We start from the raw sequence: 72,089 nt of genomic DNA, 5'->3' as shown, positions 1-72,089 counted from the left end.
ATGGTCACGACGGACCGTCATGGACTCCGTCGTCCCATACTTATGCAATTTCTTCTGCTGCTCTTCTTCATTACCCTCGACGGCAAGTATGATGGACCGTCATAGGCACAACGGTCCGTCGAGGGTCTTCGTTCCAAAACACTTCAAATCTTGGAATATGGGTACTGGGATTACTTCTCTGAACTTCATGACGAACCTGCAGAACGGACCGTCATAGACACGACGGACCGTCACAAGTTTCGTAACCCCACACTTGGTCAGACTTCCCCATCTTCCTTCAGTAGCTACACTACGCTGCCACCTACGGACCGTCACAAGCACGACGGACCGTCATAAGCTCCGTAGGTGGTCTCTTCTTCATTTCTTCGCTCAAAATCTCCGTATTCAGCTTTGGACAGATTTCCTGCAAAATAAAAAGAAACTTATATAAAAATTAGCACAAAAAGGCTTTTGGACACACTAAAATTAAGGAAAAAGTATTAATAATACCGTGAAACCACGGTATATCAACACCCTTAACTTAAATTCGTTGTTTGTCCTTAAGCGACGCACTATGACTCAATACACAATCTTTGTACAATAGTATCCATGTTTGATCCTTTGCAGTCATTTGGCTATCAATACCGATTAATCTCATCAAATCTATGCATGCTATCACTATTAGGCTTGAATTATGTGGGATCGGATCATGACACAGACTCACCATGCACTAACACCTATCCTCTTCAATTTCTCACCGAGGTGCTAATATTTCTGGTATTGCAACTAGTGTCCTCACTTTAAAACAAAATCCTCATTTTTCACACAATGATTTTGGTTTGAGTATAAGGATTACTTTTCAACACTCCCTCTTAGAACAAAGTCACACTCATTCATACCTATTGCCATAAGCTTGCCCTTATTTTCACTGCCTTAATTTCGCTATATAACCCTTAGGATCACGATAGGAATTTTTTAGCTAGTAACAGAGGCTCAGGGTCAGGTAGGGTATATTTAGGTATACTTTAGTGACTTTTTGCCCTCCTTGACATATCGGTTAAACCTTCCACTTTCTATCATTTTATCTCACCCAGTTTCTCATATTCTTTCACCTTGCTACTTTCTCTTCTTTCTTCATTTGTGTAAGTGACTCTCTTCTATTCTTGCTTGTATTCTTGTATATTTTTCTTTTTCTTTACTTTTCTTTCAACTAATTCTTGAGTCACTTTACTTTTGTTCTTTCTCTCTCTTTGTTCTTTCAACCTCACTTTTCAGAGCATTCCTCATAATATCCACCCTCAACTTATGGCTTTGCCATGAGTCAAGGTACACAATACCCAAAGTTGGGTCAGGGCCATAACGAAGGTTGTTTGCTGCATTAGCCACCCTCAACTTATGCTTTTGGCATAAGCTGAGGTGCATATGTCCAAGGAGGGACCAGGGCCAACACATTTTTCCCAGAAAAGATCAGTTGGGGTGAAAAAGAAAGGTCTAATTTAAGCTCAGATCATTTGGATCAAAGAAGGATAAATTTCATTTGGTTTCTTTTATTTAGGCTAGAAATGGGCTATATTGAATAAGGGCCTATGATCCTTTCCTAATTGTCTATTACATCTCACTTTTAGCATGACTAACCAGGCAAGTTCTAGCTCAGTACCAATAGTGGACTATTCAAATTTTCCTCACACTCACTTGACATCTAATCACTATACCAGATTATCAGACACCTAGTTCGAATTTTAGACTTAGGGTAATGCAATGGTGTACCTCTATGTCATGCTTAGGGCCAGTTAATCATCAGTTACTATGCCTAGCCATGCATCATTTTCCAGTTTATCAGGATATCATTTTAGCCATCATGCTCCAAAATTAAACTATGTACAAAAGATATAAACATGCCGGTTCAACAGAAAAAGTAATCAGTCTTTTGGGGAAAAAGAACACAGGCAAGAGGATAGTGAATTAGGCTACTCATACTTCACCCTAACACTCACTTTCCATTTACCCCACCCCCAACAAAAAAACATGCAATTGTCCCCAATGCATAAAAATTTAAATACTAGAGTGGTAGGTGAAGCAAACCTGTGGCGCAAAGCACCGTCGATCAGCAAGCTGGTGGGTCTGGTTCCCCGGAACCCATGTCCTCTGCAATCTGGACACCCTCAGTAGTGTCCTCAGCAACAACCGCACTATCAGTAGTGCCTCCTGCTATCTCCAGAGTTCGGGATGTAGACGCCCCAGCCGCTAACTCTGATGCTCTCATCTGGTGCGCCTCCTCCTCAGCAAGTGAGGCTCTCCTCGCAGCCTCCATCTCTCGGCGCTCCTTCTTCCGTGCTCGCGCCTCGTCCTCTGCTCTACCCCTACGCCTCTTGGCATGCTCTCGAGGGGGAGGTGGTGGAATATCTGAGGTGGCGAATAGGGCCACTAGCACTGTGTCCTCAGCAGGCTCGACAGAAGGGGCCTCAGAATCCGGCACCCTAGCCTCTAAGATCGTGTCAATATCTGCACGAAGACTGTCAACTGCAACCTGAAGAGTCGACACATCCACCGGAGGGGCTGGTCGGGCTAGCACCCTCAACTCAAAGGCGTCCAAGCGCTGGTTAACCTCAACGATCTTCCGCTCTGTATACTGTACCATTTTCCGCTCTAGGCACTCTTCTGACTCAGTAATAGACTTCTGCATCCACGGCTGGATATGATGCAGAAGTGTAGCCATTTGCGCCTCTAATTTTTGGACCCTAGCAAGCGGGACCAGTGCCGGTAGAGGGGCTGTGCGAGAGGAGCTTGGGGTAGTGCTACTACCCGGGATAGACTCGACCAGGGTAGTGTCAGTGGACGTCGCCTGTGTAGCCGTGCGGGCCTGGGCTACCGTATCAGCAAGATCATCAGCAAGTGGGGGCAGCTCTGGACGGGGCCCTCTGCGTGGAGCCTACTCATTGGCCTCGTCTCTGATGAGGCTGACGTCAACAGTGCCCTGCGGGGTCTTGAGCTGATCTACGTGCCATATAGGCACACCTGCGGACCTGCAGAGAGCAAAGATCATGCACGGGAGTAGTGACCTTGAATGCCCTCTCGTGCATGACTGCATGTAGAAGCCACGCAAAGTCCATCTCGAACCCGGCTATCATCGTCGCTATCAACACTGCTCGATCCCATGTAACGATATTATCAGCAGCTTTGGGGGAAAGGCAATGACGGACAAGCAGCCACAAGAACTTCACCGTGAAAGTGAGGTTGGCCTTCTTGATGGCCCCCTTTGGCTCAGTCACCCAGTCGGCACCCTCTCCATCAACTTACAGGTGCAGGGCCATCCACCTCTTGGTGGTCTCTCTCAATTATAGCTCGCGCAGGAACTGACCATGTTTAACTATCTGCCAGCGGTAGTCAAACTCGGTAGTGAGGGGGGTCCGAGTAGCATCAACACCCTCGCCGTATAGAAACCGGTGGATGGCAGGCAGGGAAATGTCAACCTGACGCCCCGTTCTCGGACCTGCTCCAGTGGGGGAAGCCCGCCTATCTATCTGCGATCGGAGAGTCGCTACGTAGGATGCGTAGAACTTTCGGACCATTTCTTCACTATAACGTCCCAACGGACGTGCTGTCCACTCCAAGCGATGCCTGGTGAAGAGATTGTGGATCGCAGGCATCATCGGGAGGCTCTCTGTAAGGACCCGCCGCTCCAAGGTAAGTGTTCGAGTCATCACTCTTTTATCAGTCAGGAACTTGGCGTCAGAGTAGACTTGAAATTGCCCGTCGACACACCACCGGTTGGGCTGGTCAGTGGCTGGTGTGGGGGCCTGAGCTGGTGAACCTGATGTGGATTCCAAACTGTCAGCCTCATCAGACGAGGCCGACGCTGCAGCGGTGGCGGGTGCGGGGACCTCAGCAGAGCCGGAGGCTTCCTCGGACCACGATACTCTTAAGGAGCCAGACGCTCTTTCTTCATTTGTGGCTGACCCAGAGGGTGTGCCGGTCAGTGTGCGCTCCTCATCAGACTGGGAGGCAATGACTACGCCGGACGCCACCTTTTTGGGTGTGGCTCTGGGAGCACGTGTAGCACGGAAAGGGGTGGAAGTGCCTTGGGGCACATACTCGGGGTCACGCTCATCATCCAAGCCAATGACCATGTGGGCAGACGGGGCGACAGACTTTGATCGTCCGCGTGCGTAGATTCGGTCTTGCTTGGGTGCCATAGTAGATAGTACCTGTAAATGATCAATATTAGTATGAGAAGTGGCAAACAAGACAAGCAAAACCACAAAAATAATTAAAATAGTATGTCATTACTATGGTAACAGGGACACACGACGGGCCTGATGACGGCTCGTCGTGACTATGACGGACCGTCATAGGGTCCATCGTGTTTTACTTAAACTATGTATATACGGAGAATCCTGAAGGAGAGTTCTGACTAGTATGACGGTATGTGCAGGACGTACCGTCACAGGTACGATGGTCCGTCGTAGGTGTCCATCGTAGGACACTTGAAAAAATATGGAAACCCTTAGGAGAGAGGTCTCTGACCATCATGACGGTCATGCAGGACGGACCGTCATGACTACGACGGTCCGTCACATGTGTCCGTTGGTGGACACTTAGAAAAAAATGAGAGACCCTTAGAAACAAGGTCTTTGACAACCAAAACGGTTGTGCAGGACGGATTGTCGTGAAGACAACGGTCCGTCACATGTGTCTGTTGGGACAGAGTGCTAGGGCTTTTGGAACGGACCCTACGAAGGTCCGTCGTGGGTACGACGGTCCATCATCGGGGTCTCGTTCTGTATATCAGTGACAGAACTGGGGGTACCCCATGCATCCTCGATGAACCCACATCAAACATGTAGTGTTTTGGACCTACATTTGTCTAACCCAACTACCTAGGAAACTAGCAATGCAAAAGCACCTATGTCTAGGGTTGTAAACATGGCAATTTCGAACATTTTTAACCTAGGTTAGACAGAATCGTATAAAAGAAACAACATATGTCTAAGAACTAAGCTAATACTAACTAATAAACAAAAATGCTAGATAAATGAGTAGAAATTAGAGACACATACCTTGGAATTGGAGAAAAACAAATGGACAAGTACTCAGTGGTCAGGCAGACACCCACAACAGCAGCTCCGACTAGTAGATTAACACTTTTAGGGCTTTGGAGAATTGTGGGGGGAGCAATGATCGAGGGAGAGAATGTGGAAGTTGAAAAGAGAGGGAAATGGGGGGAATAATGAAAGAATGGGGGTGAAATGAGGGGTTGGGTAGTTTAAATGGTGAAAGTTTATAATAAACTCCAACCGGGTCGGGTCGGGTATGCCTCATTAATCACGCGACGATTCCCCGATAACGTTCCATCGCAGTTGTGACGACCCGTCGTTGGTTCCATCGTGTGTGCCCTACTTTGAAAATAATAGAGAAACGTACCTGGTACGACGGATGCATACGACGGTCCTTCGCAGGCTCAACGGTCCGTCGATGTGTCCTTCAGTGACTGCTGCAGAGTAATTTTCTACAGAATTTCCTGGTGATGTGCCTGCAAATTTAAAAACCCATTAGTAGAAAAATGCTACCATTACTAAAAAGACAATAAGTATTGGGTTGCCTCCCAACAAGCGCCTGATTTAATGTCGCGGCACGACTGGGGACACTTGATTACTCAGCCTTCATCAAGATGGTTTGCCTCTATTACTTTATTCCTCGATGCTTTATGCCCAAAATAGAGTTTTATTCGTTCTCTGTTAACCTCAAACCACACTTCCTCCTTGGATTTTAACTCAACTGTTCCATGAGGGAATACTTGGGTAATCAAGTAAGGGCCAGTCCATTTGGACTTGAGCTTGCCCGGAAGACAAGGTAACCCAGAACTGACTAAAAGCACCAAATCCCCAACCATAAACTCTTGTTTTGCATTTTTTTGTTCATTCTCCTTCTTCATCTTTTCTTTGTGGGATATGGAAGATACCGATTGGAGCTCACCACTCCGCCTCATGGTCCTACAAATGTTGAAGGTCGCTTCTTCATTGTTCAACTGAAATGTCATCTTTCCCTTCTCCAGCCAACTCTATTTTAACTCTATCCACAACAAGATCAAAAATGATTTCAATCAACCATAGAGTAATTAGATATGACATTTGCAATTCCTGTTCTGTTGGGGTAATCCATGGATGCACAACCAAAAAATATAAAAATGAGTCATTCGTAAGAATATTTGGGTCATATGTTGCCACAAATATGTCATTTGTTGCTACAGATGGGTGATATATTACCACAATGTGTCATATGTCGATAAAGATGAGTGATATGTTGCCACATATGTGTCATATGTTACTACATATGTATGATGGTTGACACATATGGACATCTGTAGCAATATTTGTGTCATATGTTGCAACAGATGAATCATCTGTAGCAGCATAAAGTCATCTGTAGCAACATAAGAGTGTAATACACTAATAACTTACTGCATCACGAGGAGGGTTAAAAAGATCTCAACCATCTCAATATCCTTGGAGATGAGATCAGTTCTTCTGCAATTATTTGATGGGTCAAATAAGGAATGACTTCAAATGCCCAAGCCTATAAAAAAAGGAAAACATGTCACTAAGCAATGTTGAATTATTCAATATAATATAAAAATATTAAGAACATTTAGCTTTACCATGAAAGACCATGGAAAGCCAAAAAGTTACTAGTCTTTGCTCCTAAAGGTTTCAACAAGTAGTCGAGAGTTACTTTAAAACTCTCATAACCCCAAGGGTAGTTGTTGAAAATCTCAATATCCTGACAGAAATTCACCCATTTAAACTGTATGTTGTTGTTGAGATCTTTCGCCAAAAGTATATTATGTGTAAGCCAAAGTAAGAACAATGACTCCTTATGCTTCCTTGGTGTATCCTCGTGTTCCAACAAATTTACTAAGTCAGAATTTTTGAATATTTTGCCAACAAGGGACATCAAGTCCTGCTCCTTAGTTGATAGTGATTGTTGTCCTTCTTTTACTCCTTTCTTTCTTCTTCGTGGTTCTTTTTTGACAATGTATTCAAGGACAAGCTCAAGAGGAGGATGACATTTTAACCCTATAACTATGACAAACTCTCTTTTGCCAAAGAATACTGGCATGCCACAATAATTAGTTACAATCTCATCCTTATTTTCGGGATTTTGAAAAATGAACCTTCTTTTCAGAAGTTCATATGGTCATTTGAAAACGTAGAGTTGTATCATTGGTAAATCAAGAAAATGACCGAAACAAATATTTCTGAAAAAATCTTCGAAATGATTCTCTTGAGGATGGCCCTGAAGTTGTTGAAAGGTTTTCCCATGAGTGACCTAATAATGCTATCACCATTAGCATTAGGCTGCAGATGCACAGGGAAAGTGTCTGTATTGATGATTTTAATCCCATCATCACTAGTAGCATTGCAAACTTCATGAAATTCTTATTCTTCTTCATCAACTTCATTTATTTTTTCTTCTTCTTGCTCAACTACTTCTCTATTTTTTCTTTCTTTTGCTTAACTTGTTTTTGTTTTTCCTCTTCTTCCTCAACTACTTCTATGTTTTTTCCTTGTTCTTCCTCAACTTCTTTTTGTTTTTCCTCTTCTTCCTTTACTAATTCTGATCTTTCTCCATCATCAACAACCTCATTTTTTTATTTTTCTCTTTCTTCATATTCTTTTTCAGAAAATTCTTGTTCCACTTGAGAAGAACAAACTGCTTTAGATGCAAGTTCTTCTAAAAGAGTGGTATTTTCATTCATCTTCCTAGGAATTTTAGACCTAGCCTTCTTCTGGATCTTTGTTGTGTCAGATATATCAAGTTTTATTTTGACAGGAGCCATTATATTTGTACCCCTTGTATCTGCAATCACAAAAGTAAAATAATTGAATGCTACAAATGAAGCTTTTTGAAATACATAACACAATACACAATAACACTAACAACAAATACAATTCAATGTCATACATGAACCAACAAACAAACGACAAAACCCCCTTCCTAAACCCTATCCAACGGACTACAATGAAGTTTTTGAAATAAGAAAATATTTCAAAAAAGAATAACGACACAATAAAAAAAGTGATAAAACTACTATAAACAGGGCAAACAAGTAAGCATGCATTTCAAACCCTAGTTAAATATTACCTGAGAGGATATCAACGATAAATAAGAAATGACGAGGACAACGACGCCTTGCTGTAGAAGAGGATCGCGATAGATTCCACTGACGTTTTAAAAAATATCGCAAGAACAATGATCTTTGAAGGAAGGAATAATGGAACGAAAGAAGGAGAAAAAAGGAAACAAGAGAAAGAAAACTGATTTTTTTTTTAAAAAAATTAAATTGTTATATGAAACGACTTTTATAGAATAGAGGTGAGAGGAAAAATGAAGGGATGCTTGAACTAAAGATGTTTTACTTTTTTTTTGAATTTTGACAATTCAAATTTTGAATTTTGACAATTCTATTGGGGCACATACCACCTTTATGGTGTGATATATGTTATATAGTATAATGTTGTCACATATCTCCTTTCTGTGACATATTTTATCATATATCTCCTTTCTATGTAATATGTTGTCACATGTATCCTTTCTGTTGGTACATATGCAGATAACTATGTGGTGTTTTTTAAAACAGAAATAATATATGTTGCGCCCAGAACACCACATATGATCATTTCTATCATAATTGACAACCATTTATATTAATATTATTAACAAAAAATAATATCTCACCAATTATTTTATACAACTTATCAATAAAAAGGTAATTCACAATGATATACATAATCACCTATCTAATCAATGATGGTAACCGCAATATTTTCATCTATCTTTGCCTTTTTAAGTCTAGGCCTCTGTGGGTCTTCATTGTTACTAACATACCCATTCAGAGCCTTTAAAATCCCATAATTACATAAGAGTGAAGCATATCTCATGCGAAGGGTTTCAGCACTAAGTCCACAAAATGGTACTTCTAGTCCATCACTCAAAAACTCAGCGTATGCAGCAACAAAAAGTCCACAATATCTGCATGGTATATCATCAATTAGAAAATATAATAACATCACATTTCAATAGTCGTAAGACAAAAAAATAATGTGATACTTACATCTTACTGCTTTCTTGTTGGGCAATACTAGTAACATGTCTGACTTTGAATGGGTGAAATTTGTTCTTTCCTTGGTAACATTCAAGAACTGACCAGTTGGTTCGCGCTTTTTAGTAAGAAAATCCGCTTAACTCAAGGTATTTTGGCGACATTGTAGACAACTTTTGAATCTCGGAGGATAATTTTCTGTTTTTTTAAATGAGGACATCAAATCATATACTTTTATGCACCGTTCCTCCAATGGAACGACTGCCAAGACCCAATGGAAGTCCTCATTACTATTTACAGGGACATAAACATTATCTGTCAAGTGTCAAGACAGTCTACAAGCTATACCAAATCCTTTCATAGTGCCAATGATTTTATCCTCATATTCAGGAACATCAGTAGCATTGTCAATGTATGTTTTGAAAAAACAACTAGCATTAGTATATCGATATTTAGAATGACTCTGTTGCCTCGACTTTTTACGTAAAAAAAATGGCATCCACATACTGCACAGACGCATCAAACAAGTGTATCTCTCTGTATCTTTTTATTTGTATATATTCATGTATTAATCAAAACATAAAAGTGGACATGAATTTACCTCATCAGTCCAACACTTATTGGCTTGAGACATTACGTAGAACCAGTCCTTATTCTTTGAAAATGCAACTACAAAATCAAGTTGGTCAAAATCAAGTTTCGAGCAATAGGCTAAGCAGTGATCGTCCTTGTCTCTTTTGCAGTTGTGTAATAATTATAAATAATTATTTAGTGGACAACAAGAAGAAATACTAATAATAGTTGAACGACCTTACTTTTTTGCATGATGCTTGTAAAGACCCTCGTTTATCCATTGCGAGAATGATGACATTAGTTCAGTTGGACCCTCGCCGTCAATGTTAAAACCTTCAAATAGATATTGTCGCTTCACATCACAAATGACGACTTCAACTTTCTTCATTTTCTTTTTCACTTTTGCTTTTTCTTTCTGCTTCTCCTTCTCTTTCTGCTTCTCCTTCTCTTTTTGCTTCTTCTTCTCCTTCTGCTTCTCCTTTTTCTTATCCTTCTCCTTGTTCTTTTCTTTCTTTTCCTTCTTCTCTTTCTCCTTCTCCTCCTTTGCCTTCTTCTCCTTTTCTTTCTTCTTAGTAATTATAGAAAGTGTTTGGGAAATAGATTCTTTTAACCTCTTACACTTCAAAGGCTGTGAATTTTTCTTGCATCTTCGGAAATCAATATTATGAGATAATTTATTAAAAATATTAACGAATTCTTTAACAAGACTAATAAAATAATCATGTTGCTGCTCACATTGTCCGCATAGACAAAAAGAACGTTTGATGTTAGAAGAGGAAGCAAGATCAATAAAAGATTGAGCTGTTGTCATGGATGAAACTTTTTTTTCTTGTATCATTTCATCTACAAGGTAAATAAAAAAAAATTGAGAGTTTACAATTCATTATAAAATAATATTAACATTATCTTGCGATATATGGATAGTTTGTTGCCATAAATTAACATTATGTTGCCACATATGTATTTACTGTTGACACACATGAAATTTCTATTGCCACATATAAATCTTATATTGCCACACATGAATCATATGTTGACACAAGTGTACCTATTTTTGCCACAAATGAATTTTTTGTTGCCATAGACGAATCTTATGTTGCCACATATGACCATTTTGTTGCCCTAACGTATAAGTGAGATGTTACAACATATGATGAATGTTGGAATATGCACCAACATATCACTAAGATGTGGCAACATACGATACATCTTTCAACAAATGAAATATATGTTGGACAACTGAACAAGACTATTTCTAAAATCATATCAACAAAATGACCATAAAAGAAGCAACAAAAGCAACAAAAATGACTTTTCACTGAATGTTAAACAATACATACACATACATTTCCTCAAAATTAGGCTTCTTTTGGGTTGGTTGAGTGTCTTTAGAAAATAATAAATAATAGGGACAATTACATACATCATTATTCAACTTTTACATCTAATTGTTCATTAATCCAAGAAAAAAAATTCAAAAATAACTTATCCATTTTAAATCGATCACGATTTCAGTTCAGAAAAAGAGTAAGTCACGACTGAAGATGTGGAGGAAAATAACGAAAATAGTTGGAGAGGAAAAGGAAGAAAATGATGATAGTCTAGTTGAATTTTTGGATTGAAAAAGAAAAAAGAAGAAGAACAAAAGAGAGAGAAGAGAGAAATAACGCTGGGAGAAGATGAAAAAATCTTTTTTTTTTAAAAATGATTTGACTTGAATTATATAAGTTCAAAAATAAAGTACTTTTTGTATTTTATAAAAAATTAAAAAAGTTTTTGAAATATTAATTGATTTCAAATTTAATTAATTACATTTGAAAGAGAACTGTTAATTAATCTGTCAAAAAAAAATAAAAATCAAAGACTTATTTGACACCTTTAATTTTCTCGACAAACAAGGTGTTAGTAGTGACGGCAAAGAAAAAGAAGAGACTCCAACCAATTTTCCGTCCAAATGTATGTCTCCGTCAATCTCTCCGGCAGACAAGCGTCGAACATGAACTCCCAAATCTAGGCCACTACATTGTCGCTCATCTTTGCTTTTCTCTTCTTAGTTGATGATTTTATACTGAACTCAAGTCTTAATGGATCGAGCGCGAACTGCAAGTCCGAGTCAGTTAAGGAAATGGAGCAGCGAATCCGGAGCTCCCATGGCTGCTCTTACTGTCGGCTCTTCATCTCCAAGACATGGCCGCTCTTCCTCTATCACCGGAATGTCTAACATTAAGCGCACTCAGAATGTTGCTGCCAAAGCTGCTGCCCAGCGCCTTGCTCAAGTCATGGCCTCTCAAGCAGCCACTGGCAATGATGACGATGAAGATGGTGATGATGATCTAGGATTCCGATTTTCCGCTCCTCCACCTCCCTCTTTTTCCAGGTCCAAGGTCAGCACTGCTGCCAATAGCTCTAGTGATAGCAATGCTATCAACCCTGTTATTCAGTCGGCTAAGTTAAATACCAGATCATCTTCACCTGCGGTAATTTCTAGACCTCGATCTATCCAGTCTTCATAGTCTCTATTACTTTTTGTCAGCTTTATTGTTCAACTTCTGAAATATTCACCGCCTCTGGAACTCTACCTAGATAATCAAGTACAATCCAGTATGAATGTGTTCAAATTCAACTGCATTTGTACGTAATTTCAGTTATTTAACTCTGTTGTCGACCGTAAGGTAAAAAGATTGAACCTTCTGTTCAGAAAGTGAATATAGCTCAAGACACTGAATTGTTGTTAAATCTCTTAGGATTTAGTTCCTGGGTTTGTTGTAAAAGTTGTAATATAATGTACAGAAGGGATATAGTTGGACAAATTTAATCTAAAAGAGCATAAGCATCAGAACATTATTTTTCTTGGCTCTGATTACCTCTGTATGGTAATTGTTTCCATTTCCTGCTTCTATGAGTAGCTAGCTAGGAATATTGTTGAGGAATTGCCGTCTCTTCGTTCAACATCAGCAGGAAGACCAACTGTCCCATCTCGTCCTCCACCGTCAATACCAAGTACCCAACAGCCTGTAAGGACTCCTTCACCTATACCACCAATCGATCCTCCAACCAACAAGCTGAGAGAGAAAAGGTACTAATAGTGAAAACCTCTTTTCTGATATTTCCTTTTTCCTTTTCAGTTTGACACTCCTACAAACAAGCAGCTAGAGCAAAGGGTCTAAATAGATGTGCTTTTGCTTTTCATTTGTAGGTTGTATCTATTACTTGTCATTTATTCCATATTCGCCAAGTTCTTGTAATTGTGTCATTTAATCAACTTTTAGAACCCACAATATTTGCTTTTTGATTATATTCTATTGCTATGACGTTTCAAAAGATGCTGAACTAGCTTAATCATCTGTACATATGTGTAGTTCTGTTGTTGTGCAACAATGAAGCAGTCCAAGTGTGTCTTAAGGCACATGAGCTTCCTTCATATATATGCAGTAGGTGCTTTAGCATGATTCAGTTCCTTTTCTCTGCATTCATCATCCTAATGCGCAATGCAGATTCTCTCCAGATTTAAGACAAGTTAACTTGAAAGACACAGGAGATCACCGTGCTGCTTCTGCGCTTCGTGATGAAGTATGTTCATTGTGCTATCAAATTGCAATTCTCTATTCTTACATGCATAGTATTCAGTCATTAGACACGTAAAGTGTCTGTTGTGTTTCTATATACACATAATTACTTGGATATATCACTTGACTTCAGTGCCGTTTCTGCTCTGATCCTTCAATTTTTTTCGGCAGCTTGATATGCTACAAGAAGAAAATGAAAATCTTCTTGGAAAGGTGCACGTTCATCAGTTCTTTTTTCTCTACTTTACTTGCATTAAGACATGCATCTCTGAATGTGTTTATACTGAATTTGAGAAATTCTGTGCAGCTTAGAGTTGCCGAAACGAGTTACGAGGAGGCAGAAGCTAGAGTGAAGGAGCTTGAGAAACAGGTTATGCCATTACTATTCCCAAACTGTGCACAAATCCTTCCTCTTTGTTACTCTTAAGTACTTGTAACATTCATTTGTTTTTTCTCGATGCGTATAAGAGCCTCAGTGCTTCATTACTGGAATTTACTGGTTTGCCTGAAAGAGGATGAAAGGAATAAACTTATGTTTTGTCTTGGTCTTTTGATAAAAATAAGAGAGGAAAACTTGATTATAGTCAGCGTGTCATTCTTTGATAACACCTCGTTTATCTGAAAAAAGAAGTCATAAGATGATAATTAGAATGGACACCTTATTTTGAAATTTTTTGCTGGGATAAATATTATTGATTCTCTTTGTGGTTTATGCTCCACAGATGTTTTAATTTAAACTTCAAGTTCTTTTGATAGTTGAAAGGCATTTCTTATGCATCAGGTTGCAGCACTTGGAGAAGGAGTATCTTTAGAAGCAAAGTTGTTAAGCAGGCAAAAGTCTTCCACATCTTTCTCTTACCACTGAATTTGTATTTATGCAAACATTTTTGGTGGATATGCATGTATTGTAGTATCATGATATCTTATCAATTGCAGGAAGGAAGCCTCTTTGCGCCAAAGGGAGGTCAGTTTGGATATTTGAGTTAACTGCAGATTAATTTGGTTACACTGCTTCTTCCTTTGGTCTTTTGTGTGAAAGAATGTTTACTTAAACAGCATAAATATTAGAAATCATTCTTTATCCAACTAATAACAGAATGTAAATGAAATGTTTATCTTGGCCTGTTTAGACATGACTCCACATATTGAGGAAAACACACAGACAAACATTGTTAGAGTGACCATTCTATTATTTCTAGTATGCTACATGATAGTTGGTAGAGTATGTTAATTTCCCTGCTTATTCTCGCTAAACTTTCATATTCAAGTTTGAATGTTATTAATTGTATGTTCAACTGTACTTGTAATAATTATCGTAGTTGCGCAAACTCTTCATTTTTGCTGCCGCACCTGTGTCAACATGAGACGGTTGTCGGTGCGGGATACATATGGGATTCAGTCAACAACATCGGATAGTTTGACCAAAGTCCATGGACAAATTTGGGGGAAAGTTGAGATTTTGATTTCTCAAAATAGAAGATATAATAGATTTAAGCTAAGTTGGGTAGACTCTTCACTTCCAATAAGCAACCATGTTGAATTCTCCAAAAATACACTTTTGAAGAATTCGACGTGCACCCGTTACATTTTTAAGATTCTGAGCACCATAGGATTTAAAGACAGAAGAAATGGCATAACTTCAATATTATAGTCCTTTTGTCTCCTTTTTGGCTTTTCCTCTTGGTCAATATTCACTGCTTCATATTTCAGACAGAGAGAAACCAAGTATTCAAATAGTGCAGTTGTGATTTCTAGTAGGCAATAGCAATGATCGGTAAGGAATGTTGGTCAAAAGCCTCAAATGACTTTCTTTTTCTTTTTTTGAGGGGAAGAACTGGAGAGCTTGAAAGAAAAAGTTGTGGTCTTGGGGAAGTAAACCTAGAAGATCTTTATAGCTCTATTTTATTAATTGGATTTTTTAGCCAAATTTTACCATCCGTATCCATCCGTGGATCCGTACCCGAACAACATCATCATCATCAAGAACAACAACATAATACCCCGTGGAATCCCACATGAAGGTAGAGTGTAGCAAATTCAAGTACAAAAAAGGAGAAAACTATGGAGAAAACATAACAACTAACAAGAGAAGCCGTGCAAAGTCTACCAGGAAAGAACATGAAAAACAAAATAGTGTTATTCAAGAAGAAAAAGAATAGCAAATTCAAGTACAAAAAAAGAGAATACTATGGAGAAAACATAACAACTAACAAGGGAAGCAGTGCAAAGTCTACAAGAAAAGAACAACAATAACAAAATAGTATAGTGTGATAATTGAAACACAATAAACAATAGACGATGGTAGATATCAATAGCAAGAATTACAATAATATGTCTGGTATAACAACAAACACCGACAAACCTAAATACTCGAAAAGCAAGATAACACTCCACTTAGTGTAACCCTCTCCCATAATACACGTACTCCACACCCTCCTATCTAAGGTTATATCCTTGATAACCTGAGTTTTTCCATTTCCAGTCTAATCAACTCTCCCTATACTTCTTCAGCTACCTTTACTTCTCCTCATACCCACTATAACCAACCTCTTTCACCTCCTCGCTGGTGCCTATGCATCTCCCCTTCACATGTCCAAATCATCCAAATCTCGCTTCCCTCATTTTATTCACCACAGAGGCCACTCCCACGTCATCTCAAATATTCTCATTCCTAATCTTGTTGTTCCTACTATGCCTACACATTCACCTCAACATCCTTATCTCCGCAACATGCATCTTCTGAACATGGGATTTTTAACTGTCCAACTCTATGTCTTATATAAGAAAGTTGGTCTAACCACCACTCTATAGAACTTACTTTTAAATTTTGGTGGTACTCTTTTATAACACAAGACTTCGGATGCAAGCCTCTACTTCATCCACAACGCATCAATACGATGTGTGATATCATTGTCGATGTCCTTATTTCTTTGGATTATAGATCCAAGATACGTGAAACTGTCTCTCTTGGGCATAGCCTATGTGTCAAGCCTCACTTCCACGATCGCCTCATGTTGCATCACTGCATTCAGACGACATACTCTGATCCTGCTTAACTTGAACCCTTTAGACTCTAGAGTTTGTCTCCACATCTTCAATCGACACTAACTCCGTTGCACATCTTATTAATCAATGCTATTTCGTCCGCAAATAACATACACCAAGGCACCTTATTTAAGATGGACCATATCAATTCATCCATTACTAAGGCAAATAGGAACGGGCTAAGAGTTGATCCCAGTGCAATCTCATCTCCACTAAGAAGTGCTCCAGATTTCCTCGCACCGTTCTAACATGCAGATTAGCTCCATCATACGTGTGCTTAATTGCCCTAATGTAAGCCACCGATACACTTTTAGCCTCTTGGCATCTCCAAAGGACTTCCTGCGGGACCTTTTTTGTAAGACTTTTCAAGGTCAATAAATACCATATGTAAGTCGCTCTTCCTTTCTAGGTATTTCTCCACCAGTCACCTCACAAGATTGATGACTTTAGTAGTCGATTGCCTTGACATGAATCCAAATTGGATTGACATTTTACCCGTCTTAAAAATGACATTAAACAAACCAATTAACCACTCCATACATGCCTTCCCAAACTCCACCAGAATCTCATCTAGTCCTTTCGCTCTTCCCCTGCTTATCCTTATCGTGCACTTAACCTCAACCTTAATACATCTACAGTACCCGAAATCCCGATGTCTCTCAGTGTGCTCCAAATCACCTAGCGGAGCCCTATCTTTGTCCAAAGCTTATGGAAGTAAGTTTGCCATCTTTTCTTAATCAGGGTCTCCTTCGCCAACACCTTGCCTTACTTATCCTTGATGCACTTCACTTGATCCAAGTCTCCGACCTTCTTCTCTCTTGCCTTTGCGAGCCTGTACAATTTCTTATCTTCACCTTTGTCTAAGACTGGTCAACGGACCGGAACCGGGTCACCGGACCGGAATGAACCGGTACCGGACCGGACCGGAATCCGTTGACCGGAATTTTGACCGGTACCGGGATGAACCGGACCGGAATTAATTACCGGGATGGTTCATCGGTTCCGTCCCGTTCCACTATATACCGGGACGGAACCGGAATGAACCGGGATGGAACGGGACGGGATTAACGGGACGATATTTTTTAAATTACGAAAATATATTTTTTTTTTATTTTTTAAGTATAAATTAATAGTTTTTAAATTTATACTATAATTTTTAACTTAAGTTTATTTTAAAGATATTTTATTAATTTTTTTTATTATTGTTAAGTTTGCAAGTAATCTAATAAAGTTTTCAAAATTTAAATCTTTTGAAGTTTATACTTTATAAGTTATTACTTATATTCATTAATATTTATTTTATAAGTTATATTTATAACTTGTATCTTGTAAATATTAAATAAATAAAATTTGTAATTTTAAAAAAGGAAATTAAATTACAAAAATTAAAAAATATCAATTTAATTTATTTAAATTTGTAACAAATTACAATTTCAATTTACAACTATTAGTAGAGTACATAGCTTACGCAGCCACCTTCTAGGAAGGCTTCTGTTTCAACTATGTCTCGAATGTAATACTAATAGTTGTATAGTCCCGTAAATCCTCTTTCTAACTCAGCTAGGGATTGATTGTGATCAACTTCTGGTCTTGGTAAAGCTCGTTGACGATTTTGAATTTCGATGCCATCATCACTACCACATCCAATAGCTGAATCTATGAAAAGTTCAAATTGACTATCTAACTTTGGAAGTCCTTGATTTCTACGCTCAGCATTTATCCAGTCTCTAAATAACACTGATATCTCCAGGCTGTCTTCTGCTAACGAATATCTGTGGTCTCCAATTTGAAATCTTGCCGCGCTGAAAGCTGCCTCTGAAGCTACTGATGATCCTTGAATTGCAAGCACATCCTTCACCATCCTACTAAGTTTTGGATATTGAGCTCCACGATTTCTCCACCAGTTCAATAGTTCCGGTATACCATTATCGTTTGTAATATCATCTGTACCCTGTTCAAGATATTTAACAAATTCACATTTATTAGAAGAGTCAAGACCAAGTTTATGTTTCACTCGTCCATGAGCACCTACTTGATTTGTAGACGTTTGAGGATTTTCAACATTATCTAAGAATGAATATTTATCATACATTTCTTTTGCAAAGTATTTTATACTATTTTGACATGTTACCAAATCAGGTTCTTCTTCAGGTTGAATATCTAAATTCTGATAAATGCATTCAACTAAAGCTTTTGCACCATATTCTTTATATTCGGGGTTGAAAAGAAGTGCAGTTAAATAAATTTGAGGAATAGGAAAAAAATATTTTTTAAATTTTGTAATCATAACTTCAATAGCAGAGGTGAATAAAGTATTTGTTTTATATTCAGAAAAAATAGATGAAATCTCACATATGTGTATTAAAATTTCAGAAATAGTAGGATAATATATTCCAGAAAATTTTTTAGTAGCATCATAAAATGATTTCAAAAATATTCTAAGTTCATTTACTTCATCCCAATCACTATCATTAATTTTAAATTCAGGATAAGCATTATGATTATTAAATAGCGTAGTAATAGGTTGCCTATATGCATAAGCAACTTCAAGCATATCATAAAAGGAATTCCATCTAGTTTTTACATGCTTCGGAACTTTTCTAAACGGAAGTTTAAATGCATTACAAAGTTCTTTAAATTGATTAATTCTACTACTACTATTCATATGAAAAATGTAAAAACAAGCATTATCAATTTTATCACAACTATTTTCAAATAATTTCACACCGTCACTAACAACCAAATTTAATATATGCGCGGCACATCTAACATGAAAAGCATATTTACTAATAGGACAAAGTCTAGGTTCTAGCAAATTAATAGCATTTAAATTAGCAGAGGCATTATCTAAAGTAATACTAATGACTTTATCACAAAGACCAAAAAAATCTAAAATTTCCAACACAGTAGTAGCAATATAAATTCCGGTTTTTTTCTTTTGACAAATTTTATAACCAACAATTCTTTTTTGTAAATTCCAATTATAATCGATCCAATGCGCAGTAACAGTTAAATAATCAAAACCATTAGGACTACGACCCATATCAGTAGTAATAGCAACTCTACAATCCATTAGTTCAAAATAGGCACATAAATATTGACAATGTTTTTCTTGAAATTCGAAAATATCTCTTTTTACCATGCTTCTTGATAAACCTTGAAAACTAGGATTATATGTTTCACGAATATAAGCAATAAAACCCGGATGTTCTCCAAAACTAAAAGGTAAACCACAAACAACAACCATTTTAGCAAAGTTTTCACGATCACGATCCTTGTTATAGGTTCGATGTGTAAGAGGACCACTTGGGTTCGAAGTATTTAACTCACTTTGAACCATATTTGATCCTCTAACCGATTCTTCAACATTACAATTTCCACCAACTTCAAGAGAAGACATATATGCAAACCACTCTTTACTATGCTTGTTAATCAAATGTTTTTTTAATCCCCCCGTTGAACCTCCCGTCCCACCAGATGTATATTTAAAATGTTGTTTACAAAGATTACATATACTAAAAGTTTTTTCTTCATTCAAATAACAAAATTTCCACACATGTGATTTTAAAGAACGTTGTACCTTGGTCTTACCTCTAGTTGGAATAATAGGGGGACGAGTAGTTCCAACCGGAGGTGGAGCTTCAATACCTATACTATTGACTGTATTGAGGTCGGCGGCGGGACTAGTCGGTGTATCATCTAAATCTACTTCTTCATCTAAATTTAATTGTTCATCCGTTTCCACTTCTTCATTTTCTTGATTAATACCATAATGTCTTTCATAGAGTTCATGGGGAGTCGGACTATCTGAATTAATATTTATAGAACCGGGACGGGAAAAACTAGTTTCATTCACATGCGTAAATTCATCTGTATTTATTCTAACAAGAGGAATTTTAGATTTAGACGAACTAGCACCTTTGTTAGTTTTTTTAACTAATTTTTTTACTGATTCTACTAGACCTTTTTTACTTCCACTTTTTTTAGAAGACTCCATGATATAAAATTATAAATTATAAAATACGAAACTTAACAAGCACAATAATATAACAAGAACAACTTACAAGTTAAATAATAAATACAAAAAATAAATATAAGATTAGAGAGTGGAACGAAGTTACCAAACGTTTGTATAAGAACAAACGATTATAATGAAAATTAAAATATTGATGTCGAAACTTGAAATTTGAAGAAGATTCCTCCTCCGAAATACACCAAATGACCAAATGATATAAGTTATAAATATGAATGTAATTTGGAAATATATATTCTCTCAAATACTCAGATTATATTTGTAAGTTGTAAACTTGTAATTATAAAATTTTTACACACAACTCTAATTTATACAACAAAAAAACTAGCCGTTTTAATTTTTCCGTTTAAAATTTAAGGCTGTTCTCGGGAAAAGGGTAGGGGGCGCGGGGGGGGGGGGGCTGCCTGCACTGCAGCTGCAGTGCTGCTTTATGCAGACTGCAGTCTGCAGGCTGCAGGGGCGGGCAGGGGATGGGCAGGGGCGGGCAGGGGTGGGGAATTTGAAAAAATTTAAATTTTAAAATATAATTTATAAAAAATATAAATATAAATTATATAAAATATAAAATATAAAAAAATTAATATATATTAAATAAACCGGACCGGAACCGGAATGAACCGGGATGAACCGGTACAGGTACACCGGTACGAAACTACGGTTCCGTCCCGTTCCGTATACCGGTTTAGAATATCCCGGCCCGTCCCGTAGGCAACCGAAACGGGACGAACCGGAACGGTACCGGTACGTCCCGTTCCGTTGCCCAGTCTTACCTTTGTCCTTACTCAGTTTACAATCATTCAAAGGCACTCGTCTTTGCTGTTGTAACCGCTAACTTAGTCTCCATCTTTGCTGCCTTATAAATTTTCTTATTTGTCTGCTTGTCCTCCTCATCCTTGCATTCTTCCACCAACTTTGCATAAACTAGCTTCTTTGCTTCCACTTGCCTTGAACTTCTCCGTTCCACCACCAATCCCCTCGGTAACCGCCAATATTACCCCTCGAGACCCGTAGCTGCCTCTCTAGCTGTTTTTCTAATGCAACTAGTTGTCTTATACACATGCTTTCCACATTCGCAATACTTTTCCAAGCCCCCATGACCATCAACTTCTCATCCATATTCCGAGAGAGAGCAAGGCTCAAGCCACACTATTTAATTCTTGGTTAGTCATGAATTCTTCTGCCTCTACCCTCGCTCAATCTCCAAGTCCATCAGCTAAAACTTATGTTGGGAAATTCTCACTCAGGATAACCTTGCATTCCTTACAAAGGCCTATATTGCCTTCCCTCAAGAAAAAGTAATATGTCAGAGTTTTAGCCACCACGCAATGGAAGGTAACCAAGTCGTCTTCCTTCTTCGGAAAACACTAGTTAGCTATCAGCAACTCAAAAGCTCTATTATAATCCATGAGCAAAGTTCCACCTCCATTTCTATTTCCAAAACCAAAGCCTCCATGCACATCGTCGAATCCATAGGAAGTTGCCCCAATGTCGCCATTTGAAATCTACACCAATAAAAATCTCTTAGGTGTGTAGTATACCCCTCACCACCTCATCCAAGTCCTCCCAAAAGTGCTTCTTGACCTCCTCGTGCAAACGTACTTGTGGCGCGTAAAAGCACTAATAATGTTCAAAGTAAGTCCTTCAACAACTAGCTTAATTGTCATCATCTCATCATTGATCTTCCTAACTTCCACCACTTGCTCCCTATGGTCTCCGTCTAAGAAAATGCCTACTTCATTCCTATCCATTGAGCCTCCCAAGTACCACAACTTAAAACTTTTCACATCCCAAGCCTTAGTATGTACTGATTTGTCCCCTGAACACACTATATTAATCTTCCTCTTTTTTAGAATCTTCACTGTCTTTATGGACTTCCCCGTCAAAGACCCTATATTCCAAGACCTTACGCTCAGCCTAGGGGAACCTACCACTCGAAACCCCTCGCCCTTGACCTAAGACATGTCCCTAGTCTATCATCTTTTACCAAAGCCACCAAAGAAGGTGTAAAATACAAAGGCAAACACTAAGGAAAGCTAATTCAAACTTGTGAAAGATAGCAGGCAATAAGTCTGAACTATACTGTAAATCAGAAGCAAGCAAGTAATCAATGAATTGAACTAGACTGCAGAACAGAAACAACCCGCACTATGCTGTAAATCAAAAGAACAGAAAAAAAGAACCACATTACCACAACACGAAGTATGCTGCAGGAGAAGAAAATAAGGATCACAGCAGTTATTGAAATGACAGTTCTGAAAAAGGAATTTAAACCAGAGGTAATACCTCCTAATCCATACCCTTGAATCTTAAAATTTAGATTTTGCAGAATATGGCTCTCGGATTCGCATCCACGTCGGATACCCATACCTGAGTCCGAGCAACTTAGATTATTAGTGGACTAATTAGTTGGAGTAGTTCTTTGTTTATCATACATATGTTACCTGCTCAAAAAAGTGAAAAACTATACATGTTAAACTGTCTAAGTCTTCTTCAAAATACCATGCTGACATATTACAACAGCATTGTCCTATCTCTTTGTAACTGTCTTCAAGTGTGCTTCAGTTTCAAAAAATGTTTTACCTCGAAGCAACTAAAGATTAACTGGTGTAGGCTACACTGAAAGATGCAAAACAAGCAAAGAATGGGATAGATGCGGAACTTGCAAGTCTCCACTCTAATGTTCAGGTAAACATCATCACCATGTGCTACAGCAATGTCTGGTTTTCTATCTAAATTTTTTTTCTAATTTGACATAGAAAGCAAAAGATGAAGCAGCTGCTGCTGTAGATCAACTTCAGGGGTCTGAATCTGAGGTTAAAGCTCTACGCTCTATGACACAAAGGATGATTTTAACCCAGAATGAGATGGTATCTAGCTGCACCTTCTGATGCTGCTTTCTTCATTTGCAAAATTTTTCATCATAGAAATAAATTCCGCGCATTCGATATTGTAGGAAGATGTTGTTCTGAAACGATGCTGGCTTGCACGATATTGGGGTTTAGCAACTCAGTTTGGTAAGTAATGAATCAGAGTTTTGTCTTTTTCCTAGTCACACACATGATCTCTATTCTTTGTTTTGAGAAGGAACATAATCTCTGTTCTTTGTTTTTGAGAAGAAACATGATCTCTATTCTTTTCTGAATCAGAAAATCTCTTTTCTTGATTTCTATTCTTTTCTTTTTCCTTTAATGGTTCATCATGAATTTTTGGTTTCCTGTATACTGCTGCTGGTCACACTGACCTTTTTCATTAGCTATAGATTTGAAATAGTTTTATGCTGTCACCCAAGTTATGTCAATTTAACTGTTGTGTTTGATTTTTCGATTGTTTTATCAAATGAAGTACCTTGAAACCCTTCCATCACGCGCACCCATAAGAAAAAAGGAAAATAGACAAAGGGGCACATAAGATAGTGAATCAAGATAGAAGAATGAAACATTGCAATTGCACATTTGAAAGATAGCTAGATTGAAAGCAGGTGCCTTTGCTCCTATAGTGTTACAAAGAAGGAACTTATAGTAGTGGCACTAACTTCACCTAGAAAACTTACAACAACAACATCATAACCAGCGAAATCCCACAAGTGGGGTCTTGAGAGATCACTGTGTACATAACCTTACCCTACCAAGGTAGAGATGTTGTTTCTGGTAGATCCTTGGCTTAGGCAAACTATGATTACATGCAAATTAACTATGATTACATTGTTTTACAACTATACAGAAGGAGATTAACTTTTCATAACGGATTGCATCAATTAAATGCATCCAAGGGTGTGGCTTACTGGTCAATGAAGTGTATTGAAAACCATGAGGTCTCCGGTTCAAATCCTCACAGAGTCCTAGGCAAAAACACTAGGTGATTTCTTTTAATTTATCCAACCCATGGCAGTGGAGTTACCTGGGTGTTTGTGCTGGTGGGAGGTACCTTGTGGAATTAGTCGAGGTGTGCGCAAGGTGGCCTGGACACCACATTTATCAAAAGAAATAAAATTTAAATACCCTCCTTTCCCAATTTTTATGACACTCATTTCTAAGAGAATGACATCTTTCTATATTTAGTAATAATTTGATGTTAAACTTCTCATTTTATTCTTAATAAGGTGACTTATAGCCACACAAGTATGCTAATTTGAGACCACAAGTTTTAAAAGTCTTCTTGTCAATCTTAAACTCTGTGCCTCGTCAAATACCATCATATAAATTGGGCGGAGAAGATTTTTTCACAATTTCCAGTGCATGAATGTTGCCTACTTTTCCTTGTCTAATTGCATTCTTATCCACCCAATGCTTTACTTTTTGTTAAGTTTTGACCCCATGTGTCCCTATACTCTTGTTTCATTGCTTTAGATATGTAAGAAATGTTACCGGTTTGAACTCAGTTTAAGTCAATGTTGCTCTGCTTTTCCCTTCAGGCATTTGTGCAGATATTGCTGCTTCAAAACACGAGTACTGGTCATCCTTCGCACCTCTTCCTTTTGAATTGGTCATCTCTGCTGGCCAAAAGGCAAAGGAAGAATGTTTGGAAAAAGGCAAGCATGATTTATTTATGGGTTTTCTATTTGATTTTGTGGATTTCCAAGCTATGGGTTTATCACATGGTAAATATTTTGAATGGGCATAATCAATATTCTCTCTTGCAGGTGATGACAATCCAGAGATGGGAAAGTTTGTTCAGGATTTGAATGATCTCACTGGAGAAGGGAATATAGAAAGCATGCTTTCTGTTGAAATGGGCTTGAATGAACTTGTTTCTTTGAAGGTTACTCTAATAACTATAGTCATTATGTTGTTCTTGTTCTTGTATTTTCTTTAGTTCCTTGAATTAGGTAGAACATGCATCGCTTAACCTGTTTCTGAACTTGAGCTTTTAAGTACTTCTCATGTTGTTTATTACGAAAGTTATTAATTCTGTTATCATTAGCATCGCAAATCATTTTTCTTTGTTTTTTTGAGATAAACAAATCATGATTCTTTGTTCAAATTAAAGATTCCAATGCTCATTCATTTCTTCACCAAGCCACTCATCAATCTAAGTGTTAAAATTTCCACATTGCAGTTTAAAAAGAATATGATCAGTTTAGTTAGGAATTTGTTATGCCTAAAGCTGATCTTAGACAAAACTTTGGTAAAATAAGAAAGGACCTACTGAATATGTATCATAATGGTTATTACAGGAAGTGAAAATAATTGGTTTTTGCTTGAGAAAATAATTATGATACTTATGGTGTTCAGCCGAGGGATTGGGCACAGGCCAATATCAGGCCAGTCTTCGGATTTGGAACACCAAGTTCATATTGAAAGGATGAAATCTACTACTTTAATCCATTCTTGTCCTATTTTGCTCTAGAATAGTTTTGGGTGCAAATAATCTCTTGCATGTAAAGTTGCCCATTTCAAAAGAATATATAAAATCTCTTGCATGTGCACCAGGGTATTCTTTTGTTCTCCTTTTAGTTGGAAGAATAGGGAACTACTTTACCATTTACTGATATTCCTGATCCAGGTTGAGGATGCCATAGTGCTTGCACTGGCTCAACAACGGCGTCCAAACTCTGCTCGAACATCGATTTCAGGTTTGTCTCTTGTTTGTTGTTTAAATATTGTTAGTTAACTACTGGTATGTTCATATGTTTGTTTTTTGATCTCCAAGCCATAAACCCTACTTGCAAAAAAATGTATATGTTATTACATGCTCTGTTCAGCAGTCATTGTTTGCTTAGTTATATATCTTCCAATGAAATGATAGTCGTTATAGACTCAAAGCTAAGGTCAAGGATTGTGGTTTGATGCTTGAAAGTGTTCTACCTCATAAACCAAGGGTGTAGCCTAGTGGTCAATGAAGTGGGTGTAAACCTTGGAAGTCAGTGTTCGAATCCCAAACTCCCAATAGAGACAAAAATACACTAGGCGATATCTTCTCATCTGTCTAAGTCTTGGTGGGAAGAGTTACTTTATACCTGTGCTGGCAGGAGATGGCAGGTACCAGACAGTGAAGTTGAGCATTAGTTGGTCTGCACACCACCACTTTGATAAAACAGATGTTCTGCCTCATAAGTCTGAATATAAAATTCAAGGCTGCTTATACCTGTACCATAATATAGATACCTACCTGTACTGTTATGTGCTTTCGAAATATTGACATCTATATTGTGGGAAACAAATGTTCCAGCCTGTTATGTAATGCAAAAACAAACTTACAGTTTTACATGTAATTTTTTCCATTTTTGGATGGTAACATATAAAATGGTGATTGGCCACCTCCATGTTCTCACGGTAACATTGAGAATAAATTAAGGTCTCCACTTAATAACCATCATTTTGAAAGGCAAAGTTAGGAATCTCTGAGATTCACCTCATGGCTCGTCTTACATAAAGCAGACCGTAAATTCCTTGGAACGATCACAAGGACAAAAGTCTCATGTAATTAATAACCCCAATAGATTGAGGGTTGCATCTTTCATGTTTTGGGTTGTTAGCACGATACACCATAGCACATTGCATCTTAAATTTCTTTGAAGTATTCGACTTTCTTTTTCTCTCCATAATATATTGCTTGGTCACTCTTCTTGAAATGTACACATGTTATTACACCAAGATATTTGAATTAACTTCGTCAATTTTTGTAATGTACACATGTTATTACCACCAAGATATTAATGTTTACAACAAATTTTAAAGTGACAGAAAATAAATTGCAATCACAATAAAATATGAAGAAACATAAATTTATTTATAAATAGTGTAGGTACAACTCTATTCCTCCCTTGAATAATCTCTCGTAAAATATTTATCCATGATTACAGAGTCGTTAATGGCGCATTTCTCGAACTAGGATGATTTGAATTTGATCTCCTTTTGAATATTCCATGAATTTGCAGAATATTCGAGATGCTTTTTCAAGGGAATATACTACCCTTAATATAGGCATGAACTAGGGTTTTGGATCGAGTACCTTCCAAGATTCCTAATTGGAATCGAACACATATTGTAGAGTCCTAACTTAAATTTAACACATCTTATAGAGTTCCACAAAATTTCAATGTTTACAAATGCCTCATGCTTCAGGATTTGTCGGATGGTAGACTTGATGAAACTTAAAGACGAGACTTGAAGTACTAATCATTCTTCTACCTTTGCGGCTTCAGATTTGTAGATTTGATCTATGTGAGAACTAAAAAGAGATGAAGGCCAAATTTGGTCCCACTAGACGTGCCAAAATTTGCAGAAAATAAAATTCACATTGAGAAAAGAATCAAAAGTTGTAGAAAATAAAATTCACATTGAAAAAAGCAATAATAAAAATTATCGCAGTAACAATATTTATTGATTCTAAAGGGCGAGTGTTACAATCTCTATTATTCCTTCCATTTGACTTTTCGGATATAAATTCAAGTACTCTTGAGTTTTATTTTGAATTTGTCTTGAACTTGATCTTGGATTTAAGGGCTTTGGAGTTTGTTCTTGAATCTTTGATGAACTTGAACTTTATTTTGATCATGACTTTTATTTGAATTTAAGGGCTTCAAACTTGTTCTTGAATCCATTGGTCTTGATCTTGATCGTTCTTGAAGTTGAATTCTTAAACTTGTAGTTCATAGAGAAATCTATGTCGTTTTATCCACGAGCTTTATCTAACTTCTTGTTTAGAATTTTTGGTTCCTTTTTTGAATTATGAGGACCTAGATTTATAGTTTGTAGAATAGAAGATTTGCGATTGGAACAAGTTCTCTTCATCCAATCAGTTTAAGTGACATGACATATGAGCTTTATGGAGCGGGCTTGTCATTTTGATGGATGACATGATCTTATAGGCTTCTTTGTTTGACTTGCCATGCAATGTGGCACCAAACTGGCCTCGAGGATGAAGTGTTATCAGACTTAACAAACTGGATTCCTCTATTGTAGCCCAAATCAATTAATTTGAATTTTAATTAAATCTAAATTTTTTGGACTTAAATAATTATCCCAATCAAATTAATCTATACTTCATTTTGGACTAAATATTCATTAATTTAATAAAATCCAAATCATTTTATAAATTTATACTCCCTCCGTTTCAAAAAGGATGACCTCGTTTGACTTGGAACGAAGTTTAAGAAAAAAAAGAAGACTTTTTAATCTTGTGGTTCTAAATTAAAGTTATGTCAATTGTACCAAAGTGCCCTTTTATCTTGTGGTTTTAATCATGCCACGTGGAAAGTTAAAGTTAAATTATTACCAAAAAAGGAAAGGGGCCAATCTTTTTGAAACAAACTAAAAAGGAAATAGGGACATTCTTTTTGAAACGGAGGGAGTATTTAATAAATTTTAAATGATTGCAAATGCCCCTGCTTCAAGACCTGTCGAGATATTTTATCTTTTGAAGACTAAGCTTGAAGTATTATCTAGACAAAAATTGCACGACATTAATATTGAGATCCACAATAATTGCACCACTCCAACATAATTGGAGTGAAGAAGAAGATTGTTAGTAATTACTCCATGCGGCCACTTTTCAATTTGAATAAGAAAACTAACATATATGTTTTGTTTTCATTAGGACACATAAATGTTCCTTTTTTTTTCCAATTCCAATTAAAAAGGAAACAATTGTAATCCATCTCAATTTCATATTCACATGTTTTTGTACCGCCTTACAGTCCACTTGATTCTATAGAAAATAAACACGATTGGGTACAACATATTCGAAATTTGGATTGAAACTCGTTAAATATCGTTCTGTAGAATCAAATGGATTGTAAGGCGATAGAAAAACATGTGAATATGAAATTGAGATGGATTACAATTGTTTCCTTTCTTAATTGGAATTGAAAAAATAAATAAAAAAGGAACATTTATGTGTCCTAATGGAAACAAAACATATATGTTAGTTTTACTATTCTAATTTTCATTTATGTTGGATGGTGCAATTATTGTGTATCTCAATATTAATGTCGTGCATTTTTTTTTCTAGATAATACTTCAAGCCTAGTCTTCAAAAGATAAAATATCTTGACAAGTCTTGAAGCAGGGGGCATTTGTAATCATGTAAATTTTTTTAAATATAAATTATAATATGATTCAGATTATATTAAATTCATGAATATATCAGTTCAAATAAATTATGGATTAATATAAGTTAATCATTTAAGTTTAGAAAATATGGATTTAATTAAAATCTAAATTAATTTTGATTTGAGCTACAATAGATGATACTAGTTTGCTAAGTCAAATGACGTCTCATCCCAGGCCCAGTTTGGTGCCACATGTCGTGCCAAGTCAACAACCAAGCCAATAGAATTATGTCATGTGTCAAATTGACAAGCCGCTTTATAAAGCTCATATGCCATGTCACTTAAATTTGATTGGCCGAAAGAATACCAGTTCCTATCACAACTCCTCTATTCCACACCTATAAATAGAGGTCCTCATAATTTAGAAAAGGGACCGACCGAAAATTTCTAAACAAGAAGTTAGAGAAAGCCCGTGGATCAAACACCTTAGATTTCTCTATAAACTACAAGTTTAAGAATTTAAATTAAAGAACGATCAATCGGATTCAAGAACAAGCTCGAAGCCCTTGAATTTAAATAAAAACCAAGATCAAAATAAAGTTCAAGTTCAAGTTGATTGACGATTCAAGAACAAGCTCCAAAGCCCTTGAATCTACGATCAAGTTCAAGACAAAATTAAGATCAAGCTCAAGAGCCCTTAAATTTACATCCGAAAAGATGAATAATAGAGATTGTAACACTCACACTTTGAAATCAATAAATACGGTTGTTGCAATACTGTTTTGTTTTTTATTATTGTTTTCTCTGCGTGAATTTTATCATTTACTCCCCTCCGTCCCATTTTATGTGACAATATTTGACCGGGCACAAAGTTTAAGAAATAAATGAAGATTTTGAAATGTTTACCAAATTGCCCTTCAAAAGTAGACTCACTTTTCTCTCCTCATAAATGTATTTGAGTACTATTTTTAAAATTAAGTGGAACTAACAAGGGTAAAAAAGAAACTATACCTTTAAATATTTGCCATATAAGGAAATGTGACATTCTTTTTGGGACTGACCAAAAAGGAAATGGTGCCACGTAAAATGGGACGGAGAGAGTATTATTTATTAAATATAATTTTATAGACGTTGAAATTTTATGGGACTCTATAAGACGTGTTCAATTTGAGTTGGACTCTACAAGGTGTGTTCAATTTTAATTAGGATTTTTAGAGGCTACTCAATCCTAAACCTTAGTTCATGCCTATATAAAGGGTACTATATTCCCTTGAAAAGACATCTGAAATATTCCAATAATTCATGAAATATTCATAAACAAATTAAATCTAAATCATCCTAGTTCGTGAAATACGCTACTAACGACCCTTGAATATGGAGGAATCTTTATGACAAAAGAATCAAGGGAGGGACCAAATTGTACCTGCACTATTTATCAAACAAATTTGGCCTAGTGGGACTCGAATTATGATTGTATTTTATTTTCTATTACTATAAAATTTGTTGCAAACAAATTTGGCACGCCTAATGGGACTCGATTTGAACACGTCTGGTAGAGTCTCACAAAATTTCAATGTCTATAATTACACAAAGATATTTGAGAGAATGAGTTTCATACCTAAACTATCTTTCATACCTAAACTATCCCTCATTAGTTTGAGAAATATACCTTAGTGATGCATGTAATACACTTTTTTTTTTAAAAAAAGCCTTGCCACATGGCATATCACATGGATAAAACATTTCACCTTGACAAAAATTAAATAAACTATAGAGAAAATACACAAATTTACCTTTAAACTTTTTTTGAAAAGTCAGTTACACGCTTAAACTATGATGATGATCTATTACACACCTTTACTATTTAAAAATGAATTTTTTTACCCCTAAAATTGACGTGGCAAAAATAAAAAAATAATAATAAAATTAAAGCGGGTTTGACAGTAAAGAAAGTAAAAAATAAATTAAAATCTTATTTTTACTATCACCCTACCCTTACCCCCTCACCCAATGCCTCTTCTTCTTTTTTTTTTTCACAGGCAATCATCTTCTTCTTTACTTTTTTCATCATTATTTCATACCCAATTTCCACCCACCCCACTATACCCCATAAAAATCCTCTCCCCCACCCCCATCATATCCTATTTTAATGCTTATTCGATTTCACCATTTTCATTATATTTGATTTCTCTTTAGATTTGTTGGTGGTTGATAAAATTGATGATTAAGTTTTTTAAAATAAAATATAATGATGGATTTGTTGGCCTGGGGTGACAAAGAAGCCGGACTTGAAGGCGGTGGAGAAGAAAAAATAGATATTGACAATGGTGGTAGTGATATTTGGTGGTGGGTTTGTACCTTTTGATGGTGATGATGTAATTTTGGTGATGAGTTTGTTTATGGGTGTCAAATTTTGTTTTGGATTTTTCTAATTTTTGTGGGGATAATGGTGTTAGTATGATTTCGATGGTGGATTTGATCTTAGGTGGTGGGGTTTATGGTGACTATTTTGGTTTTCATTCGTGAAATATATAGATTTGGTAGTAATACGACGGCAATGGTAGTGGTTTCATGGTGGTGTTCATTGAAGAAGAAACAATTGAATGATATGAAGAATTTTAGTCAAAATTTGACATGACATCTGATGTGGCAGTGACATTGAAATGATGTGGCGCAAGTGTGATACACCTCCCATTGTGAGGGTGGTACTACACGTCTTAAGGGTAAAACAAATCACTCTTTAGTAGCAGGGGTGTGTAATGGGTCACCATATTAGTTTAAGCGTATAATTGACTTTTCGTGACAAGTTCGAGGGTGAATATATATAGCCTTTTCCCTGAACTATTAGTTATATTTAAAAGTTAAAGATTAAAGTTATCACTCTCCCCTAAAAAAAGAAATTGAATTTTTAAAAATAGAATTTAAAACATTTTTCTTTCCCCACCCCACCCCACCCCCACCCCCACCCCATTTATTTTTTGTAATTTCTTTTATAAAACTTTTAAATAAAGTCTTACTTCAACCCAAACCACCCACTCCTTCCAAGAAAATTTAGATATTATTTTTATTTTCTTTTAAAAAAATATTCTACCCCACCCCATCGAACCCTCCGCTCCTTATATATATATATATATTTTTTTTTTCTTGTTTTGTGTTAGATATGTACTGTTTTTAGCAAAGTATTTTTTTCTACTTGCATACTGAATATCATAGAAATGAGAATTTTATTTTATTTTTAAAAAAAACTTGTTGCAAGTAGAACTTTTCCTAGAAAGCCACTGGAAATTGACGTACAGTGATTTGTCTGATTGAGTTTTCTTCCCCTGGATATGGGGTTCATGCATATATCATTGTCCCTACTTTTGTTAACATAATTATTGGCCAGATGGGCGGCAATTATATGTAATAGCCATACGTCGGCAGCGGCAACTCTGTGATTCTCTAGCAAAATTGTGGAGGCTTTGATACCAGTGAGAAATATGGAGAATAACATTATTGAATTGTGTATCTATATTATTGCATTTAGACTCCATTTATAGGCACTACTTTTCCAACTAACATTACATTGCAATCCTTTTCAAGTAGGATTTTTATATACTATTTTTATTCCTATTGTAAATAGGATTGTATATACTATTTTTGTTCCTATTCCTATACGAACAACCACGGTTGACTTAACATAGATTGACTTATAAGGTTCTTTCTGCTGGAGTGTTGGTCAAAGGACCATTGTCATAGAAGTCAAGTGGAGTTTTACCTTATTTATAAATCCATAACACATCTAAGTTTGCCTGCTTAATAAGAATCTGACTATCTTCAATGTTGTGGCATATGCAAACCTGTCAGCTGATCTTGAATGCAGTTGGCGTTCTCTGTTTATTTATTTATTTTATTAATTGCATCCATTTGTTCTACAACCCAAAGTCATCTTCTCGTTTAACAATAGGAGTATGATCCTTCTAGATTTATTGTGTTTTATTGTCTGTTGCAGACATCAAATCACCAAGTGATCCGAAGTATATGGAGGCATTTGGTAAGTCCATCTGATCTGTCATCTTTTTGCATTCAGGTTGTTAGATTTCCTTTATCACCATCAAATATATTGTCCCACTCAGACTCCTATTTAACTAGCTGGAAGTTAGGGATGTCAATAGAGTGGATTGGGTGTAAGCCTTACCTATTAAAATTTTGGCCTGCCCTACCCTACCCCGTTTAGCATTTTTAAAAAAATTAACCTGCCTTGCCCCGCCCCATTACAATAACAGTGCAAAACCCCAAACACATCAAGTTATGTGATTTTTTAGCTGTGTCAACCTTCATAAATCTGAGAAATTTGAATATTGTTAACTGCTGGTAGGAATTGGAGGAGTAAACTTGAAATTTTGGTATTTTTTGTGCATGTAGCACACTTATTATTCTGTCACAATTGGAACGTAGACAAATATCAAATCACACCTTAAATTACTACTATTAAATAATCACTAACTTACTAAACAACAAAATTCCAACCAGTACTTAAAGCTGCAGAATCACGGTATTAGGAGCCGAAACGTCCCCAATTCGTTGAGGTTTTTTCAGATTTCTTCACCGATTCTTCTCCTCTAGCTATATCATCCTCCATTTTCAAACCTTGCCCTGTCCTGCCCTAACCCATTAAATTTTTTCTAAAATAATAATTTGCCCTGCCTTGCCCCGCCCCGCCCCGTTTAAAGCTTCTCCTTCCCTACCCTATTAAGGGTGTGCCCTGCCCTCCCCCAATTGCCACCCTTACTGGAAATAAGCAACCAATTTATTGTGTTAAACTTCCTCAGTTTTCTTGCCTATATTTATCCCTTCTTTTTTTTTTTTTTACATTTTGTTAGTTGGATTAAACATGGTAAACAATGAGATACCCATCTAAACTTGTCTATTGAGTGGTTATTGGCTAGGCCCATTGCTTTGCACTTCATGAAAGTCTTAATTTTAATCATTTAAATCTCACTTATCAAGTGCATTTGTTGTTTTAGGTCTGAAACTTAATCATTAAATGCATTTTTTTCTAATGTTTCAACCACATAATGGGTCTAATGGATCTAAATGGATTAAGATTTATAATGAAGTCTTAATATCATCAAAACGTTTATTTAAAGATTTCTACAAAAGTTGTACCTCACCTATTCCATCTATTCACCGCTACCGCCATTGTCCACCTTTAGCAACTAGCCATTAACACTCACCATTATCAACTACGTACCACCCACTCATAGCCACAACCACCATTGCTGACTATCACAGAATAGAATCCTAAGTAAAAAACTCTAAAGAAACGACAAGGGAAAGAAATAATCAAAACATAGAAGCAAGGCACATATGATGATGACTTTCTGGGCAACATTGGATTGGTTAGAAACACTTCCCAATTGAATTCAATCAAAGCACCAATACTATAAATGATTCCACTAACGAAGAAGCTCAATTTGAATCCACAAATGAGCAATCTCAAGTGAAAGTCAAGATAGGAAGTTAAAGATCAACTAAGGAATGAATACTCCACTAGTTAGCTAGACTAGATCTAAAAGTGCCATGCCCCCAGCTTAGACCTCGGGTGGGACGGGCACTCAATTCCGTGCTGTCTTGAGCGTAACCATAACATTATATTAGACATGAGCATACATCTAGACATGAGTGAAAACATAGTTTAAAAGTATTTGAAGAGAAAAGTCTTGTAAAAGAAACACTTCACATATAATGAGTTATAGTATTGAAATGGCTGACAAAGGAAACGAAGGTCCAAACTAGAGCATGATTAAATATCTGTCTATGAAGCCTCTAAATATAACTGAGTAAGGTCTACCGGGACAAGGCCCTCGACATACGTTAAACACATAATCATAAAGTACTAGAAAACTTTAAACTAAGCCCTTGAAAATAGAGAGGGGCTCTTCAATAGCAGAAGATATGGGATCTAGCAAGCGATTTGATCACGTGTCAGTGTACCTGGGTCTGCATCAAATAAAAGATACAACACTCTTGACAGAAGGGACATAAGTACATACGGAATAGATTCTTGTTCCAACAGAAGGATCCAAGAAATGATCAATGAGTTAAAACGATCAAAGCTAGAAGGGACTAGCACAAAATGAGAGTTCGAGTACAAGGAACTAATCAGCAACCAAGTAAGGCCAATTAGTAGTGTTGATTAGCTATAAGGATCAAGGAAATTGATTGAAACTGAAATAAAAGAAACTATGAACGTTAAATTTGAGTTTTGTCAGAGTAGATGAAGTTTTCCATGGGATGAGGCTGTGATGCGGTCTGGCTGGTGCCGCAAGGGGTCGTTACGAGCGCAACCCTCCTCCACAAACTCCACACTTTTGGCAAGCTTTTGCCTCAAGTCTGTGGTCCTTGATGCGGTAGCAAAGTGAAATGTGCGACTTCACAAAGTTGTCCGAGCTGTTAGCTTTTAGTTGCGATTTTGGACTCCAATTTTTGTGCACTTTTTTACTTTTGTGCTTTATTCCCTTTTAGAATTTGCCTTTTTGGCAATGTTCCTTTTGTACCAACACATGCACTTTTCCTTTGCTTCCCCTTTGGATCAAAGACCACTCTTTGAACCTCCTTCATGTTTGTTATGAAGATCACCAATAACAGGTATGAACTTCAAAAACTTGACCTTCCAATTCAACTCTGAGTCTCTGAACTCCACCAATTTGTGATTTGAACTCCTTTTGATAGGGAAAAAAATCCTAATACAATTGAACCTTCAATTTAATCCAGATCTTCAGTCCCACTTGCTTGTTCTTCAAGGTCTCCAACCCAACAATGGTGAAAACTTCAATTCTACTCCAAACAAGATGAAATCTTAGATCTTAAACTCATCAACCCTACAGAATTCAGATCTTATGTTCAAAATACAATTCAAACACGAATCCAACTAGGTTGTTAATTTTCGGAAACAATTTTTTTTTTTAATTTTCTAATTAACAAGCTAAGGAGTATGGATTAAGAATTGTAGAAACAACTCTTTAGCCTCAACTCTGATACCAAATGATAGGATCCTAAGTAGGAAACTCTAAAGAAAATGACAAGGGAAAGAAAAAATCAAAACAGAGAAGCAAGACAATCAATAATGAGTTTATGGGAAACATTGGATTGGTTACCGATACCTCCCAATTGAATTCAATCATATGACCAATACTATAAATGATTACACAAACGGAGAAAGCTCCATTTGAATCCATAAATGAGTAATCTCAAGTGAAAATCAAGCCAATAAGTTATAGATCAATTAAGGAATTAACACTACACTAGCTAGCTAGACAAGAAATAAAAGGTAAAGCTAAAAGAGTAATCTTTCATCAATTCAAGCTACGCTATTCTAGACTAGAAAGCCCCTTTTATAGCTTAGGCTTGATTACATTTTAGGCCCAAAAGTGACGCTGCAAGACAATGCAAAATAAACCCAAAATGTCACACTTCTTCAAAGTTTGCGCCCCTAGTTGCGACCGCAACAAGGAGTTTGCTGCTGCATCCTTGACAGAACTGAGGAGTGATCTGTTTAGAGTTGCGACGCTAGATGCGATTGCATGGCCTGGTTGCAGCATCACATGAGTTGTTGCAGCGTCGCATAACACTTGGTCGTCCTCTTCTTCCTCCCCATTGATCACCCACATGTTTGGAACTTCCTTTGTTGTTCCTGGGTGGTCTCTAAGGCCTCCTTCCAGAACATAGCTTGTAGGATGTGTAGCTCCTTGTCTTGGCTCGGCTCATAGTGAGTGGCCTTGTGGAATTGTGTGTTTCAATATCGTATCAATCACTACCATCAATTGTTACAACTAGCCATCATTTACAATTATCACCATCCACCACCATTACCACAAAAAAATCACCACCATGTTTTATATCACCAACAACATTATTCACCACCACCATAAACTATCACTATCATCCACCATATCTATCTATCACACCAACTACCACCATCAACATCTATTGCCAACTAATCACCATTAAGTACTATCTACACCAACCCCGTCGACATCCACAACCATCTCTTCTAGCCATCGCCACCATGTAATTTTTTTTAAAATATTTTGTTGATTTATTGAATTAGATTAACTTAGTATTTTATGAAATTTATATTTGATTAACTTTTAAAATAAACTAATAAAGACAACTTTTTTACATTCAAGGTGTTTAAAAAACAATACACACACACACATACACACATATATGATTGTATTAGATTAACTTAGTATTGTATTGAAAATTATATTTATTAATTTTTAAATAAACACAAATTTTATACTTTTTAGGTGTTAAAAAAGAAGCAGTCTTAATTAATTAGTATTCAAATCTTAATATGTAGATATGTATTCAAATTCGTACATCTGATTCTTGATATACATCTTAACATTCAAATATATATTTAGATTTAGCCGTCTTAATCTTAATGAAAACAAATGAGACATTAGACATGGCAAAATAAGGGTGTCTCTATCTTTAGCTTGCTTGGACAAATCGTTGGTCTTGTCTAATTTAAATGTTTGTCTTGTCTAATTTAAGTGTTTTCCAATGCCTTGATCTTGTAATGTCTCCTGAACTCCTTTTAGAGAGAATTATTTGAATTTCAATTTTTTCAGAACTCAGCCCTGAGGAGTCTGAGGATGTTCTTTTCAAGGAGGTAATGAATCCATCCAACAGTTACATTTACCTTTCTACTTCCTGCTATAACACATCTCGTGAATGTGATCCTTTGCCCTTTTTTAATGAGTACTTTATTTTTTTTCCCAGAAATTTGCTTACTTCTCCCCAAACTGTGATAAATTTAGAAACAGTTTAATTATATTCTTAACTAAAATTATCAATTTCAAAGATAAACAACACGAATACAATTTCTCTCTTATATAAGAGTCTGTATCTTATCATCCCTATCATAACAGTCTTCCAAATATCCACAGCTTAAATGTGTTCTTATCAGGACAGCCTGTATAATGACCTCTTTTAATTAGCGCAAACTTGTCTACTCCTTTTTCTACGTCAATTTTACCTTCAAAATTTCACCAGGCATGGCTGACTTACTTTTGGAGGAGAGCAAAAGCCCATGGTATACAGGAGGAAAAAGCCAATAAAAGGCTTCAATTTTGGAGTAGTCGCAGTGGGCACTCACCAACTTCTCATGATGCTGTTGATGGTACATTCCATACCTTTTCAGTCTATTACCCTGTTTTCTTTTTTTAATAAACCATGTTTAGAAGTAAATTGGTTAAACCAGCATGTGTTCTGTACTATACACAAGTTGGTAAATAAGCAATTTGGTGTATAATAATGTTGGAGCTGTTAGAACAAAAATACTCAAGAAACTGATTTGAAAAAATAAAAATGGAGTGAACTTATGAAATTCCTTGTATATATTAATCTGTAGAAAGTTTGAATTTATACAAAGAATAAAACATAAACATTAAAACTAAAATAAGAACATGTGCCACTAACTACCATAAAGGGGGGCCACTAACAGCCATAATGAGGCCACTAACTTCAGAAAGTTGAGCAACTAAAGTTGACTAAGTCTAGCTAGAAAATAGGAAGCACTAAATTGAAATAAGTAAAAAACAGTAAAAATAATAATAAGCTGAAAAAATGCCAATTGTCTAACACTCCTCCTTGGCATTTTTGTGGCAAACACCAATTCTTTGCCTCAGATCTTCAAACCTTTCCTTTGGCAATGACTTGGTGAAAATATCAGCTAGCTGGTTCTCAGATGAACAATGAACAATCAACACTTCATTAGATTGTTGGACTTCTCTAATAAAATGAAACCTGATCTTGATATGTTTAGTTCGACCATGAAACACTGGATTTTTCGAGATTGAAACCGCTGAACTGTTGTCACACATGATCTTGGTAGCTTCTGTTTGTTCATGGCCTAAGTCCTTCATCATCTTCCTTAGCCAGATAACTTGATTCACAACAGATGCAACAGCTATGTACTCAGCTTCTGCTGTTGATTGAGTTGTAGTTTCTTGTTTTCTAGAGCTCCAACTAAAACAACTTGTCCCCAAACAGAAAAGATATCCAGATGTGCTTCTGGAATCATCAATTCCACCACCCCAATCACTATCAGAGTACCCGATCAGGTTCATAGTTACTTTGGCAGATGTTGGGTAAAAAATTTCAAACTTGCTAGTTCCTTTAATATACCTTAACACTCTTTTAACAGCTGTCAGGTGTGTGTCTCTAGGCGAATGCATGAACCTAGAGAGCAAACTAACAACAGATAGAATGTCAGGCCTGCTTGCGGTTAGATATAGAAGACTGCCAATTAAGCTTCTATACATACTATCATCCACTTTTTCGGAATCCTCATCCTTGCCAAGCTTCACACCAGTAGATATTGGAGTACTCACAGGTTTGCAGTCTTGCATTTTAGAATATCCGAAATGTATTTCTGCTGGCATATGAAAATTCCATCACTGGACTGCAACACTTCCATGCCGAGAAAGTACTTCATGACTCCAAGATCAGTCATTTCAAAGATTTTCTCCATTTCATCCTTGAACCTTTGGATTAGTTCAATTTTGCTTCCTATCACAAGCATGTCATCCACATAAATTGAGACAATTAAGGACTCACCTGCATCATTGACTTTCACATACAAAGTAGCTTCACTTTGACTTCTACTAAAGCCAAGTTGGATGAGATGATTGTCCATCCTCTCATACCATGCCCTTGGAGCTTGTTTTAGGCCATACAAGGCCTTTGTTAAGAGATAAACTTGATCCTCTTTTCCAGGAGTTGAGAAACCATCGGGTTGCTCTACATAGATCTCTTCAGCAAGCAAACCATTCAAGAAAGCCGATTTGACATCAACTTGATGAATCTGCCAGTATCTATGAGATGCAAATGCAAGAATAAGCTTGATTGTGTCATACCTTGCTACAAGAGCAAATGTTTCCTAGTAATCCACACCATATTGTTGTGTGTATCCCTTCACCACCAATCTAGCCTTATGTTTGCAAATTGTTCCATTAGGATTGATTTTTGTCTTGAAAATCCATTTTACACCAATTACCTTGCGATTTCTAGGTCTGTCAAGAAGCTGCCAGGTTCCATTTCTTTTCGATCATGTCTAGTTCTTCTTGCATAGCTCTCCTCCATGCCTGAGAGTCTTGTGCTTCAGCATAGCTTGTTGGTTCAGAGCTGACCAAGTCACACCGCTGATAGACATCTTTTAAGGATCGAGTTCCCCTCACTGGTACATCATCCACTAGTTCATCTTCTGAAAGTTGAGGCTGCTCTATTGAAAATGAATCAGAATAAGAGGTCTTCTGATTTTTCCAATCCCAACCAGCTGCTTCATCAAACTTCACTTCTCGGCTGAGAATTAGTTTGTCTGATTTCAAACAGAAAATCCTGTAACCTTTGGATGAACTATAGCCCATTAATATGCCTTTACGAGCCTTGTTATCCAGCTTACTCCTTTTTGTTTCTGGAACTCGATAATAACATATACACCCAAAGATTCTGAGATGGTGTATTGATGGTTTGTTCCCACACCAAGCTTCATATGTAGTCATGTCCTGCAAGGCCTTAGTAGGCAATTTGTTCAGCAAATATACAGAGGTATTGACTGCCTCAGCCCAAAACTGATTTGGGATCTTTCTTTCGAGCAAAAGGCATCTGGCCATCTCCATTACTGTCCTGTTCTTCCTTTCAGACACGCCATTTTGTTGTGGAGTGTCGTAATGTCAATTGGCGTTCAATACCTGTGCTATTACAAAACTCCACAAATTGAGAAGAAGTGTATTCTCCTCCATTGTCAGACCTTAAATCCTTAATACTAAGATTACATTGATTTTCTACTAAAGCTTTAAATTGTTTAAAAACATGAAAGACTTCACTCTTCAGTCTTATGAAATAAACCCAACACATTCTGGTGTAGTCATCAATAAAGAGGAGAAAGTATCTGTTACCACTCAGCAAATCTGTTTTCATTGGGCCGCAAACATCCGTATGAATGAGCTGAAGTTTCTGGTTAGCTCTTCGTACTTGATTTGCTTGAAATGGCGATTTTGTTTGCTTTCCCTGTTGGCAAGTTTCACAAACTTGAGCATTAGAAAGAAATTCAAGCATATTTTCCACTAGCTCCTTTTTTTTCATCTCAGTGATGCTTCTCAGATTGAAGTGACCAAACCTTTTGTGCCATAGGTTTGTACATGTTTGTGAAGTAATAGTGTAAGCATGCTCAGTTATTTTCTCCCAATCAACTGAAAACATTCTGTTGCTCATCTTGACATAAAACAACTCTACTCCAGAAGGGTTAGACACAACACATTCCCGATTCTTAAAATGCAGAGAATAATTATTTTCAAGCATTTGTCCAACACTCAACAAATTTTGACTCATATCAGGTGTGTACAAAACATCAGAAATAGTTTTGATACCTGATATTGTTGAGATAGACATTGTACCTTTGCCTTTGAAATCTATTGCCTCACCGTTTTCCACTTTTACTTTAGATTTGTAAGTATCATCGAGGAATTTGAACAGTTCAACATTATTGCACAAGTGATATGTGCAACCACTGTCAAGAAGCCACTAATCAGAGGATTCACTAATTGAAAAGTATGAAACTGCAAATAGTTGCTCTTCATGTGCATCGGCAGCTTCTGCTACTTGTGCTTGCAAAGCACCAGAGGCCTTTGCTCTTGATTTGCAGACCTTGGATACGTGTCCCGTCTGCTTACAGTTGTCGCATATGGCATCGACTCTCCACCAACAATACTTCTCCAGATGTGTATTTCTTTTACAATGTTTGCAAGGAGGGAACTTCTGCTTCACATCTCCACTATTGTTTCCTCCATCATGCTTGCCCTTATTCTTTTGGTGAAATTGTTGCTTTCCTTTTTGCTTTTGTACAGAGAAAGCTCCTTCAATGAACTTTTCCCGTCTCATAGTCCTCCTTTGCTCTTGTGCTTGAAGAGCACTCATTAGTTCACCTAATGAAAGTTTGCTCAGGTCCTTGGATTCTTCAAGAGAGGAAATCTTAGATTCAAATCTCTCAGGAAGAGTCACAAGAACTTTCTTCACAATTCGTTTATCTGTAAATTCTTCACCAAGAAGTCTAATGTTATTAACAATTAAGGATATTCGATCAGCATACTTACTGATAGTTTCATCCTCCTGCATATTCAAGGACTCAAACTCTCTTTTCAGGTTCAACACTTGCATTTGATGTGTTCTATCGCTGCCTTGATATTCTTCTTTCAACCTATCCCAAGCCTCTTTTGCAGTTTTGCAAGCCATGATTCTGTAAAACATAGTATCTGCCACAGCATTCTGCATAAGCGACTTGACTTTAGATTTCTTTGCCTTCTCTTCGTTGTTGGATTTGATCTGAGCCAAGGTAGGATTTGCTGGTAGAGCAGCAAGTGGTTTATCTTCCGTCACAGTTTCCCAAAGTTCATAGGCTTCCAAAAAAGCTTGCATCTTCACAGACCAGATTTGGTAATTTTCACTAGTGAAAGTGAATGGTGGATTTAAAGATAGGTTGTTGGATGCCATTTGTGTGTAGGTTAAAACTCTTTTTTTATCCTGTAAGATCAACTAAAGGCTTTGATGCCACTGTTAGAACAAATATACTCAAGAAACTGATTTGAAAAAATAAAAATAGAGTGAACTTATGAAATTCCTTGTATATATTAATCTGCAGAAAGTTTGAATTTATACAAAGAAAAAAACATAAACATTAAAACTAAAATAAGAACATGTGCCACTAACTACTATAAAAGGGGGCCACTAACAACCATAATGGGGCCACTAACTTCAGAAAGTTGAGCAACTAAAGTTGACTAAGTCTAGCTTGAAAATAGGAAGCACTAAATTGAAATAAGTAAAAAATAGTAAAAATAATAATAAGCTGAAAACATGTCAATTGTCTAACAGTAGCAAGGTCAAGACAAAATAAGATTTGACTTATAAGTTGGTGCCTATATCCCTCACAAAAGTAAGTTTGTCTATGTGATGCATGCGTAGGCACATCACGTGTAATATAACTTGCAACACAAGTAGTGGTAAATACACTATTGGATGAGATATCAAATGTTATCTTTGTAATATAATATTTTGTATAAACTTCGTGATATTTATCATTATCAACATAAAATAAGCTATTTAATGCACAATAATATCTTGAATGTAATGCGCGCGCACACACACATACTATTCAAGATAGTTTTTGGATTGTCTTACTATATACTTTTCTTTAGTACAATTGTCTTACCATGGTGATATTATTAGTTACTATCTCTTGTGCTTCTAGAATCTTATACATAAAGACTGAATTCATTTTCTGACATTTCTTGCTGTTGATATTTTAGTTGAGCAAGGTCTGATGGAGCTAAGGAAATTGGCCATTGAACAAAAACTATGGGAATCATCTCGGAGGTGAATTGGTCGTTGGTGGAGATTCTTCCGTTACTGAAGAGAAGTCTTCCCTACAGTCTAATATTACTGCTTGCGATCTATTTTACTCACTGCATTCAAGCTCTTTTTCCGCTCACTGTAGTATCCTTCCCAAGACTCATGTAGTACATATGGTTCCAATCTTTTTCTGTTTAGGTCCAACAGGAAGGGAGGGTGTCCAGTTAAGGTTACACGGATTTTTATTTAGTACAAACACGAGCACCTTAAGCATGAGTCATAGGTAAATTCTGAAGCAAACTGTATTTAGAAGGGTGGATTTGGATATGCTTGTAGTTCTGGGATTGATATGCTTAGCTCCAAGTTTCGGTTATTTAGGAACTGTCATATTACTACGGGCCCGTTTGGATGGGCTTAATAAAAGCAGCTTTAAAAAAGTACTTTTAAAAGTGCTGAAACTTATTTTTAAAATAAGCAGTTATGCGTTTGGATAAAAGTGCTGTAGTTATGTCAAACGTGAAAAGGGAAAAATAGAAGAAAGAAATGTTAGGGTTATATGGGTAATTTGGAGATTGTATAAAAATATTAAGCACAAAAAGATAAAAATGTGGTCAACTTAAAACAGCTTATAAGCTAAAAAAAAAAAAACACCCCTACCCCAGCTTTTAACTTTTGGCTTAAAATAATTTTTTAAAACTTAAAATAAGCTGTTTTGAGTATTGCCAAACAACTAAATAAGTCAAAAATCAGCTTTTAAGTCAGTTTGACCAGCTTTTAAGCTGAGCCAAACAGGCTCTACACCGATGTATAAAATGTGAAGGGGAGGAGTAAGAAAAGAAATGAAAGAGTTACAAAGACATGAGACATATAAATTTTAATCTATTAAAATAAGAGAAATTACATTACCCTGAGGGGTAGCTCGACTGGTAAAGGCATGAGGACAGTCCTTCTTGTTGTCAGTTCGAGCCCCAGCAAGGCCACTGGAGGCATTACAAACCGGACGCGTCTCCAGGGCCCTGTGAAACTAACCGTGGTGAACCCTCCTTGAAACAACGGGACCCGGTGGGTACAACTAGTTGAGTTCGCAAAGCGATACCCGGAAATCACGCCAAAAAAGAAGAAGAGAAAATACATCAAAAAAAAAATTCCTAAACTTGGTCGAAAAACTTACTTTAACACTTAAACTATACGGGCATTTAAATACCCTTCTTAACATCTTTGAAGTGAATTAAATACAACCCTAGGGGATGACATGACAAAGAGAGTAAGTTCACTCTCCTAATAGTCTGTGAAGGAGTTAAAAGAAAAACTAAAATTGTAAAGTCATACAGATGACATATTTTATTGGTCAATATATAATAAATATTTTAAATATTATTTCTTAATGTATTACCTTGTATTAAAATATATGAATATTTTTATTGGCACATAAAAACTTTAACTTTTTTTCTCTTTATTTTGTTGTCTCTCCCAATATAGATTCTTCTCCATTGGAGCATCATTCTTTCCTCCATCTTCACCTTTAACTTTATTTACTATTTCAATTTCACAATCTCTTTAGTAATCCACAAAATCCAACTCCACCATCTTATTGTTGACGTCAATTTCACACATCATTTTTCACCAGAGCTAAAAAACTTGCTAGTTTGTCGGACTTTATGGAGACAAAATCAATGATATTTTTGCTTTTTAAATTTTTCGAAGACGAAGGTGACAAATAAGACGTGAAAGGAAGAGAAACGGGAAGTAGCGTCTGATTGTTGTTGTTTTGTTGCTCGATCTAAGAGTTTCAAAGCTCACTTTAATGGTGTTTTAAGGAAAAAAGTGATGGTGAAGTGGTGATTCAATTGTTTCTTGGGGTTCGGAGAATCTAGTAATGGAGTTTCGGCGGTGATTTGAGAGTTACGATGAAAGGAGTTTGGATGGTGGAGGTAGTTGAAAAATATGGAGAGAGAAAAAAATCAACATAGAAGAGCTAGAAATGGTGAAGAAGAAGGAAGAAGAAAGAAGTGAGGAGGTGGGTGGGGACTGGGTATGGGGGAAAATAAAAATGGGTCAACATTTTTAATTTTAATTCTAGAAAATGCACTTTAAATTAATTAATTAATGTAAATTAATTATAAGAAGTGTTAAAGAAAAATGGTGAATAAATGACGTTTTTAATTCATTTAAAAAATGTTAAAGGAGATATTTAAACGCTCGTAAAATTGAAGTGCTAGAGTAAATTTTTCGATCAAATTCAGGAGGAGTTTTATGGATTTTATCATTAAAATAATCCCTCAAACAACTACAACATGGTGTGTCTCAACCACCATAAAATTATTTAGATAAACTCAGCATAAAGCTACTTATTATATTTCTCATATTGAGAATAAATTTATAATCGAGGAATCCAATATTTGTAAGCTACAACAAATGGGCCTTACCCAACAAGAAAGTTCCCCTAGAGCCCTAAGGTATTCAAGCCAATGTCTTTGTGCCATGTGTGAAGGTCATTGGTAGTGTCAAACTAATATTCTTGTTGTGCTCAGGCTTGTACATGCTCGTCCACGCACCTGACATCCTTGAAAATCTTGTTTTCTTTCTTTTTTTCTCTATGTTTTCAAAAGATAGTACGATCTTAGGTGGTACTCCTCTCAAGATGCCTCCAGATTAAAGTAACTCGAGATCTTACTTTCATGTCAAGTTTCCTCAACCATACTTGCTTATCATCTAGCCACGTGACTTGACCAACTTAGAACCATAAAGATAATCCCTTCACTCTTTGTGATTAAAGCTATTTGCCCATGGGAAGATGAATTTTTTTTATTCCTTTCTTTCAGGAAGAGGAAAAAGCTTTTAAACCTTTTAATGAAAATGTTGCCGAGACACAGTTTATCCTACAACATTTAATGTTCTGTAAGTGTCTATTATGCAAGCTGTCGAGAAAATTGTGACACATCTAAATTGTCGCCTCTTGTATATATTTTTGACGATTTCTTTATTCTTTAAGAATCACATTCAATTGATCTTCAAGTATTTAGAAAGTCCTTCATATTTTCTATCTTCTTCTGTAATATCCTTGTTTAAAATACATCTCTGGAATTCCCTCTTTTTGAAGATGCGAAAACTGACTTTCTGTACTCTTTTTGGGAAGGTGACTTCTAGATTTCGGAGAGCAGCCTCCTACCTCTTGGTTAGGGTTATCCTTTTCCCTAGATCATCACTTCATCATATTTTCTCCCCTTGTTCGGGAATAAATCTCTTGTTTCTCTCTTGTACGTCTTGATGAGAAAGGTCAATTGCGGATCAATAAATTTATTTATTTATTTTTTGCATAGAAGATTTCCTTCAAGGTATTAACCTTCCAAAGAATTGGAACTATAAATGTACTTTCCTCCATTTGTACTTCTCATCCCGTTGAACTTGTTTATTCTTTTTCTTATCATGTTTAATGATTGATATTGACATCAAAAACTTGGGCCCAAATGATTCTTAACTTTATTATTACTCAAGATAGTGATTTTCGACGAATGATGGTGCCAAAATTATTCTTCCTTTTCTTCAAATTTCTACTTTCAATTAGTACGAGTGATTTTCATGTTTTGTGAAGGAACTAAGGCTGGAAAACGGACAGGACCGGATCAACAGGACCAGTTTTACCGGAAATCGGATCGGTACCGAACTTTTCTTATCGGATTTTCTTACCGGTACTGAATTTTACCGGATCGAATTTACTAGAAAAATCAACTTGTTCCGCCTGGTCCGTTAGTAACCGGGTTGGACCGGTTTGGAACCGGGTCTTACCGGTTCATCCGGTACCTTTTTTTTTATTTTAATTATTATATAATATTATATATTTATATTAAAAACTTCAATTGAAAACTTTAAAGTTTATATAAGTTTGAAATTGAATTTATACTTTAAAGTTTCAAATTGAATTTAAAGTTTTATATTGAACTTAAGTTTGAAATTGAATTTAACGTTTTTTAAACTTTATATTGAATTTAAAGTTTGAAATTGAATTTAAACTTTAAAGTTTATTGAATTTAAAGTTTTAATTTAAACTTTTATTAAAATAATTAAAAATTAAATTTATAAAATGACATGAATTAAATAGAAGAGGCTATTATAAAAGAAAATCAAGGCAAATAGTCGTATATTTATTCAAATAAATAAATTATACAATACAAATATTAGAAAGAGAATAAGAGTACATAATTTAGGAGGAATTGAATAGTAATTATTATACTAACAATTGTATTTTTTTTTAAAATTCTTTTTGTAAATTTAGTATCATTTGAAAAGAAAGATTTTTTGGAATTGACATTTGTCGTTCTTCTTCCATTGCTTCCATGTCATCATCACTATTTTCATCAAATATTTCATCTATTTGGTCTTCTATATGGCTACTTAATAGTGGTAGTCCGGTGTTTCTTCTTTCAGCATTGACACAATCTCGAAACAACATCGATATTTCCAAACTGTCCTTTGCTAATGAATATCGATGATCTCCAATCATAAATCTCGCTGCACTAAAGGTTTACTCCGAAGCAACTTATGATGCTTGAATCGCTAGCACATCTCGAACAATTCTAAAAAGGGTCGGAAATTGATTTTCACGATTCTTCCACCATATTAATATTCGAGGTTGAAGTTGTCCTTCTTCATGCCTAATCTTTTCCCGTGCCTGGTTGAAATATAAATCAAAATCATTATTAATAGAAGATTCAAGCTCAAGATATTCATCCATCAAATCATCCGTATCATCACTTTTAGGCTTAGAAGATGAAGGTTCAACTATTGGAATATTTTTTTCCATAACTTTATATGCATTATATAAATCTCTAACTTTCGTATAAATGCTACTTTTACATTGTTCAACACTAGGAGTTTCATCATCTTTAATTTCTAAATTTACATAAATCTTTTCAACCATTCTTTCAACACCTCTTAATTTATAATTTGGGTTGAAAGTAGTAGCAGTCAAATAGATTTGAGGAATAGGAAAAAATATTTTTTGAATTTTTCAATCATAAAAGCAAGTGAATCTTTAAATTTTTCTTTTCCTTTATATTTTACAAATTCAATTGAAATAACACAAATATTTACTAAAACTAAAGAAATAGTAGGATAATATTGATTAGAACATGCATTTGTTGCTCTATAAAAAATATGTAAAAAATCAATCAGTTCTTTTGTATTTTGCCAATCTTCAAAGCCAATTATTAAACTTGGATCCGCATTATGAGCATTAAAAACTAATTGTAGCGGTTCTTGATAAACATAAGCAACTTGAAGCATTTCAAATAAAGAATTCCATCTAGTGCATATTTCTTTTGGAATTTCCTATATGCAAGTCCACATTCATTACAACGATTTTTAAATTTTGTAATTCTAGATTTTACTTTAGCTTTAAAAATCCAATTACAAGCAAGTCTAATTTTTTTCACAAGAAACTCCAAATTGAGAAATACCATCTTTTACTATTAAATTATATACATGTGCGGCACACTTAATATGAAAACAATCACTATCAATTGGACAAAGTTTAATTTTTAAATAATCAACGGCACTTAAATTATTAGAAGCATTATCTAAAGTGACACTCATTATTTTATCACATATTCCATAATATTGTAAAATAGAGCCTACTTTTGATGCTATATAAGAATCAATTTTAGTTTCTTCAACATATTTATACGCTAATACTCGTTTTTGCATGTTCCATTCATGGTCAATCCAATGGACAGTAAGTGTAAAATAATCGTTACTATTAGGACTACGTCCCATATCAGAAGTACTAGATAATCTACCATCATAATAAGCAAATAAACAACAAAGAAAATGAGAATATTCTTTTTGATATTTAAAAAGATCACTTTTAATTGTATTTCTTGGAATACCTTCATAATCTGGGTTATATAATTCTCGAATATAATGAACAAAACCAGGATGTGAAGGAAATGAAAAAGGTAAACCACAAAGAGCAACCATTTTAGTTAATTCTCTATGATCTTTTTCTTTACTATACGTGTGGTGTGTGCTTCGACTAGCCGGGTTAGACATATTTAATACACCTTGAACCATATTAGAACCTCCAACACCCATAGAACTTTCGGGTATGGGTGTTCCATTTCTATTAGCTCTTTCTATATCATCTATGCGAGCAAATTCTTTTTTACACTTTCGTAAATGTGTTCTTAGTCGTCCCGTTCCCTCTTGTGTACCCGTAGTTACATGTTTCATTACCAATTTACATTTAGTGCACGTAACAGTAATTTTTGCCTTATTTTATATCAAAAATTTTCATACTAACGATCTTTTAACACGTACGACGGCGATATTTGAAAAAGTAGGTAAAGGGGAGACTTCGGTAACCGGACCAGTCGGGGTAGGGGTCTCTTCATCTTTCTCATTTATTTCTACTTCTTCTTCTAGTTCTTCCTCAAAATTAGTATAATGTCTATTTAAAGACTCATTATCTACTTCATTTTCAGAATTAAATTCAATAGGTCTTGGTGACGTAAAAAAAGTTCATTAACACAAGTATAATCATTAGTATTAACTAAATATCTAGGTGACAAATTTTTAGAACAAGAACTACTTACTCCTCCCTTTCTAATTTTTAATTCCGACATTGGTCTTTTACCACTATTTCTTTTCGAATTCATGTTAAAATTTAAAATAATTAAATATTATGAGAAAAACAAGCAAAATAATATAATAAAAGAGATAAAACAACTAATTAATAAACAAATAATAATTTAAGTTGATAGTTGGAACGAATGTACCAAACATCTACGTAAAAGTAGACGTATAACCAAAGCCGGATTTGATAGGTGCCTATTGTAGCTTCCGAAATTCAAACTCCAACTCAATAACATAATATAATAATTAATAATTTATGAGAGATTTAAAATTGAGACTTTGAGAGATTGTATAAGATTGTATAAGTAGTGAATTTGTGATTTAAAATGGAAAAAAGGGTATATTTATAGTGTAAATGGGTTAGAAAGGGGTGAGGGGTGATAGCTGACTGTTTTGGGCCCCAGCCCAACGGTCATAAAACTGCCACCTTAATTAAAAAAATTTGAAAAACCGACTAAACTGGTTCTTACCGGATCGGACCGGTCCAGAACCGGTTCTTACCGAACCGGTTCAACCGAATAAAAAACTGGGAACCGATCCGGTATACCAAAAGATCGGTTCGTTACCGATTCAACCGGTACCGAACGAACCGGTACGGGAACCGAACTGCAACCGGACCTGACCGGCCAAAAACCGGTCCGTTTGCCAGCCTTAGAAGGAACTAAGAAATGTATTTGAACTAAGATGTATTTATGCATTCAAATATCATATATTGTTCGTGTTTTAACTTAAATTCTGTGTATAATCTTGTGAATATCATTGTATTTATTGATGATATGTTGTGATTAGCTAATCAACATGACTATGTTGATTTTTTCAAGACAAAAAGCAAGAAAAAGACACATATAATAGATTGTAACATAATGCAGATACCCTAAACAAAGAAAAGGAAAAATAACTCTAGGAAGTACCATGAAAATAAGCCTCATGCAAACACCTATGTGAAAACTAAACTTTAGAGACTCAAAAAACAAAGTCCAAATATAAGGTGGGCCTTACGCCATCAGGTAGTTACTCTTGTCATGCCCGTCGTAGGGTGATACTTTGAATTTTTTATTCATGACTAGAAATAATTAGCACAATCAAATCACAAATTATTATTCTAATTATTAAAATAATTATAACTTTCTCAAAACAAACTTTACGGTGTACTCTCTGGCATTTTTTCTCATTGTTTTCTCACCCCATTCATGAGTACTTGAAAGAGTATTTATTTTTATACAAAGAAGAAAGAGTGATAGCATGTCATATGCCCCCAATGTTTAATTTTCATGATTAAAAATGGTAATAAAATGTGAATACCGTTAAAGATAATTGTCACCTGACACAATTTACTCTTTCCCTTCATCCAAAATCATTTTTCAATGTAAAGTCATGCACTCCTTTCAAGAAAAAATTAGGGTGTGTTTGATATGAAGAAAAACGTTTTCCTAGAGAACGTTTTCCTGGAAAACAAGTAGATTTATAACCTTTTTTCTCATGTTTGGTTGGTGAGTAGAAAATAATTTTAGGAAATTTTGGAGAAGAAGGGGGGGGGGGGGGGGGGGGGGGGGAGCTTCTGGGAATGGTAGGGGGCTTGGAGGTGGAGGCTAGGGGTGAAAAAAATTAAAATTTTAAGTTGAAAATATTTTTTTAAAATAAACTTAATTATTTTTTTCTGAGGGGGGGGGGGGGGGGGAGGGAGAGGGGGGAGGGGAACGAGGGTAGGGGTACGGTGAAAAAATGAAATTTTGAAGTTGAAATTTTCTTTTTTAAAAAATTTACATTTTTTTGTGGTGGTGGTGGAGTCCGAGGTCGGTGTGAAAAAAAAATTGAAAATTGAAATATTTTTTAAAAAAAGAATTTTTTTTTTTTTGGAATGGGGTGGAGGGATGAACGGGGTCGAGGGGAGGACGGAGTGAAAATATAAAATTTTGAGATTGAAAATATTTTTTAAAAATTGAAGTTGGATGACAGTTTTGGAAAATGTTTTCCTTAACTTTTGAAGGGAAGTCATTTTCCTTAATTTTGAGGAAAATGAGTTGATTTGGAAAACATTTTCCAAAACTATGTTTTCCTTCATACCAAACACACCCTTAATATAAAGTGTAATTAGACTAATATAACCCTGCTATAGCAACAATATCAAAAGTCTACATAAATTTCCAATTGAATAAAATGGAATCATTATTAAGGGCAAAATTAGAAAAAATAACTAATTATTTCTTGATTGTTTAAATTGACAAATAATCTTTGACAACTACTTTTAGTATATCTGCCAAACCTTTGTGGACGAAGGGAGTATTTGTTATTAATTTTGTACACTTCTTAATAAACTATCAATAGAAAGATAATTTATTATATGACCCATTGAATATAATAAAGGTTGAACTCATCGGTAGCCCCCTAAAGTTGACATCAATTTTCACTAAGGTTGAACCCATCGGTAGCTCCCTAAAGTTGACATCAATTTTCATTTGGACACTTCAACTAGACTTTGTTTATTTTAGACACCCCATATTGAGTCCCGTTGTATCATTTTAACACTTTTTGTTGTCTTGATATATTTTGTGTTGCACCCATTTTGAGCGCGTGAAAAGTTTTTTTTTTGAATTTTTTTCCTTCTTCTTCTTCACTTTTTAGCCCTCCACTTATTCCACCTCCCCCCATGAAAATTCATGATAAAGAACCTTACAAAATATGAAAAATAAAATAGAAAAACTATCACACTAATTTTAAAAACGTTTATAAGAACAAAATTTTTAAAATCATCACACTAATTTTGGAAAGATATTTTAGAACAAGACACACTTTTTTTTCAAAAAAATTAGAAGAATGTCATATATAATTTTCAAAATCAATCAAAAAAATCCTAAAATCTAATGATTTTCTAAAAAAAAAATTGGAAGAAGAATCAAGAAAATGGTTGTAGAGTTGGGGAGACAAAAGAGATGTAAGACAGATGGGGTAGAGGTGAGAGTGATATAAGGTGGGGTGGGATGGTAGAAAATAAGTAATTTTATTTATTTATTTTTGCTGAAAAATTAATTTTTTTTGAATAATTTATTTTAACATTATTATTTTTACATTCAAATGCACATGTCAGTTTTTAATTAGTCATCATGTCATTTCACCCGCATATGTGTTACACATACCTTGTAATTATAGCTGATTGACAAAAAGGTGTCAAGATGGCATATAGACCCCTACTTGAGGTGTTTAAAATGAACAAAATCTATTTGAGGTGTTTAAGTGAAAATTGATGTCAAATTTAAGAGGCTACCGATGGATTGAGTTTATAATAAATACAATATCTTGAAAAATGTAATAGATAAATTACTATAATTAATGAAAATGATCCATTGATTACAAAAGTGGATAAGTATTATCGGACATCCCAAAATAGTATAGTGGATAACTATTATTGGACAGATGGAGTAGAAGTTTTAAAGTCATAACTTGTTTGACCAAAATGATACTCACTTTGTCCCTATTTACTTGTAGATTTTTTATTTGGCACACCTATTAAAAAAAAATAATTGATATGAGTGAATTTACCATTTAAATCAATTTACTTATTAAAAAGGTTATGCCTTTTTAAAAGAACACTAAATAAATTGAAGAATAACACGTTAAAAATATTATATTTTATTGAATTGACAAAAATACAAGTAAAAAGATGCAAGTCAAAAGTCAAAATTAGACTAATAAAAAGGAATAGAGGAGTAGTAGCACATAATGTTGCCATATTTACTGCTAATAGATACTGGTAATTAAATGTAAACTATTTTAAGGGAAAATGATATGATATATTCCTTAACATTGGAATTTAAAGTTGATACACCTTTTGTTATGACAGTGACTTATATGTACATTTATCGTTATATAAATGACTCACATATATACTAATCATTACAATAGGTGCTCACATATACCCTTCATCTAACGGAAGTGAAAGAATAGTTTTTTAAAAAATACGTGTGAGGGGATCAAATATATCCCAAATGGATTATATTTTTTCAAATAAATAATTAAATAAATTTAAAAAAAACCATTTTTTTCACTTTCGTAGGAGGAAAATGGTATATTGAGTCATTTATGTAACAGTAGGAATATATATGAGTTACTTTCATAACGAGAAGTATGTCAGTTCTAAATGACAATGTTGAGAGATATATCAAACCCATTTCCAGTATTTTAAAGACAATATTATTTTTGAGATATTTAAAATATTATTCCAACACAATCATATACATACGTGACTTTTAGTGTGAGAATAGGTCCCAAAATTCATATCCCAAACCACCAACTAAATATACCAATAAACAAAAATCTATAGAATTTTAAAACATAGTTTCAGCTTAATAAGAGTGTTGCCAAGACAATGTTATTACTCGATTTGAGCATCAAACTGTTCTCATGCAAATTTCAAGACGTAAAATGTTTTAAATTTCAAGTGCATTAATTCTCTTTAATATAAGGGAAAAGATTCAAATATGTTACCAAACTTTCAGACTAGCCTCATTTATGTTATCCATTAAAAAAATTGACTCATCATGTCATTGTCATTTAAGACTAGCCTCATTTATGTTATCCATTAAAAAACGGAAATTAGTCCTTGCTTTTGCAGAGAGCCACAAGAACTCGTGATTCATAGATAAACAAAAACTGTCTTGCAAAAGGACAACCAGATAACCCCACAAAACACACTGTCATTAACAAAAGGTTAAAACAATATCAATGCAAATGTCTCCAATGTTCACAAACTACTGTAATGCCAGTGCATTTGTTACATATTCTCTTCTTGTTAGCAAATACTTCCTAAAACAAACATCATTTAATTAACAACATTACTCAAAATTTACATACACAGGTCAATCAATCCTGGCAAAATGAAGCTGTTACCGATAATTGTTCAAGTACTTTCTCAAGTTTCAGCTCTGTTTCCAGAGGTAAAAAGTACTTCAGATCAGTCATATCTCCTGAATGAGCTAACTACATTGCGATAACCAAAAGGCATTGTTCACCTACCAAAATGATATGCTTCAACGTACAACAAACTATTACCTTAGAAAGCCAAAAGAACAACCTTAAAGATTATTTGAATCCTTGACTGCTTTAGAAGCTATTTAATTGGGTGAGCATGGATACGAGCTCATCACTGGAAGGTCGATCAGCAGGCATGTCTGATAAGCATACAACTGCTATTTTTACTGCCATTAACATCTCATCTTCCTCAACCTCTTCCCCTAGAATACTCTTATCCAATGCTTCTCGAGCATCGCCTGCTTCCTGCAAACGTTGAAGCCAACATGCTAAACTTCCTCCAGTAGATGTATCCCCGAAGAAGGGATCTGTTGGGTACTTTCCAGTTAATAGAACACCCAATATAACCCCAAAGCTAAATACGTCACTCTTATCAGTATACCTGCTGCGAAATAGCAACAACTATAGGTTCAATCACTTATATTTTAGATAGGTAACTAGCTTTTATAATTAAACATCATTTGATCATATAAACTACAAGAGAACCGAAGCAACCCTACACTTGTGAAGTTCTATGTCGAGACAATTGATCGAGTATCATCTTCAAAAATCGAAAATATAATCAAGGGGAACAAGAAAGTGGAAAGCTATAACGAAGTGCAAATTTGTGTTCATTACAAACACACCACCCATAACACAACGCAACAGTTCACCTCCAATATCACTTAACATAGGCAGAGCAAACAAAAATCGAAAATTGTAAGTTGATCAGTCAACATGATTGCATCAACAAGAGGCAATTAAGCTTATCGAAAACCTAAATTCATACGAAGTGTTGGATTTGGAAAAAAAAATGATACCTGCAACTCTGGAAAGATTCTGGAGGACCATAGTTTGATGCAGCAGGGAGATTTAAAGTGGGAATGATTTTAGCCAAACCGCAATCAGCCAACCTGGGCTCAAACTCAGCATCCAACATTACATTTGTGGGCTTCAAATTCCGATGCAAAACTGTAGGATTACAAGAGAAATGAAGATACTGAAGAGCCTTAACAATCCCAACTGCAATTCGTAACCTAACTTCCCAAGTAAGTTGCAATTGATTTTCCCTAACTTTATTCATCACATCTTCGAGACTTCCACTGTTTACATAATCATAAACCAAAAAGAACGTATTCGATTCACGAACATACGCCCTTAAACTCATCAAATTCCTATGCCTTAAACCAGCAATAAGTTCAAGTTCATGTTGTATTCTTCTCTTAAATGACTTAGTATGTAACTGCGGAGAACCAGGTTCCATTCTCTTAACAGCAACAGTAAGCCCATTATCAAGAACAGTTCTGAAATATTTTCCAGAATTACTTGACCCAATCAACTGGGTATCATTATCAAGAGCTGATTGCAGAGTTTTAGGTGGAATTTTAGGAGAAAATACAACAGGGCCTTTAAGAATTGGGGCTTTGTTAATGTAACGAACAAAACTCCGAACAAGCCAAGCAAAAACAAGTGCACAAATCAAACCTGTAAACATACCAAAAAGTATACTCAGAAAAATCCTTTGAAACCTGTTTTTGAACTGATCAGATGAAGAGTTATCATCCTTGAGTATCCTTCCATGGCAATGCACAGAGATTAATTGTAGACACAAAAAACAAAGCTTGAGAACTGTGCCCATGGAAAACGAGGGTTGTTTTTACTCGTGTGAGTCGGCAAGTTTAGGGTTCAGTCCTCTGAATGTTTACACAAGGACGACAATGTGACCATTTTCTTTCTTTTTTTCTCTTTCTGAAACGAATCTTGAAGAACAAAAATCTTTTGCTGAAAAAGCTACTAATTTTAAAAGAATATAAAAAAATAATAATAAAATAAGATAAAAGAATAGAATCATTTCAAAGTTCAAATTCCACATATGTGACAACTTTGCCTCTCACCAAACAAAGATTAGTGAATAAATCCACCTTTTTACTCCACCAAAGAAATGAACCTATTAAAGATAGAACTACCTTTTTATTTTTTAATACCTACAAAATAAAACAAGATGGGGTATTCTTTTTCTGTTCTTTTCTTTTTAAAAAAAAGACCAAATGGGTCAAATTTATCATTAAACAAAATAGAATTTTTCTTTTAAATACATTAAAACCTCACTAAATTATATTTGATTTATTAATAATTTCTCTAAGATAGTAATTTCCTCGATCTTGACTTGTGTGAATGGAAAAAGTTATTCATTTTGATAAGATAATAAAATAATATATTTTTAAAAGATCCTTATATAAATATATGGTCTCATTAATTTTATAAATTAACAATTCTTTAAAAGTACAAATATATCTAAAAAATAGTGAAAAATGATTCTATTATGTCTGTTATTTTTTATTAAAATTCATATGTGGTCGAAGCTAATTTCTAACTTTTCTTATTGCATCCAAGATTTTCAGTGTTGGTTTTTCTAATTACACCATAATGCTATGAAGAATTCTAGAAGCAAGTGTTTTTTTACATGTAACTGGTTTCAAATGTATTGTGTCATCTTCAACTTTATCATCAACATTGTTTTTCCAATGATATTCACAATTTATTCTAAGCTCTAGACCTATGAACATGTATCATTTTCACCCATTAAATAGGTGTTATTAATGTCAATTTTATTGCTGCAATTATGATCATTAATCATGACATCAAGTTCATGAATGACATTTTCACAAATTGTTCTTTCAAATTCTTTGATAAGATAATAAAATAATATATTCTTTAAAGACCCTTATATAAATATATGGTCTCATTAATTTTATAAATTAACAATTCTTTAAAAGTACAAATATATCTAAAAAATAGTGAAAAATGATTCTATTATGTCTGTTATTTTTTGTTAAAATTCATATGTGGTCGAAGCTCATCTCTAACTTTTCTTATTGCATCCAAGATTTTCAGTGTTGGTTTTTCTGATTACACCATAATGCTATGAAGAATTCTAGAAGCAAGTGTTTTTTTACGTATAACTGGTTTCAAATGTATTGCGTCATCTTCAACTTTATCATCAACATTGTTTTTCCAATGATATTCACAATTTATTCTAAGCTCTAGACCTATGAACATGTATCATTTTCACCCATTAAATAGGTGTTATTAATGTCAATTTTATTGCTGCAATTATGATCATTAATCATGACATCAAGTTCATCAATGACATTTTCACAAGTTGTTCTTTCAAATTCTTTGATAAGATAATAAAATAATATATTTTTTAAAGACCCTTATATAAATATATGGTCTCATTAATTTTATAAATTAACAATTCTTTAAAAGTACAAATATATCTAAAAAATAGTGAAAAATGATTCTATTATGTCTGTTATTTTTTGTTAAAATTCATATGTGGTCGAAGCTCATCTCTAACTTTTCTTATTGCATCCAAGATTTTCAGTGTTGGTTTTTCTAATTACACCATAATGCTATGAAGAATTCTAGAAGCAAGTGTTTTTTTACGTGTAACTGGTTTCAAATGTATTGCGTCATCTTCAACTTTATCATCAACATTGTTTTTCCAATGATATTCACAATTTATTCTAAGCTCTAGACCTATGAACATGTATCATTTTCACCCATTAAATAGGTGTTATTAATGTCAATTTTATTGCTGCAATTATGATCATTAATCATGACATCAAGTTCATGAATGACATTTTCACAAGTTGTTCTTTCAAATTCTTTGATAAGATAATAAAATAATATATTTTTTAAAGACCCTTATATAAATATATGGTCTCATTAATTTTATAAATTAACAATTCTTTAAAAGTACAAATATATCTAGAAAAAAGTGAAAAATGATTCTATTATGTCTGTTATTTTTTGTTAAAATTCATATGTGGTCGAAGCTCATCTCTAACTTTTCTTATTGCATCCAAGATTTTCAGTGTTGGTCTTTCTAATTACACCATAATGCTATGAAGAATTCTAGAAGCAAGTATTTTTTTACGTGTAACTGGTTTCAAATGTATTGCGTCATCTTCAACTTTATCATCAACATTGTTTTTCCAATGATATTCACAATTTATTCTAAGCTCTAGACCTATGAACATGTATCATTTTCACCCATTAAATAGGTGTTATTAATGTCAATTTTATTGCTGCAATTATGATCATTAATCATGACATCAAGTTCATGAATGACATTTTCACAAGTTGTTCTTTCAAATTCTTTGATAAGATAATAAAATAATATATTTTTTAAAGACCCTTATATAAATATATGGTCTCATTAATTTTATAAATTAACAATTCTTTAAAAGTACAAATATATCTAAAAAAAATGAAAAATGATTCTATTATGTCTGTTATTTTTTGTTAAAATTCATATGTGGTCGAAGCTCATCTCTAACTTTTCTTATTGCATCCAAGATTTTCAGTGTTGGTTTTTCTAATTACACCATAATTCTATGAAGAATTCTAGAAGCAAGTATTTTTTTACGTGTAACTGGTTTCAAATGTATTGCATCATCTTCAACTTTATCATCAACATTGTTTTTCCAATGATATTCACAATTTATTCTAAGCTCTAGACCTATGAACATGTATCATTTTCACCCATTAAATAGGTGTTATTAATGTCAATTTTATTGCTGCAATTATGATCATTAATCATGACATCAAGTTCATGAATGACATTTTCACAAGTTGTTCTTTCAAATTCTTTGAGATTTTATCCCTGAACAACTTTTCGGTGTCGAAACACTTTGTAAATAATAGATATTAAGATTAAATAATACATTCACAAAATAATAATATTTCATGATCCCACCTATATTAATTTTTAGAGATTTTTACTGTATATGAATTCTTTTGAGATTAATTATTATCCTTTTGTGCGTACTTTTTTTCTATTATAGTCTATAGACTAATTTACCTTTAATACTTCAAATTGTCATTGCTCTCCCCAGGGCGGACCCACATGATGCTACCCAGGTGCTCGAGCACCCATTAAGCTCGTTAAAACTATGTATACTTATATCAAAATTAAGGCAATATGTATAAAATCGAAGGCGAGCACCCAATAAATATTGTATTAGTTGGTGTGGTAGTTGTAAATGTGTTATCAAGGTCTTATATTGCTTAAATGTCCAGGTTTGATTACCGTAGTGGCATTCTGACACGCTCAAATTACACCTCCCTAAAGAAGTACAAATGGTCGTATCAAGTAAAGAACCCAAATTCTAGGTTGGAGGTGATCGAGGAAATGATTCAGACTTAACTTTAATGGGCGATAAATTTCTATTTAGTCAAGTTCTTTCCAAAAGCAAGGAATTAAAGGGGGGGGGGGGGTTGTAACACAAATCTTCCTTAACAATTCTAAGCAAAACAACTTAATAAAAGCAAAGACTTATCTTTTATCAAGTGATGAGAGAAACTAGAGTGTAATTGTTCTCCATAGGATCATAACGCCATATTCCTAGCTATAACAATTCTTCCCTAGTGATTTGCATGCAAAGTGATACGTTAGGTATCTCTAAATCCTTGGTCCGGCATTTACAGAATTTCACCCCGTACCTTAATCTGGCTACGTGTGTATACACTACTAACCCTTACCTTTACCTCATATTAAGCATCATAATCGATGTATGACTCAGTTGTTACTTCGCACCAATCGACACTAGCCTATTAGATAGTGAAGGAATATTGATTGTATTGAAGTGTTGAACTAATAAGGGAATACATGGGAGATATATATAGGAGATATAGGAAGGAGTACTAATCCTAATAGGACTAGGATTCAGGAGTATTAATCCTAATAGGACTAGGATTAGTACACAGTAAATACTAATATTATTTAATACTATTTATTTAATACTATCTGTTATTATCCCCCCCTCAAGCTGAGCTGAGCGGAAGCGAACGGAACCTTGGAACTGAGGTAATCGTGCTGTCGGCTCGGGAGAGGCTTGGTGAGAATATCATCCGGTTGTTCTTCAGTGGGTACATATTGCACAGTCATGGTGCCGGCCTGAACTTCATCGCGAACAAAGAGACAATCGGTATCAACATGCTTCATTCTGGTGTGTAGGACGGAATTCTTGGCCACATAGATGGTTGATTTGTTGTCACAATAGAGAGCAGGAACAGTGTGAGTGGCGCGGAGTTCGCGAAGAATATATGTGACCCACATGGTCTCAGCAGCAAGAAGAGCAATGGCGCAGTATTCAGCTTCAGTCGAGGACCGAGAGACCTTGGGTTGTTTTTTTGTACACCAGGAGATCAGGTTCGGCCCCAAAAAAACGAGAAACCCCGATTTAGATTTTCTGTCATTTTTATCATTCGCCCAATCTGAATCTGAGAAACCCCGAAGCTCCAAGTCCCCGGGTCGAATGAGTAAACCACGACCAAGAGTGCCAAAAATGTAGCTGAGAATGCGTTTTAGACAATGGTAATCATGTTCACTTGGTTGATTCATGCGCTGAGCAACTCGGTTGACAGCAAACTGGATGTTAGGACGGGTAATGGCAGATACTGTAGAGCCCCAATGAGGCTGCGGAAGTGGGTGATATCGGCAAAGGGGGTGTCGGCTCCATTCGTAGACGAAGAGACTGCCATCGTTGTTGGTTGACTGGTGCATTTTTCCAGTCTAGCTTTCTGCAACAGATCTCGAGCATATTTTGACTGATGAAGAAACAAGCCGCTGCCTGTCCGAGAAACCTCCATTCCCAGAAAATAATGTAACGGGCCAAGGTCCTTCATTTTGAAGGTAGTATGCATAGCTCGAGTGACATCCTGAATGAGAGCTGTAGTAGAGCCTGTAATAATGATATCATCTACTAGACAAGAAGAATGACTGTACCGTGTGCTGAATGTCGAGTAAACAGACTTGTGTCATGTACGCAACACGTGAAGCCGAGTTCCTGGAGGAACGTTTTCAGACGTGTGTACCAAGCACGGGGGGCTTGCTTGAGCCCATACAGAGAGTTCTGGAGTTTGCAAACATGTTGAGGGAAGCGGGGATCAACATAGCCCGGTGGTTGCGTCATGTAGATAGTTTCATCAAGCATGTCATGAAGAAAAGCATTGGAAACATCCAACTGATTGATGAGCCAATTATTGCGCACGGCGAGTGACAGTACCAGGCGAATGGTTTCCTGCCGAATAACAGGACTGACTGTCTCGGAGTAATCAAGCCCATACTCCTGATTGTAGCCTTTAGCAACCAAATGAGCCTTGTACCTGGAAATACTGCCATCTGCATTGTGTTTAATTTTGTACACCCATTTACAGCCCACTGGGTGCCGCCATGGGGCTTAGGTACAAGGACCCAAGTTTTCTGATCAGTCAAAGCCTGAAACTCGTCATCCATAGCATGACGCCAATAAGCATTTTTTGAGGCAACAGAGTAGGTTGTTGGTTCACTATCGGGAAGGGGTGTATTTGGTAGTATGGTAGCCTTGGGTTTAAAGATACCGGCTTTGCCACGGGTTAACATGGGATGAGTATTAGGGGGTGGCACGGGTGGTGGTGATTCGGGGGTGGCCGGGAAGGACCCAAAACGGATCGGGCTGGAGATGTTGTGGGTATGGACTGGTTCGGGTTGGTTGTGAGTGTGGGTGGTGGTTGCGGGTGTATTGTGGGTGACGGTCGAAGGGGTAATGAGGGGTGGTTGGGTAGTGGGTGGAGTTGTGGGGGAAGGTGGTGAGGGACCCTGTGAGTATGTTGGAAAAAGGGGAAGGGCGCCAATGAATGATATATTTGTGGAGGAGGAAATAGACTCGTAGGAAAACTCATTTTCGACAAATTTTACATGACGAGATATGTAGACTTTATGAGTTTGTGGGTCAAGACAGCGATAACCCTTGGAGGTAGGATGATAGCCCAAAAAAATACAAGGACGGGATCGGGGTTGTAATTTGTGAGTAATATGAGGGCGTAGCCAAGGGTAGGCAAGACACCCAAAGACGTGGAGGTTGGTATAATTGGAAAGTTCTTGGTAAAGGAGTTGATAGGGTGATTTGTTGGAGAGAGTGTGACTGGGCAGTCTGTTAATGAGGTATTTTGCGGTGGCTAGAGCTTCTACCCAAAAGGAGACAGGGAGATGAGATTGATGTAGAAGAGTAACCACCGTTTCAATGAGATGGCGATGCTTACGCTCAGCCACCCAATTCTGTTCGGGAGTGTATGGACAGGAGGTTTGATGTATAATTCCCAGGGATTGCTGAAACTGGCCAAAGATGTTATTGACATATTCCTTTCCATTGTCACTTCGAAAAAGTTTAACATGAGAATTGAATTGTGTTTTGACCATTTTTTCAAAAGTGAAAAAGGTGGTGTATGCCTGTGATTTGTGTTTTAGTGGGTACAACCAAGTGTATTTTGTAAAATCATCCACAAAAAAATATAATAGCGAAAACCAGTAAATGAAGGAATAGCAGTAGGACCCCATAGGTCAGAATGAATAAGTTGAAAAGGTGCAGTTGTACGCTTCTCAGATAAAATAAAAGGTAATTTATGAGATTTAGCAATTGAACAGGAGTCACAATTGTTTACATGAATGGAAGAAAAACCTAAATGAGACATTAAAGAATTTATTATTTGAGTAGACGGGTGACCCAGATGACTGTGCCACAACAGACTGTGGCCATCAGCCGAAAGAGCCACCGGAGCCACAGGAACGCTTTCTGAAACTGGGTGGGCAGACGAACTTGTGCCAGGAAGAACGTACAGACCATGCTCATAGGGGCCCTGAAAAATCACCCTCTTGGTAGTATTGTCTAGGATTTGAAAATCATTAGAGGGGAACAAGAGTGAGCAATTATTGTCTTTTGTGAATTGGTGAACTGAAAAGAGATTGGTTTTAATAGAAGGGACGTGGGTAAGGTTACCTAGGTGAAAGATAACGGTGGGGGTTTTAATGGTACCCGTGCCAGTGTGAGAAATATTAAGGGACTCACCGTTGCCAACAGTAATACCATTTGAGCCATGATATGGATTTGGAGCGTTAAGCTTGGATAGATCAGAAGTAACGTGCATGTTGGCCCCAGTATCCAACAGTCATTCAGAGGAAGGGCCGGCTTGAGATGCATAATTGGCACGGTTATCACTATTTCGGCTCTCCTCATACCGAAACCAGCAACGAACAGCGGTGTGTCCTGTTTTCTGACAGATTTGACAAGTTGGACGATCCCGCTCGTAAGTGCCCTGCCCGCCGCTGGAAGATGACTGCCCGCCACTGCCGAAGGAGTGTAGGCTGTTGTTGCTGCCGTGCTGCTGACCGTCGTACGGCGGACGACTACCTTGCTGACCGCCGCGCCCGCGGCCTCCGCTGTTTCTGCGTAGCCGCCGCGGCTCCCCTGCCGGCCGCCACCATGCCCCCGCGATAGTTCTGGCTTGCGGTGAGGGCAGTGGCCGGCTCCATAACAGCGGCTTCTCGGAGAAGAAGTTTTCTCTCCAGATCCACGTTGATTTCTTCACTTTTTAGCCACGAGGAGAGAGTAGCCAGGTCAACGGGCATTGGACTGATGCGAACCGCCTGTTTAATGGAGGAGTAAGCTGATGGGAGCCCCCGAACGACGCACATGACGAGATCTTTTTCGGGAATGATTTCGTTCATGGTGCCGAGGGCTGTGATGATGGTGGAGACCTCGTCTAAATACTCCGCCATAGTTTTTGTGCCTTTGGTAATTGTGTGGAGACGATCACGCAATTGAAAAATATGAGGGTGGGAAATTGATGCATAGCGTGTTGCGAGGGCCGTCCACAGGGCTAAAGTAGTTGTGTAAGATCGAACGTGTTTCTGAACCGTGGGAGAGATGACCGCAATCAAACATGATCGGGTCTGGCCATCCACGGCTTTCCAGGCGGCATGGGCCGGATTGGTTTTTTATGATTTGTCTGTGGCGGTGATGACTGCTGGCGGCGGTTCTGTGCTTCCATCGACGTATTTGAGAAGGTAATTGGCCTCAAGGGATGTAAGAACGGTGATTTTCCATGTAGGGTAATTTATGTCTGATAATTTTTTGGGAATCAAGGATGAAGATGCCTGAGAAGGAGTTTAACGCCAGAAGGAAGTGAATCGAGAGGATCCACCTCGGTTGTCATGGCTGCCGCCGCCCAAGAGAAGAGAGGGAACGATCGGTGCCCTAAAGTGAGAAAAAAAACTAAGAGAAAAGAAGATCTAGGTTTTCTGGCTCTTGATACCATGAAGGAATATTGATTGTATTGAAGTGTTGAACTAATAAGGGAATACATGGGAGATATATATAGGAGATATAGGAAGGAGTACTAATCCTAATAGGACTAGGATATTAAGGAGTACTAATCCTAATAGGACTAGGATTAGTACACAGTAAATACTAATATTATTTAATACTATTTATTTAATACTATCTGTTATTAGATAGTATCCCACTAAATCTATGTTGATATTTTTTTCTTATTAACTACCTCCTTGCTCCGGCAAGTAGCAACAAGGCGAGTTCTAACATTGGTCACCGATAAAAAGACTTCTAAATTAAAGAATTATCAATACATGCAAGATCCTATTTGAGAAATGTTATTTAGCTTGATTTACCTTGTTAATCACTCATGGTTCAACAACCCTAGTTGTGGATTTAGTTACCCATGCTAATAAGAACACAATTCATAGTTGTTAAAAATGAAATCATGAACTTACATTGATAATTCGAATAAAATCCAGAAAATCAACTTGACTTAGCAATAAAACCTTAAAAACCAAATCCAAAAATTGAATTAATGCTAAAGTTTGCATAACCCAATCTTCAAACACAAACTAGGTCAAAAGAAACAATGTCTAACCCCAAAGACGAGATTTTAAACCCTAATTATAGAATACATTGTCTAAATTAAAAGGAATTCAAATAAGGAAAGTTGTCCAAAAATGTGGTTGTAATCGACGACCCCCACAGACGGACCATCGATGAAACGACGGAGTGACGACTGCCTCCGTCAGTATAGACTTAGAATCATTTTTCATCCTTCAGATGACCTCCTCTCTAAATCAATTGACGGTCCAACAGTACGGTCCGTCGATGAGTTTACGGTTCGTCTATGCCTTCTGTTGCTTCATTCTTAGAATTTTTCTATCTTCGGGTACTTGGACTATATCTAATATCGTTGACGGTTGAACATGACGGTCCGTTGATTCTCTCTGTCGCCCCCACACTTGGTCAGATTTCCCTGAGTTTTCCCCAATTGCTTGAACTTCAGTCGACGGCCACCATCCACGAACCTCGATTGCACGACGGACCGTCGATGGCCTTTGCGGGTCACTTTTGCATTTTATTCTTGGACATTTTTCCTGCAAAACAAAAATAAATACATACTTAAAACTACTACAAAAAAGCTCTAGACACACACAACTCTTAAGGAAAAAGCATTCAAAATACCGTAAAATCACAATACATCACATTCTTTTTATTTTAAAATTGACTCTTATATTTTCACCCTTTCTTTCTTTCCTTATCACGAATTGTCCTATTTCTGATTTTCCATAACAACTCTTTTTTCAAGGTAATTTTTATTCTAATTTTTCTTATTGATTTTTTTCGCTATCTTATATAAATAACATATTCTTATGACAAGTGCTAAATTTAGACATTTATATTTTATGATTGATAGCTTAAAAAGTAATCACGATCTTAAAATCTTGAATCGTTCACTGCTAATGTCTAATGTGTAACTTAGTCTTCAAAAATATAAACGGTCATGATCTTCCATGTATATTAATTTTTTCTTTCTCGTCAGTGTTAATTACATTGTCATATTGATCGTTTTTTTGTTGTGTTATACATATGTTTGTGGATGTTCATTGGTAGAATGTGGGTGGTATTTAACTGATGCATTATCACCGCATTACTCCATTGGAGTTAGTGCCATATGCACATCAGTTTTGCAAAATGTCGTTGATGGCATTAGTCGTCGATGGCATTGGTGGGAACTTGATTTCACTCTTAATTCCTCCATAAGTCAAAGAGGACACTGTTGGACCGGTGAAAAACTTTGCTGCAGTAGGCTTGAATCCCCTTAAAAAGAGCGAGATATCCATACCTGAGCTTCAAGGGATTTTCATTTCTTCATTTCATTTTCAGTTGTAATCTTGTATTTTTGTTATCTTGTAAGTTTTTCACTAAAAATTTTAAAGAGATTCATCATGGCTACAATTGAAAAAATTGTGAATGTCAAGATGGGAGACCTTAACAAGCCATTTCTGTTCAATGGTAACCATTTCAAGAGATGGAAGGTTGATTATATCTCTATGGATGATTATGAACTTAAATCTCATCATGAGAAAGTGTAAAAGTACGATGGAAGAAGTAAGGGACCAAAATGCAATTTTCCAAACAGAAGAGAACAACATCACAAAGAAGGTAATTTGATTACTTCGAATAATGCTACTCTCGAAACTCATAAAAATACTTCGTTAAAGCCTAAGAAGAAAAAATTCAAGAAAAATAATGGTAGACCTCCCAAGAAAAATAATGGTGAAAATAACCAAGCACAAAATCAACAAATTCAAGAAAAAGGGTCATGCTTTGTTTGTGGCAAGAATGGGTATATTGCTCGATTTTGCAGATTTTGAAAATGTGGTCCTAATCCTCAGACAAATGTTACCGAAGAACCTTTTGTGGAGGTGATTACCGACATAAACATGGTTGAGAATGTTGATGAATGGTTGGCTGATTCTGGTGGAAACCGTCATGTTTGTTATGACAAAGACTGATTTAAAAAATATACTCATTTTGAGAAGCCCAAAACCATCATTCTTGGTGATGCTCACACTACTAAAGTGCTTGAAAGGGAGATGTCGAATTGTGTTTTACTTCGGAAGGGTATTAACTTTTAAAAAATGTACTTTATACTTCTTCTATGAGGAAAAATTTGATGTCTAATCTTCTTCTTAATAAAGCAAGTTTTAAATAGATTATTGAATCTGATCATTATGTAATAGTGAAGAAGGATTATTTTGTGGTAAAGGGGGATGCATGTGATGGGATGTTCAAATTAAATGTTGAAATGAATAAAGTTTCTACTTTTGTTTATATGTTTTCTTCTACCAAGTTTTGACATGCTCGTTTTTGTCATATAATGATTGTTACGTTGGAATCATGAGTAGTTAGGATTAAAACCAATGGCTAAAAAGAATTTTGAAAAGTGTGAGGCTTGTAATAAAGCAAAAATCACTAAAATGCCTCATTTTCAAGTTCAAAGAAATATTGATTCTTTAGAATTAGTTCATACTGATATTTGTGAACTTGGTGGTATTCTAACTCGGGAAGGTAATAGATATTTTATCACATTCATTGATGATTTTTATAAGTTTACATATCTTTACTTGATTAAAAATAGAAGTGATGCTTTTGAAAATTTCATAACTTATCTCCATGAGGTTGAAAATCAGTTTGGAAGAAAAATAAAAAGAATTAGAAGTGATAGAGGCCATAATTATGAGTCAAATGAGTTTAATTCTTTTGTTAGATAATTGGAAATAATTCATGAAACTCTTCCTCCTTACTCTCCTTCATCTAATGGAGTAGTTGAAACGAAAAATAAAACTTTGATTGAATTGACTAATTTCATGCTTATCGAGTCACACACACCGTTAAATTTTTGTGTGGATCGTGTGCCTCATAAAAAGTCTAAATTGACACCTTTTGAATTGTGGAAAGGTTACAAGCAAAGTTTGGGATATCTAAGAATTCGGGGTAGTCTAGCCTTTGTGAGACTAATGGATCCCAAGATTACAAAATCGGGTAAGAAAGTTACTACTTTTACTTTTCTTGGTTATTCTTCAAATAGTACAACCTATAGATTTTTTAATCTTGAAGATAATATTGTACTAGAATCCGGTGATGCTATTTTTTCATGAAAATAAATTTCCATTTAATTCTAAAAATAGTGGGGGTCAAAGGATTGAACAAAATATCATGTCACTAGCTAGTTCTTTTACTTTTACTTTGAAAAATAAAGAAGTTAATGATTATAAGTTAAGAAGAAGTAAAAGAGCTAGAGTAGAAAAATATTTTGGTCCTGATTTTTATGTGTTTAATGTTGAAAATGAACCTGTAACTTTGAAAGAAGCATTATCTTCACATGATTCTATTTTTTGAAAAGAGACTGTAAATGATGAAATGAAATCACGAATTTCTAATAAATCTTGGAAACTAGTTGATTTACCACCGGTTGTAAAACAATTGGATGCAAATGGGTCTTAAGAAAAAAAGTTGAAACCAGATGGTTCTACTGATAAATATAAGGTTAGACGAGTTGCAGAAGGTTTTATACAACTAGAAGACTTAGAATTTTTCGATATATTTTCTCCGGTAACTAGAATTGCATCCATAAAACTTTTAATTCCTATGGCTGCAACTTTTTATTTACAAATTCATCAAATGGATGTAAAAACTCTTTTTAAATTGAGACCTAAAGAGGAAATATATATAGATCAACCCGAGTGTTTTGTTGAAGCAGTCCAAGAAAGCAAAGTATATAAACTTACTAAATCCCTATATGGCTTGAAACAGGCACCAAAGCAATGGCATGAAAAGTTTGATTCATGCATGATTGAAAATAATTTTAAAATAAATAATGTGATAAGTGCATATATCATATGTCTTGAAATAATTTACATGTGATTATTTGCCTATATGTTGATGATTTGTTGATCTTTGTCTCTAACATGAATGGTATTTATGAAGCTAAAAATATTCTTAGAAGGCATTTTGATATGAAAGATCTTGGTGAGGCAAATTTTATTCTTGGAATAAAAGTAACAAGAACATCTGAGGAAATTTTCCTTAACCAGTCACATTATGTTGAGAAAATTTTGAAAAGATATAACTTTCATGATTACAAGCATGTTGCTACTCTTTTTGATTCAAGTGTTCACTCATTTCCTGTTAAAAGTGAAAATAATGTAATAAATCAAAAGGAATATGTTAGTATAATTGGAAGTTTGAGATATGTGAGTAATTTCACTAGGTTTGATATTACATATGCAATAAGAGTACTTGACAGATTTACAAGCAAGCCAGGTAATGAACATTGACAAAAATTATCTTGTTGTACTTGAAGGCTTTTGTAATGCAGATTGGAACACTTTATCTGGTGATTCCTGTTCTACCACTAGTTATGTCTTTACTTTATGTAGTGGTGATGTTTGGTGGAGATAAAAAAACAAACTATAATTGCTAACTCTACCATGGAGGCTGAACTAATTGCTTTAGTTTCAGATAGTGAGGAAGTGAATTGGTTAAGAGATTTATTGTTTCAAATACCTTATTTTGAAAAATCAATTCTCCTATTTTGATTCATTGTTATAGCACCACTGCAATTGGTAGAGTTCAAAATTGTTATTAAAATGGTAAATCTAGACCTATAAGGAGAAAACACAGTAACGTAATATCGTATTTGACAAATGGTACCATTAATGTTGATTATGTCAAATCTTGTGATAATCTTGCAGATCCTCTCACTAAGGCCTTAGCAAGAGAAAAGGTCTTAAGCACATCGGGGGGGATGGGATTGAAGCCTAAAAATCCTTGAGTCGTATATGAGGAAACCCAACCTGGAGACTGGAGATCATATAACAAGGTTCAAAGGGAAAAATTAATCATATGATGACTTGTTCTGAAAAATGCACTATTTTTTTATTCCCTCCCTATGATGTGAGTGCATTGTTTCCTATAGTTTGTGAAAGTTGAGTTGATAAAACTCTTAATGAATATATGTAGCCCATATGGGCAAAGTGTTAAACTTACAGGAGCACTCTCGATAAATTTTACCTATGTGATATGTGAAAGTAGGTCGCTTCCTAATGACAATTGACTTATTCTCAAAAGCACTCATGAAATCGGGACAGTGCATGGCCATAACGTGTTGAATTTAAAGCTCGTGTTAACACCTTAATTATTATGTGTGGATAGTGATATTTTATATCCCTTAAGCATTCATAGTTCAAGTCTGAGTCCACTACGATTTTGGTGTTAAAGTTACTGTTTCACTAAGTGGAGGTTCAATGCAGAGCACACCTTCATTATGCATAGTAGTCTTCCTTTAGTTGATAAACTCTCTTAGTTAACATTAAAATGAGTGGGCGCTTGTTAGTTATTTTGAGCATTTTAATATTATTCTTATTATATTATAATGTTTTGCTTCCAATTTGGTGGTTTCATTTTCTGCCTAAATTCACTTTAGGGTGAATAACTCTTTGTCAGACTTATTAATTCTCACTTTGGCTTAATTGTCATTCTTCATTTTGTGAATGTTGGAGTAATGGTTGTTGTTATGGCCTTTGTGCAACTCTTGCACTTGCACGTTGAGGCCATTTGTTTCCCATATTATATTTCACTTTTAATTCCTCCATTATACCTTGTAACTTATGTAACATATGTAACCTCTATGCTATTTATCTTCACTATTTACTACTCCATTATCTTTATATTCATTGCTAGGAAGACTCTTTTTAGTATAAATAGTGGTGGTATTCATTTGGTTTGTTATTCAAAAAGAGAGTTCTTATTAGTTGAAGGAATGTGTTTTTTTTGCGAAGCTTTGGACTCAACCTATGCCCGAAATCTCAGAGACACACTTATACTATACTAAGGTCCTATTACTCCCCTGAAATTATTTTATTAATAATTTTTTACCCCTTTTCGGCCTACGTGGCACTATCTTGTGGGTTCAACGCTGGTTGACTTTTTTCTTCAATCTAGTGCCACGTAGACTGAAAAGGGATAGATAATTACTTATAAAATAAGTTCAAGGGGGTAATAGGACCTTAGTATAATATAAGTGTGTCTCTGGTTT

The 72,089-nt window shown here is 35.6% G+C and overlaps 2 protein-coding genes across 3 annotated transcripts; one reads left to right on the top strand and one right to left on the bottom strand.

The window, feature by feature from the left end:
- The first annotated feature begins 11,496 nt into the window (after positions 1 to 11,496).
- LOC101253187 (coiled-coil domain-containing protein SCD2) lies at positions 11,497 to 44,162 on the top strand. Its single transcript, XM_004239250.5, has 17 exons — positions 11,497 to 12,129; positions 12,559 to 12,728; positions 13,147 to 13,222; positions 13,390 to 13,431; positions 13,526 to 13,588; positions 14,000 to 14,049; positions 14,155 to 14,182; positions 22,907 to 22,981; positions 23,053 to 23,163; positions 23,250 to 23,310; positions 24,708 to 24,824; positions 24,936 to 25,054; positions 25,799 to 25,868; positions 33,280 to 33,321; positions 37,910 to 37,950; positions 38,334 to 38,460; positions 43,646 to 44,162. Exons 1-17 carry the CDS (start codon positions 11,737 to 11,739, stop codon positions 43,714 to 43,716), a joined length of 1,656 nt encoding a protein of 551 aa, XP_004239298.2. The 5' UTR covers positions 11,497 to 11,736; the 3' UTR covers positions 43,717 to 44,162.
- A 10,827-nt stretch (positions 44,163 to 54,989) lies between these two features.
- LOC101055499 (inactive leucine-rich repeat receptor-like protein kinase CORYNE) lies at positions 54,990 to 57,346 on the bottom strand. 2 transcript variants are annotated; one of them, XM_010322799.4, is made up of 2 exons: positions 56,144 to 57,346; positions 54,990 to 55,728 (listed from the first exon to the last, which is right to left on the bottom strand). In XM_010322799.4, exons 1-2 carry the CDS (start codon positions 56,959 to 56,961, stop codon positions 55,416 to 55,418), a joined length of 1,131 nt encoding a protein of 376 aa, XP_010321101.1. In that variant the 5' UTR covers positions 56,962 to 57,346; the 3' UTR covers positions 54,990 to 55,415. The 2 variants fall into 2 exon arrangements, with proteins under 2 accessions (XP_010321101.1, NP_001289825.1); NM_001302896.1 differs by having other exon boundaries at positions 55,416 to 55,725; positions 56,144 to 56,961.
- Positions 57,347 to 72,089: the final 14,743 nt, after the last annotated feature.

This window comes from Solanum lycopersicum, chromosome 5 (genome assembly GCF_036512215.1).
Source record: "Solanum lycopersicum chromosome 5, SLM_r2.1".
Taxonomy (NCBI): Eukaryota; Viridiplantae; Streptophyta; class Magnoliopsida; order Solanales; family Solanaceae; genus Solanum; species Solanum lycopersicum.
This window is presented reverse-complemented; position numbering and strand designations above follow the sequence as displayed.

Excerpts from the sequence above, each read along its gene's own strand:
- LOC101055499 (XM_010322799.4), bottom strand. The coding sequence starts at position 56,961 with ATGGGCACAGTTCTCAAGCTTTGTTTTTTGTGTCTACAATTAATCTCT. Across the intron at positions 55,729-56,143 it reads GAATCTTTCCAGAGTTGCAG|CAGGTATACTGATAAGAGTG; the intron begins GTATCATTTTTT and ends GCTATTTCGCAG.
- LOC101253187 (XM_004239250.5), top strand. The coding sequence starts at position 11,737 with ATGGATCGAGCGCGAACTGCAAGTCCGAGTCAGTTAAGGAAATGGAGC. Across the intron at positions 13,432-13,525 it reads ATGAAAATCTTCTTGGAAAG|CTTAGAGTTGCCGAAACGAG; the intron begins GTGCACGTTCAT and ends AATTCTGTGCAG. Across the intron at positions 25,055-25,798 it reads ATGAACTTGTTTCTTTGAAG|GTTGAGGATGCCATAGTGCT; the intron begins GTTACTCTAATA and ends TTCCTGATCCAG.